General features: G+C 32.0%; 5 protein-coding genes across 7 annotated transcripts; 2 read left to right on the top strand and 3 right to left on the bottom strand.

Moving 5' to 3' along the window:
- The first annotated feature begins 21,033 nt into the window (after positions 1-21,033).
- Positions 21,034-23,946, top strand: LOC102666911 (uncharacterized). The gene is made up of 5 exons (XM_006578286.4): positions 21,034-21,226; positions 21,312-21,456; positions 21,543-21,615; positions 22,514-22,579; positions 23,163-23,946. Exons 2-5 carry the CDS (start codon positions 21,410-21,412, stop codon positions 23,451-23,453), a joined length of 477 nt encoding a protein of 158 aa, XP_006578349.1. The 5' UTR covers positions 21,034-21,226; positions 21,312-21,409; the 3' UTR covers positions 23,454-23,946.
- Positions 23,947-25,387: 1,441 nt separating this feature from the next.
- On the bottom strand, positions 25,388-26,449 carry LOC100305786 (putative photosystem I subunit G). The gene has a single exon (NM_001249721.3). It carries the CDS (start codon positions 26,260-26,262, stop codon positions 25,771-25,773), a length of 492 nt encoding a protein of 163 aa, NP_001236650.2. The 5' UTR covers positions 26,263-26,449; the 3' UTR covers positions 25,388-25,770.
- A 2,676-nt stretch (positions 26,450-29,125) lies between these two features.
- LOC100792497 (uncharacterized WD repeat-containing protein C2A9.03) lies at positions 29,126-33,892 on the bottom strand. 3 transcript variants are annotated; one of them, XM_003522782.4, is made up of 10 exons: positions 33,805-33,892; positions 32,898-33,060; positions 32,527-32,694; positions 32,338-32,424; positions 31,791-31,925; positions 31,553-31,663; positions 30,841-30,932; positions 30,647-30,752; positions 30,139-30,225; positions 29,126-29,856 (listed from the first exon to the last, which is right to left on the bottom strand). In XM_003522782.4, the coding sequence occupies exons 2-10, from the start codon at positions 33,036-33,038 to the stop codon at positions 29,443-29,445; spliced, it is 1,341 nt and encodes a 446-aa protein (XP_003522830.1). In that variant the 5' UTR covers positions 33,039-33,060; positions 33,805-33,892; the 3' UTR covers positions 29,126-29,442. The 3 variants fall into 3 exon arrangements, with proteins under 3 accessions (XP_003522830.1, XP_040871076.1, XP_040871077.1); XM_041015142.1 differs by lacking the exon at positions 33,805-33,892 and adding an exon at positions 33,209-33,773; XM_041015143.1 differs by lacking the exon at positions 33,805-33,892 and adding an exon at positions 33,584-33,773.
- A 21,941-nt stretch (positions 33,893-55,833) lies between these two features.
- On the top strand, positions 55,834-65,542 carry LOC100791973 (actin-related protein 8). The gene is made up of 12 exons (XM_003522781.4): positions 55,834-56,268; positions 57,332-57,417; positions 57,510-57,580; positions 57,830-57,897; positions 58,396-58,457; positions 59,301-59,398; positions 59,760-59,841; positions 60,081-60,223; positions 62,153-62,301; positions 64,403-64,536; positions 64,665-64,783; positions 65,126-65,542. The coding sequence occupies exons 1-12, from the start codon at positions 55,925-55,927 to the stop codon at positions 65,201-65,203; spliced, it is 1,434 nt and encodes a 477-aa protein (XP_003522829.1). The 5' UTR covers positions 55,834-55,924; the 3' UTR covers positions 65,204-65,542.
- Positions 65,543-66,538: 996 nt separating this feature from the next.
- Positions 66,539-68,712, bottom strand: LOC100527178 (uncharacterized). Its single transcript, NM_001249105.2, is given in 3 exon segments — positions 66,539-66,994; positions 68,263-68,322; positions 68,414-68,712. Coding segments are annotated over 3 exon segments (513 nt in total). The 5' UTR covers positions 68,511-68,712; the 3' UTR covers positions 66,539-66,638.
- Positions 68,713-72,089: the final 3,377 nt, after the last annotated feature.

Below are 72,089 nucleotides of genomic sequence, written 5' to 3'. Positions count from 1 at the left end.
TCACTCAATTTGGAGTGCTTCTTAGTCCAATAGCTCTTAAGGTGGTTGGCCCCTTGCTTCTGGACTCAAATTCTTCAAGATATGGCACCAATCCTCCTTTCCAATTCCCTATATGGCAACTCACAAGCAAGGAAACAAAGAGACAAGCAATAACCAAAGACAAAAAAAAATGAAATGAAAGCTAAACCAATAGAGTTTTAACAAGACAAATTTCCAAGGATTATTCAACAATTAAAGCAATGAAAAGCACAAAAAAGCAAGCTAGGACTCAAAGAGAAACCTAGAATGGCTCTAGAGTAGAGTAGAAAAACTAAAAAAAAAGACTCAAGAAACCTCTAGTTTTGGCACTTGTTTTCACAATAATTTTCAATTGAAATTTCAGAACTAGGATTGGTATAAAATAGGCACCAATTATAGAACAAATTTTGAGCCAAAACAACAAACACACTTTCCTTTCACTTTTTTTTTTTTCCTGGACACTGATTTTTCTGCCAACTTGTAATATTTTTCTTATTTTTTCCTTTAATCCAAATCGCTTGGTTCTTTTTTTATAATTTTTTTCCAGATGTCTAGAAAATTCAGTAAAAGTTTCAGCTCAAAAAACGTAGTGACCAATTCCCAGTAATTTATACAAGTTCGTATGTTCAAGCTGCCAGCACCAGCGATTTCAACCTAGAAATCAAGAGTAGTGTTTATGTTGCTTAAGGCTTGGATAGTTACAATTTGTGTTTGCTTATGCTCAATTATCTTGAGTAATACAATTAAAGAGAGCTTAAGACTTATTTTGATTCACAAATCCAGCCACAACTCAACTTCATCATAGGCATCATGTAGGAAACTTAGAAAGCAAAAAAAAAAGTTCAAGAACAAGACTACCTCTAGGAATTGATTTAGAACATGTTATGAACTAAATAACATGCATGAATTAGACTCAAAATTCAAAAGATAGGTTAAGAATGACAAGAATACATGAACAAATGTATCTAGAATTCAATCAACAAAATAAAATTCAACACAAACTTAGAACATAATGTGACAATTACTATGACTAAACATGACTCTAAGACAACATGGATTAAGTGATTTACACTTAGATTTTTGTGTTTTTTTTTTCTAATCAATATTTTTGAACAAAATTTAGATCTAAAGGTTCAGCACAAGAATATTATGAATGAAAATTGATAGAACCTAAAATCAATCACAAAAACAAGATTCAAGAGTAGATCTACAAAATTTGAACCATAGAAATGCAAGAACAATTGTAGATCTAAGATTTAATCGGTTTATTTTTTTTGAATCTACTCTGAACAGCACCAAACCACAAGACAATGGAGGATATACATGGAGAATAAGATGAAGAACAAGGAATTAAAGAGAATTCACCGAACAAAAAGATAGAGGAAGCAAAAGAACATCACCTAGATGAAGATGCTCTTGATACCACATGATGCAAGCTCCATTGGAGCTTGTAGGCCTAGGATCTTCTTCATCAATGGATTCCTTTGCTTCTTGGAAGATGAATGGCAGCGGAATGGAGAAAGGGAAAGAGAGAGGAGACGCCACTTCAAGGAGAAGATGAGTCTAGAAGAAGCTCACCACCATAGGAGGCCATGGATAAGAGCTTGGAGGAAGAAGGAGATGAATGAAAGGAGAGGGAGAGAAGAGCACGAAATTTTGTGCTCAAAAGGAGCTCTGAAATCTGAAGTTAATATTCAAATGATCAAAGTTTCAAAAAAATACACACACATGACCTCTATTTATAGCCTAAGTGTCACACAAAATTGGAGGGAAATTCAAATTTCACTTGAATTTGAAATTGAATTTGTGGAGCCAAACTTTGGAGCCAAAATTTCACTAATTATGATTAGTGAATTTTAGTTATGGTTCAGCCCACTAATCCAAGATCAATTCCAAGATTCTCCACTAAGTGTGCTTAGGTGTCATGAGGCATGAAAAGCATGAAGGACATGCACAAAGTGTGACTATATGATGTGGCAATGGGGTGTAGTAAGCAAATGCTCACCTCCCCCTCTAAAATTTAATTGGATTGGGCTTCTACCAATTCAATTAAATTTATTTCCAGCCACACACATCAAATATCCACTTAGTGCATGTGAAATTACAAAACTACCCCTAATACAAAAACTAGTCTAGGTGCCCAAAAATACAAGGGCTGAAAAATCCTATATTTCTAGGGTACCCTACCTACAATATGGAGCCCTAAATACAAGGCCCAAAAATAATGAAACCTTAATATAATATTTACAAAGATAAGTGGGCTCGTACTTAGCCCATGGGCCCGAAATCTACCCTAAGGCTCATAAGAACCCTAGGGCCTTCTCTTGCATATCTGGCCCAATCTACTTGGAGTTTTCTATCCAATGCCCTTGCGGGGTAGGATTGCATCAGCTGGAGAGAGGAGAACTTACTCCAAATTCTTAAGTTGAGCTAAAATATCTCACATTTGCATTATGTACTCACGCATGCCTTTCACACTAGTGAGTCGAAGAGAGGAGAATTTCATGATCAGGGTTGCTAAAGCCTTATCTGAAGTGATGAACTAGTCATCAATAGCCTTATGAAAGTCTCTGACCTTTTCATGTTGGTCGATAGAACCACGTATCCCAGCCAAGATTTTGGCCTTAATGAATATCACATTGAACCGGTTAGATCACTCCCACCGCTCATATAACGCAACATCAGCTGGCTACTTTCACCAATGATTGTAGGTGGTTCGTCTTTCCTTATAGTTTATGTCCATTAATAACTGCTAATTGTGAGTATATTTTGGGGCTAAATTATATAGGAATTTGTTTTTTTCTCTCTCTTAATTCTTCTTTTTTGATCAAATAATTGTTAAATTAACATCATTTAAGTTTTTGTGCAATAAATATTAAAAGTGATGAATTTATGATGCTTAGTGAGTAAAATAAAGCCCAAAAAAGCAGGATGATTCAGGAAAGCATGGATAATTAAGGAAAGCAGGCTAATTCAGAAAAGTTAAGGTGGGCTTAGCGCGAGAAGCCCGCTTAGCTAAGCTAATTTGCACCAATAAAAGAAAAAGAGAGGAGAAGGAAAAAACACATAGAAATTCCAAGAGAATACAATTTCTTATATAGAAGGCAAAGGCTAGAAGAAGGAGAAGTAATCATTAGAAGTCATTCCTTCCTTCTGTCCTCTTTTCTTATCTTATTCCCCTTCATTAAATATTCCCCTCTTGCAATTGTAAAGCCTCCTAGGACTATGAGAGGCTAAACCTTCTTTGATGGAAACGTGGCAGCCAACTACTCTTGATGTAATTTCTCTTCCTATCTATTTATGAATATTACATTTGCAATATTTTTTCTTGTGCTTAATATTATTGCTTGTGGCTTAATCACTCATTTCCATGGTAAGTTTTAGGGATAACATTGAGAGACATTATTTTCTAATATAACTAGGAAAGGGTATCTAAATAAAGTCATCACTAGGGATAGACTAATATTTGTTTAGCCTGTTATACATCTCTATTCTTAATACAATTTACTATTTTAGCTATACAAAGGGATTAAGGAGAGAAAATAGATAAATTAGGCTCTTTCATTCGGGGGACCAAAGTTAGAGTATACGACTAGATCCAGGTGTAAATTGGAATAATTATAAATAGAGAAAAATCATTAACTTTACATCAAAGAGCAACTTTGGTAGGCTAAGTTTCCAACATTCTCATCTTCTGAATTTACTTCTACAATATTATTGGGTTCTCTAACTTTTTTTGTCTTTAATTAATCAATTTAAATTCTTGTTTAATTTCTTCTCTTGTTTGATTTAATTTTCTACCAATTTAAATTATTGTTTTTCTCATAACTTTTTCAAGTCAATTTTCTTTCACTTCTTTTATTAATAAAATATTCATCTACCTAAGTACAAACAAAGTCATGTGGATTCAACACTCAGACTTCCATTTTAACTTTACTACTTGGGACGAATTGGTGCACTTGTCAACCCATCAACATCCATCCACCCTAATTGCAAAAGGAATTTTCTCCTTCCATATCTTATAGTTATTTCCTTTGAGTTCGGGAACATCACATTGAATATCAGAAAAACTAACAGTTTGAGAAGCTACAAAAATTTAAAGGCTTATGTCAAAATTTGAGGCATATTAATCTTAATTGTATGTTTTACCAATGTAAACATACTAGAAAATTGAATCTTGTGACAGAAAAATTGTCTGTGGGCTAAATTTTTAATTCAATAAGATACAATTAGACTTTATGATAGAATAATCAAATCACGTACTCAAATTCATGTTTTACGGGTATAACATGAAAATAATTTGATTTTATTTCGCAAATATTTACTTTATGATAAAACTATCAAATTATACATCACTTCATAATCCCTATGGGTAAACCATGAAAAATAATGACATTTTATACTAATTAATTAAACAAATATAATCAAAATTCCTGTGGGATAAAATTCATTATATAAAATACAATTAATCACAACATTATGATTAATTCCTTATATGATATTTAAACAACTTAATATATAACTTTAATCAAATTATAGATGTTGTGGCTAATTCATAATTAATCAAAATTATAAAGGTCACTTAAACATAAAACTTAATCATACGAGAATAAATCATATTATGCACTTCAAGATCAAGATATAATACAATGATGAATAAAATTCACATATATAATTGCATAATTGAAACATAATATTATGCATTTGATTTCATATATATATATATATATATATATGCATAGAACAAAAATTTTCAGACTATATTCATGCATAAAATAAATTAAAACTGCACAAATTGCAAAAATAAACAAAAATGCATAAGCATATAAAATACGGAAAAACAAATAAATATCAAAGAACCTTAAATAGCTTAGTGACTCATGTGACATCTAGTAAATTGTAGGTCATTGGTTCAACACCCAGCCAATGTAGAAATGGTTTATTTTCTTTTTTTTAAGCAAACAAAAATTCACTATTCATCATCTTCAACCTCAAGCGGGTCAATTTGACCCAAAATATAGACCTGATCGGTTCTCACTCATTCGGGCACTATTTTACACGATTCAAAAGCCAGAAAATAAAGAAATAAGCCAAAATAAAGATTTCTAATCTTATTTTTAAAAAATGAGACTCTAAATACCAAAAACGAAATTAGATCGGAACAATACCGAAAATCGAAAATGAACAAGACAAAGGCAACTACGGCTCTGATACCAAATGTAAGACTAAAATATCAAACCTATGTTGTTACAAACAACAAAATAAAACACAAGTCATTAACAAATGCAAAATCTGCTATCAAACGAATAAATTTATTTTTCAAATGATTTATATCGTCAAGTATACTCATTCCAAATTTCATTCCAATCAAATGATCCGCAGTTGTCAATATATCTCGTGGTAACAAAAAAGTATTGTTCTGAGGTATATCAAGACTAAGCTTTTGGTTCATATTTCGTCGACCAATAGTTGTTTGATAGAAAAACGTTCAAACAACTACTAAGGAGTTAATCAAAGCTTTTAATAAAAAATTATTACACCTCCTTATCTTTTCAGTATATAACGCTTCTGAGGAGAATAGGTGATGTTGATGAACTACCAAGAGCCTAGGAAAATACGAGTGAACTCTTTCCTTTGAGCCTTGCAATGTGGCGCCAATGGATCAATGATGAGCTTTCTCTCAATTGGTCCTTCACTCCATTCATCTTTATCTTGATTTTCTTTTCTTTTTCCACTCCTATTAGGCATGATTTCTTTCTTGACCTACTTTCGCTTTCTTTACCATGCAGACTGATGCTTCCTCTAGAATTCTCAAGCTTTACCAACGAGGGGTGTTTGATTATTTGGTTGGTTATATATGTTACTTATTATATTTCAATTCTTTTTTTTGTCTTTTCCTAGTTAAGAAGATAAGATAGAATACTTAAAAGGGGTGTTTGATAAGGGAATTTTTTTTAATTTCATGTGAATCTTAGAATGAGAAACTTAGTTTTTCATGTTTGACATCTACTTTCAAATATAACATTGATGGGAAAGGAGGTTTTATGGGGGAAAAAAATTAGGTAGTTTTCCAAAAAGCTTTTCTGTTAGAAAGGTGGCAATCTAACTTTTTTGAGTTAATTTTTTAACTATCCTAAAAATATCACATTACTTTTATTAGATTATTACTTATTACATTTCAATTCATTTTGTTTGTCTTTTCCTAGTTAAGAAGATAGCATAGGATATTCAAGAAGATATTTGGTACTGGAGAAATTTTTAAGTTCCAAAGAATCTTAGAGTAGGAAACTTTGTTTCTCATGTTTGGTACCTACTTTAAAAAAATATCATTTTTGATAACGTTTTTTAGTTAGTTTCGCACAAAAGCTTTCCTTTGGAGGAAGTAAGAATATGATTTTCCCGAGTTAAAAATTTTTTAACTGTAGTAAAGATATTGCATTACTCTTATAAAATTATTTAATGTGTTAGGAGAACCAAAATTCATAACCAAATTATTTCTTTTAAGGTTTTGCACAATTGTCGTCGCATTATCTTTGATTTCAGTTTGTCTTTCTTTGGTGTGACTACATTAATTTTGTACAAGACTCTGATCCAATGGCACCCTAATGTTCACCTACTGGTATTTCCAAGGCAAGGGATTTGTTTGAGAGTGCCCTTAATGCAGTTAGTTTGCATGTTGCTGAAGGTATACTAAAATATGGGAAGCATACAGGCAATATGAGCATGCTATACTTTTAGCCATTGATGATACTGATGCACAACTCTGAACATTTGTAAATTTATCATACATTTATCTTGACACGACTGTACTAAACAAAATACCAGTATTAGTTTTTACTTTTTACATGTTAATACAATGTTTTACTTTATGCCCCAAGCATTGCATGTAGTTAAGTATTTTTTTTATGAAATTATCTGTCAAAACAAAGCGAGGATGTTGATTACTTAGGTATATATCCTTTACATTACTATTGTAGACAAAGCTTTTTTTTTTTTTTGCATTTATTAGAAACTCGATGTATTACTTGCCTGATAATATTGAGGATAGAGCAACATAGTTGCAGCAAAAATAAGTTTTATTCCTGAGGTAGTACCTTGAATGCACAAAAATGGCCAGAGCTGAATGTGAAAATTTAGTTGAGACTTGAGAGCATAGTTTAATTTTGGTTTGTTGAACGGATTTAAAGAACAAAGAAAATCCAGCAACCAAAGAGAAACTTGATTTGGAGATTAACTTTTGGCATTTACCAAATTGTTCTGGTTTAGCTTGTTAACTTGATGTGAACCCAACAAGGCTTAGAACCTTTGAACCCACGAGCACTTGAGTTTACACCCTTCCCAATAAAGCTAACAATTAGGTTTAGTGATCCACTCGAATCTTTGAGTACAAGAAACAAGGATCCTAAGTGTTAGATATGCCACAAGGATGATCAAGCCTTCATAAGTTAGAAAAATTCTAAAAAAAACCAAAGAGAAAAACTCTCACAAATCTAAATTATTTAGAATATTTGTTTCATTCAACTTGGTGCTCGATACACTGAGTTTTGCATTTATATAGTCTAAGTGTTGACCTAAGTAATTACTATACATTAAATCCCTATGTAACAACGCATTAACTAGCCAAATGAAAAAACTCAATAACTCACACTAATAAGCTTGTTTAATATGTAACAACTGATTAGAATTATTATCCCAAAGTTGAAAAGACTCTTTTTAAACTCAGAAATTCGTCCAAACACATTTGTTGACCATAAAAACACCCTTTCAACCCAAATTAACATAATTAAGCTTAAACTCAACCAACCCATGTATAGTTGATAGCCCAAGCTCCGTAATCTAAATGTCTTTGGCCCAAATCTCTTTTTATAGCTCCATCTTTAGCCTAAGTTAGTTGAAAAACATGATTAATTAGGCTCAAATTCAGGTTGGACATAATAATGCTTAGCCCAAATGTCTTGAACAAGTCCATTTAATGTTTTCTTGAATTATTAGAATTGGATGATCCATTCGTGTGCTTTTGTTTTGATAAATAACAATAATATAAATTTATGATTACTAATGATTTACATGTAAGAGTACAGGACACATCACATGGAAGCATTATGGTAATAACTTTCTCTATACCTCAAGTTTTGCTTATGATTGTCGCTCTCTATATAATTAAGTACTATTGTTTTATCGAATGTCCAACACACTACTAATAGAACAAACTTTGAAAACTAGTGGATCACCCCTTATGCTTTTATCACGTGTCCAGAAGGACTTTTAAACACTTGCATACATTTTTTTCCTTCATAAGTGTAGTCCAATAAAAGAATGGATTTGATCTTTCTATTTGTCTACTTTAGATTGTTCCTTATTATTACCTTATTTAAACTAACATGAAGAGACAAACTTAGTTAGGATTTTTTCTAGATCAATTTACTACTAGAAACATGAAGAGTTATCCTTATTTAAAAATATTTGCACCTCCAGCTATTAAACTACCATAATACTAACAACGGTCAAATATTGAATGCGTTGATCCCAGGGAATATCTACTCTTCCAACAGCTATAAAAGGCAACTCTTTTCAACGATCAGGAATATGAAAAAAGAAGCAAAAGGTGATTAAGTCAAGAACTCAAATAGAAAAGGATATCAATTCAAGAAAAACACTGGACTTAGAGAGTTTTATTCTTTGCCTAGCAAAGTTCAATTCTAAGATTATGATTTTCATTATAAACACACTTTTTGAGTGTTGAAATCTTTGATTCTATTTTAAACAATAGTTTGAGAAAACCAAAAGTGGCTTAGTAATAAAATAATATTTGGGTGTCTTAGATTCAAGGAGATGTTGAACAAGTGACCTCAATAACTTAAGAGGGGAGTGAATTAAGTTTTAAAAATTTTCTGACTAACAAAATTTAAACCCCTTTTAAATGATATATGATAGGTTCAGAATGCAGAAGAAGAAGCAATAAATAAATTAATCAATATTCTTTAAACGTGCAAGACAAAATCAGTTGCAATAAAATAAATGACATAAGGGAAGAGAAAATTACAAACTCGATTTATACTGGTTTGGTCACTTCCCGTACCTATGTTCAGTCCTCAAGTAACCCACTGGAGATTTTCCACTATCCTTATAAATCCTTTACAATCTTTGAACACACCTTGGGACAAACAATCTCTAGATTACAACTGAGTTTTTGAGATGCACAGAACAAAATCTCTCTTTTAGAGTAAATGATACAAATTGAAGTTCCTAGAAGAATTCTCAATAATTTGTAAGAGTTTGGCCAAAGTTGTTTAGAGAGATTTTGACAATTAAGTTCCCTGAGAAATCTCTCATGTTTTTCGAAGTAAGGACATACACACATATATATAGGCCCATTGTGCCTGTTCAAAAATAGTTTGAAGAGATATATCTTTTCAAAAGCTTTTTATGAAATTTCTTCACTAATAATCGATTACATCATTTTGGTAATCGATTACATAGTTATATTTTGAAGAGTTATGACTTCTCAATAGTTTTTCTAAAATATATTCACTAGTAATCACTTACATGGCTATTTTAATCGATTACATATATCAAAATTCAAATAATTTTGTGTCGTTAGTTCATCAATTCAAATTTTCAAAAAGCCATTTTCACAAACTCTTTGGTAATCGATTACCAATTCAAAAGGAAATTTTCTGAACTGATTTTAAATTTAATAAAAAGAAATTTTGATAAAAGATTTTGAGGCCAAACTATAGCAATCAAAATTTGAGATTCTTTTAACAAATTGACTAAGTTCTTAGATTTTCTTGATCTTGTTTGCTAACTTGATTCAATTTGTGCTCATCAAGTAAACACTTTGGCATCATCAAAAACCTGCATGATATACATTCACAAGAGAGATTAAGAATTGTGTCAGTAGTAGCCTAAAGAATACTTGTAAGTCAAAAGTGACAAGATAGAATACTTGTTGTAATTAGTTTGATTAGTGAAACCTTTTACTAGTCAATAAAGGGAAATTGGACGTAGCTCAAGATCGAGTAAACCAATATAAAATTAAGTGATTCTACTTTTCTTCTTTAGTGTATCATAAGTATTTTTTAGGAATATTACTATCACATCTTTGCAACAAGTTTTTCATTAAAAACTACCATCTATAAATCTCTAGATGACAATCTTTTACTGTGTAAAAAAAAAAACAACTCACTAGACAATAGCCCTTGTGTAATAGTTTGTTATTTAAAAATCACTTCCAATTAAAAAGATACTAAAAGTTTATCAATGACACTATTCAACCCTTTTAGTGTTATTTATTGTATTTTTTATTGTTATTTATTGTATTTCATGAATCTCTTGGTCATTGCTCTTGTAATAGGCCCACTTGGAATTTGCAAAGGATCCCTTAAGGTGTTTGAGTGTACTGAATCCAACCCTGGCAGATACAATTGAATATAGTTGTAGGGAAAAATGTTATTGCTGAGGTAGTCCAATGAATGCACAAAATGGCCTAAGCTAAATGTGAAAATTCAATTGAGAGTGTAGTTTAATTTTGATCAATTGAAGTCTTGAAGAGAATTATTATATAACAACGAAAATCCAGCAGCCAAAGAGAAACTTGATTTAGAGATTAACTTTCAACATTTATAAAAAGAACTTGGCTTATTCAAGCTTTTGGTGGCATTATGCAGGTTGTTATTTCAGTAGTACATTAAGTTTTCTTCTATCTTTGCAGGCCAAAGAAAAGTAAGTTCAATGCATTTGTAGTTTATTCCATCGCCAGTTGTTTGTTCCCCTTGCTGGTATGCGTTCAACAAATATGGCCTATCAAACTTGGGAGGTGGAACAAGGAAGTCTTCAAGATCTTGAATCCATTGACTTGGTTGATATCTATCCTGATGATGTTGTGTCTTCATACCAAAAGGCCTTGGAGATGTATAATGTATGTTGTCATCTTGAAGAATGAATTTTTAGCCTGAATATTTATGGTTCAGAAAGACTACAATAGAACATGGTATGTCTCCAAGTCAAAATATGACTATTTACTTGTAAGAGATAGATTCCTAGAATTTTATTTATCTATTGTTCTTTAGTATATGTAACTCTTTTTAGTAAAGAGATTAATTTGAGCAGTCTTCTAGAATGCCAAATAGAATTCAAGTTCTATATGAACGAGTTGTTCTTTGGCTGGATTATACTCGCAATTTGGGCACACTTCAAAGGTTTTAAATTTTGCCTTTATTATTGTCTTTATCACATCTTATGGTAATTAATATCCTTGAGAGTTGGTATGGCATCATGTGATCTATGTTAGCCAACCTCACTTTGTAGGATAAAGTTTTTGTTGTATTAGCATTGTCGCATCACAACATCCAAATCCTATGTCCAAATTTCTAATCTAGAGTTTTCTCCCTTTTGCTTCTTTCTCTAGGTTGGTAATATTGTCAGAAATGTTTACTCTAGGGCAACTAAGAACTGCCCTTGGGTTGGAGCTCTTTGGGTTCGATATATGCTTTCATTGGAGCATGTTGGTGCTTTTGAGAAAGACTTGTCTGAGATATTTTCTTGGAAACAACCCACTTTTATAGGAAAATTTCCCCTTTCTTGATGCAAATTAAATATTTGAAAATCCAACGTAATTACAGCAAAATTTCCTGAGGTTTCGAGTAATTATACAAACACTTTTTTCTTTTTTAACTGTTACATTCACCTTCCTTGTAAGAGGTACTAATGTAAGATTTGAGGGGGTGTTTGGTGTAACGTTTTCAACCATATAAGGGGGTGTTAGTGTAATGTTTTTAAACTTAAAGGGAGTTAGTGTAGGAAAATTAAAAAAAAAGTAAGAATATGGTAATTTGATGAAAGCTGAGATGTTGTTGGGTGTTGTTATTGTAATTTGGTGTTTTCTTTAATCCTCAATAGGTTGAATGGTTTATAAATGAGTAAATAATGTCATTTCTGGTTTAATAACCTTGGCAAGTTCTTGGTAAAAAGATGCATTTGTGTTTCTTATGCTTCCTCATTAATTTGAATGTTATTTTATCCCAAGAGGAAGAAATATTGACACACATGAATGACAAGATAATGTTTACCATACCCAGATTATGACCTTGGGACTTTGTTATAAATGGCACATATTGTCATATGTGATAATATTTGCAATTGAAAAAAGCAACGATAGCAATTCTTTTGCAGGTTTTCATAAATTCTGATGATAAAAAAGTATGGTAGAGTTTTTCACATTTGCTCGAGTCATTTAGGCAATTTTTCTAATGATATTAGATCTTTGAGAAGTCCCTGTGGTGTACGTTTTCAACTTTTGATGAGGTATGTTCAATATTCAATTTAGTTTGATTGCATCATTTTCTACAGTGTTTGTAATGTTATCTTTTTCTAATTTCATTCCCCCACTTCCCTTAACTTTCAATGAATCAATAATCAATATATTGCACTTATAAACCTTTCTATTTATATTTTTTGTTTCATTATCTTGTTTTGTTTCATATATGGGTAGATGACTTGAGGCAAAGAATGAAATCTAGTAGTGAAAAGGACTTGGCACTACTAAAAAATTTACTTTTAACATTGTTAGAATAACATTGGTTTTATAGAAAATCAATGTAAACGAAAATGCGGTGGCATAATCTAAATAACGTGATTTCATTAACATCGGTTTTCCGAAAAACCAATGTTAATGTGAGTTTGTTAACATTGATTTTCCAGAAATTGATACTAACATGAGTTGGTTAACATCAGTTTTTCAGTAACTGATGTTAACATGACTTCATTAACATTAGTTTTTCCAAAAACCGATGTTAACAAAGTCACGTTAACATCGGTTTTTAGAAAAAATTAACGTTTTATTATCTTATTTAAATTATTTTTTCACACTTCTGGCACTTCAACTCTACTCTCACTCTTACCCTTTGACCTCACTACGGTCCTTTCCTTCACAACTCTGACTCGCTATCATCCCCCACGTTTTGCTGCGACACCGTCACCACCTCACACGTGTTCTGCGACAATGCCATCATCATTTTATCTTCTTGATACCTCGCAACTTGAAGCCCTGTTTAGTTTCATGGCCTGTTCCCTCGCGACTTCCTCCTCAGGTTAGCCCTATCTGAGCAACGCCTTTGCTTTGTGTTTGAAAATGTGTTCTCTGAAATTGATAATGGTGCTAAATGCTACTAAACCCTCGTGAGGTGAATTTGTGATTCTCTAATGAAGCTTGTGTTCGTAAGTTATGGTAGTGTTGTTGTTTTTTATTTTTATTTTTGCTTGGTTTGCGGTTATGCACATCGAAGTTAAATTATACTTGTGTTTTTAAGCTATGATAGTGCATCCTTTTGTATATAGTTGTGGCCTTGTGGGTTATGTATATGGTAGTAACTTCATGTACACACTACTAGAAAATAAGCTTTGGTGGCACAATTCTGTTTCTGGTTCTGGTAAAATATCTGAGGAAATATGAGAGGAAATGTTGCATGGTTCTGGTTCCTCCATAACAAGAGCACCCAGAAATTTTCAGTGAAATCATTGTCTATTCTGTTTGTTTTGCAGATTTATTGGTGTTTTGGTTGTTTTCATGGTTCTGGTTTTGGTTGTTTTCGACAGTGTAGGCCTCATTATTGTTTGTTTGCATGGTTCTAGTTCCTTGATAAGCATGGTGTAGTCAGTTTATGCATGAATCAGTTAGTGGATTTAGATAATTTAACAAAATCTACTTAATGTCATGTTTATATTGTAAATGGAGTTTAAAAACGATGGATGAAGATCAACAGAACTGAAAGGAAATGGCTAACACAATGATGAAGATTAACAAAAAAAAAGTATAGGAAATGTTCAACATTGTTCATGTTAGAAATTTCAAGACTATTCTCAAATAAACATGACATAATATATCACATTTGCTTATATTGTTTTGCTTGTTAAATGTAGCCTTATGGTAAGTCAATAGGTCATTTGTTGTAAGATGGAAGGAAGAACTAGTGCATACTTGGTATCTGCTACACTCTAGTAGCAACATGCACTCAGTTACATACAACCAAGATCTGGTGAGCCCAGCTTTACTATGAGCTCACTGAAAATCATCAAGTGACCTTGACCCATTTTGGACAGAGTATTTTCCTCCTCACCATCTTCAAAAGCAGGTCTGAACCAAAAGTTGACCCTAAATAATACTCCTTGTATCACCAAGTTCCTAACTCAGTCACTTTTAAAGTCCTGGTGATTGAGTACAGAGTGACTTGTAGTAGTTTGATGAGTAATTAAGCACTCCTTTGTATGTCAGGTTTTAAAATCATATACATATCTAATATGAATTTCATGTTAATTTCAGGATGTGTTGAATATCATGTACTCATTTATAAAAGTTGTAAGAGTCACCCATTTGAACTTGGAAGGGACTACGGAGTGTAGGATAGTTTATAATCATTGGAGGAAGACTACAAAAATTGGAAATGGATAGAGGAATTTTGCACAATCACAGAATTTGCAAGCTAGAACTCAAATTATATTCGAGTTTCCAATGCAACTTCTAACTTTGTGTTTATTTTGGATTTTTTTGTAATTAAAGTACATTACTACTCTACTATTATCAATCTGTAAATTTTTGTTTATAAGTCTTGGTGATATATTTTGTGAGAAATATTGGAACATCTTGAACGCATTTGTGGTATATTTTGTTTATTAATGTTTATAATTATTCTTGGTGCATGATGTACTTTGTTTATAACTTTTGGTGCCTGGCTTATTTTATGAGTTTTTTTACAACTTTGAATAATAAGTTATGATATGAATAAGTACAGGTTGGTAATTGAAAAACAGATAGGATATTTAAAAAAATCCAAAAAAACAACATCAATTTCTAGAAAAATCAATATTGTCAGTAAATAACAATATCGGTTTTTGGAAGAAAAAAAACTGATGTTATTTTAGCAAAAAACAACATCGATTTCTGTTGTTTACTAACAACATCAATTTTTTTTAAAATCGATGTTGGTGAGAAGAGAACAACAACATTGATTTTTATAAAAACTAATATTATTTTTTGTTAAAACAACATCGATTTTTAAACAATCGATGTTAATGTTAATACTTTAATGCCAGTAATTTTAACATCAATTGATAACCGATGTTAAAAGTCGTTAATAACTAATATAAAAAGTTTATTTTCTAGTAGTGTGAAATATAAAATAATAATGGAGACCTTTCAGGTTGGTTATATTACTTGTTAGTGAAGTTATGTTCGATTTGAAAGTAAAACTTGTTTAGTCTTTTCTTCCGTATAAAACTAAGTGTGTAATATGTTGCAAGAAGAGGTTTGTAGCAACTAATCAACTCATCACGGCTGGGAATCAGCTAAATTTGTAAGATAATGTAAAATTTTATAATAAATTATGCATGAAGTCTTTGCTCTTATAAATTTTTTTGCTTCATTTTATTGGAAAATGTTCGTCCATGTAAGTATCTTACTAGTTTGATTGAATAAAAAGAAGGATGAACAAAACATCAAGGACGACAAAGTCAAGACCGATGTTAAGAAAACTTGTACCGAGGTTGCCCATTAAAATTTCACGCATACTAATGAGAACAAAGAGAGGGGACAACGTCCCACCAAAAAGAATTGCTATTAAAAATAGTAAAGTTAGCAACTAAATCTATACAATAATTTCTTTTATTGTAATAATGCAATAAAGATAAGAAAATATATTTATTAGCATATAATTAATTCTCAATTTAATCAATTATATTTATTCTACATTATTCTATTGCATGTACTAATACAATTATAATTCTGTCACATTAATTAAATATTAACAAAATTATATACTAATAGAATGATTACATTACATTATATACTAGAAGAATAATATATAAACAAAAAGTTACAATAATAGTAGTAATAACAATAATCAATAATTTTCTTTAAAAAATTATAAAATTGTGATGATAAATAAAAATTTGCCATAAGCATTTTTGTAATTTTTAAAAAATATATAACTGTGCTGACCATATTTGATTATATTTAAATTTTAATAGTATCATAAAAAAATTTCTTTTTAAGAAATTAAATTGTTGTAAACTAGTTTTCACAAATTTTGAGGTGATAATTAATTCCAAGACTTTAAATGTTTTTCATGTTGATTAATTAAGAAATTTTGTTTTAAATCCTTAATAAATTATTTTTGTGTTCTGTAATAAAAAAAAATTTATTGTCTTTTGTTATTTAATTTTAGTCCTTCTAATGTATTTACTTTTTCAATTTAGTTTTTTATAAATATCTTTCTTAATAGCAAATGATTTACATTTTAGGTATAGAAGCGAAAAAAAAAATAGATTGTATTCCTACTTAACCCTTGCTCGTTTTTCTCATTTCTTGAAAAAAAAAATAAGTGTCTTCTCTCGCTTTAGTGTTCTACTCTCTTAACCATCCTCCCCATCTAATCTACTGATTATTCTATATAAAAGTTGGAATTCAAAAAATGTCATATTGGACAGAGTACAATTGGAATTGCTTCCTTTTGTGTGCGTGTGTTTTGTTTTTTTGTCTCTTCTTAAGTTCTGGAAGCTTGACATAAACTCATTAGTGCGGGATAACACAAAAGTCTGTTAAAACTACATTACAATAGTTCCACGTTGTTTGTGTGACACCCTCTACCCCTCACATATATATTAATAAAGGAGTAAAAATTCAAATATTAATTAAAAGTATTTTTAAAACATTTTAAAATACAAGCCTTTCAAATGGGTAAAAGGCTCACATTCACTTTCTTCTATATCATATTCAAACTTGTTCAAATAAATAATAAAGTCATCTCGGCTCAAAGAAGGTCATCTAAGTTTCATACAATTAATATAGAACCTATATCATAATGTCACATCCTATCAGAGCGTGGTGTTCCCGTTTCCTCTAGCATGAGGTTCTTCATAGTCATCCACCTATTCATCTGTTCCCCCGAACACAAAGTTCAAGATCATCACAGGATTCAAACACAAACAGCAAACCGGGAGTGAGTTATCACATTTCTAACTACTAGAGAGAAACAACACAACATATAGTAGCCAAATACAATTTACTTAGCATATCTCACACTATTTCATCACCTTGTCATTCATCAATCACACTTTTCAATCATCAATCACAATACACAGGAACCACACACTCCGATCAAGACATAATAACACATCAATTTCATAATAAACAATTAGCAAGCGTATGCAACAGTTATGCTAAGACTCAAGCCTATATGCAATGTGGTACCATGTCAGTAAAAAACCTCGTCGGACGCCTAGGAGTACATGACAAGACAAACCACACACTAGCAAGTCAAGTCACTTTCACTAGGTAATATCATAGGGAGACCAGTCAGGGTCACACTGTTTTGCGAGAATGCTCCAACCATATGGGATCAAAATAGGCTTAAAGGAACACTCAAACCGTGTGACCCCCAAGGCCTACACTCCAAAGAGTCCGTCAGGGCCTCTCCCTCCTGATTCAGGTCCAACCCAGAAAACATTTTAACACACAGACTCTATCTATGAACTGTACAAAACACACGACTCCTCAATTGTTCTCAAAATAATTTTAACTCGTCGCCCTTTAAGGGTCTTATCATTAACTCGTCGCCCAAAAAGGGACTTAGCATCAACTCGTCGCCCTAAAAGGGACTTAACATCAACTCATCGCCCTTGAAGGGACTTATGATCGTGTGATTGTACAATTCATAGTTCACAACTCAATGCACATATATATCTCAAACATATATATACTCAATTTATCACATACACTTAATCTCAATCACAATGGTATAATCTCAATTTAACATGTTATCACACCTCATGAATCATATACACTTTACCTATGAACTATGCAATACACACATTTACTCGCTTGTTTTCAAAATCATTTTAACTCGTTGGGTTCTCATAGTGGATCCCATCACAATACTCGTCGCCCTTAAATGGTCTTATAATTGTGTGATTGCACAGTTCATAGTTCATAACTCAATACACACATCTAATCTCAATACACATGTATTTCATCATCCATCACATGTTCAATTTATCACATACTCACAGTTTGAATCATCATTTCATAACCTCAACATAACAATTTATACAAAAGATTTTATCACAACATAGGATGTAAAACCTCTAAAATAGTTTCTCACACTTGTATCAAAATCAATTAATCAAAATCATGGGTTAAACACAAAGACATCAAGAGCACTCAAGTTTATCAATCAATTCTCCAGGATATCAATTGGTACATAGAACACAATAATATTGCATTCATAATCATAAAGAAAAATTATAATTCAATAAGCATCCCAAAATAAACCCAAATTTAGTTCTCTAAGGATCCCTACGCATGTTCTCACTAACCCCCAATTATGAATAACTCATCCCTTACCTCTAAGCGGATTCACGTGTCTTCCCATAGCGATAGCGTCATCTCTAGCGGTTCCCTAAAATTTCTCCAGTTTTTCCTCCGACTGCTCCAGTAGAACTGCGAGAAAAAGAAAGGGTTTTGAGAGGAGAAGGAGAAAAACGAAAATGAGGAAAAGAAGAGGCACCGTCAGTGTGAAAACTGACCTAACGCTATTTATAGCTAGGTTTACTCTATTTATTTATTTATTATTTTATAAAAGCAAACTTTATTTTATTCTCTATCAAACAAATAAATAAAATACTCTTTTTATTTTCTCTCAAATCATTATTTTAATTAACAATTATATCTCCTTATTTATTTATTTACAAAATCTCATCATTTTTTTTAAAACTCTATTTATTTATAAATAACAATCCTTTTTAATCTAGTTTACTAAAATTGGGATGTTACAGCTTGTGCACAAGATCTGATGTTTAATTTATGACAAAAACTAGAAATTCATAAAAAGTGAAGGTATTATGCAAAGGTAGCTAGAGATAAAGAAAGCAAAATGAGACTTGATGGTTCAAGACGGTGGGATCAACTCGTTCTGTTGCACAGTAGTTTCCACTTGGTCAGGCAATTTTTTACTCCAGCAGTTATTCATAGATAACTCAACTAGTTTCCCTACCCATGGAATGTAGGAGAGGGGGATCAGGAACCTAAAGCCACAAGAAAAGGGAAAATGGAAGATAGAGCAAATGTTGGACAAAAGGGAAGCAAACAGTTAAAAGTTTCTGATCAAACAAGTGCTTAAATTAATATCAACTTAATAGTGGATTGATTATTAAATGCTTCAACAAGTGCTTAAGCATGGTACTTTTTTATTGTATATGACAAAATGAAACAGTTCATATTCAATGGTTGTTCTCAAAGCATCCCTCAGCTTCAAATACATGTAACCAACACAAACCTAAAGTAAAAAAGGGGTAAAAAAGATAACATCTTTTTTATATCAGCTCAAAATGTTTCTTCCATATCATACCTGCAGGAGGGAAAATGTGGTTAGGAATTTTATCAACGTGGTCAAATAAAAGTAACCATGAACAAGATAGACAGGGACCTCCAAATTTAATTCACCAAAAGATTGAATAGGAATATATTCAGATGTATTTTATATCAACTCATTTCACAAGAAATCTTTTTTGTCAAAAGTTTCTAATGACAATTCTCTCTTCATTATATTCTAAATTTCTAATACAAGAAGAGTGCTGCAAATAATTTACTTCACTTGTGAACATACATGTCAATATATCACACATACAAAATCTAATCATAAGATTCAAGACCGCATTTTACTTGTAACTGTGGAGTTAAAGTCTAATGCATACATATATGATTCACTTGGTGTTAAAATTAGAAGGTGACTGATTCTAAATTGCATTGCATACCACAGCATGCATTGGTAGATTGAACACTAAAGTAAAAGCCAAGTACGATTACTTATTCTTCTATAAGAGCATCATCCATATTTTTTTGTGCTCAGCCTTTGAAAGGGATTCGTACTGCCTTCCACCTTTGGAGTTGGATCCTGATGATATGGATGATGCTCTTATATATAGAAGAATATGGTAATCCTACTTGGCTTTTACTTCTGTGTTCAATCTATGAATGTATGTTGTGGTATGCAATGTTAAAAAGATTTTAATTGAATACATGCTGTGGTTTGCAATGCTCAAATCTATGAATGTTAAAAGAATATGGCAATCCTACTTGGTCCCCAATTGAATATACTCCATAAATTGATATCATTCATATCATCTGAATATCTTTCTTGGGTATTAAAAGATTTTTAAGGACATATACTCCATTATCTTTTTTATTTTCTTATCTTTGTTTAACTCCTATTTTTTATAAAGTTTTATAGAATATATTCAATTAGGATTTTAAAAGATTTTTTTTATATAAATAAAAGATCTTGTAATATTCCGTTAAGATATTTAAATCTTAATTTTATCTTATCTTATATATAATAGTCAAAATTTTATCTCAAAGTAAGAGTAATATTGATTAACTCAAGTAAACATATAAAAATGGATTTAAATATCATTTTAATCCTTATAATTTAGTATTTTTTTCTTGTAAAATTATTTTTTATTTTTAGTTCTTAAATCATTTTATATAGTGTTTTGGATAATGAAAAAACTTCATCTAAAGTGTTATACGGATAAAACTAATTAATATATATATATATATATATATATATATATATATATATATATATATATATATATATATATATATAAAAGAACGAAAGGCAAAATAATACTAATTGCAAGAATTCAAAAGGTATGTAGTCCTTAAACAAGGTAATTTTGCAACTAATTTAACTTTTTATGCATAAAAATTAATTTTGGAAAGAAATAATCAAATTGTATAATATTTAAAATGAAATAATAATGTATTGTATTTTTTTATTATCAAAAGTTTAAGTGAGTTAAGTTTCGGGAATTAAGAGAGAAACCTTAAGGCTCATAAATATTTACATATTGTATTATTATTAACAGTTTAATATTATTCAAATGATTTATTTCAATTATCTTTCTATAATATTGCACTATCTTATCATATAAGAAGAATATCGTTAAAGGAGTCTACCTGATTTTTAAATTTTCTTAATGAACGAAGAAGGTCCAATAGAGCCCAATTTTAAGTGTGGGATAGAGTATATATATGAGTTACAGAAGAGGAAGAGTTTCTTCAACAAATACTCACGGAGAGACGCTCCAACGCATCATAAGCGATAACTGCACTCACTAGAATTCAACAAATACAAATTTACTTGAAATTGAGGTAATTTTATGATCTATGGGGGAATGAACAGTGTTTATTAAGACAAGTTTTTGCTCAAATTCAATTTTGGCCTTTGTTGTTGCAGATTTCAAGGTTGGTAAATTTGCTTCTTTAGAAGATCACTGAAGGTGTGTGACTGTGTGGTTCTGCATTCCCAGGTGCCCCTTTTCAGATTGGATCGACATGGAATTTCGTAATTTTGACACAAGATGCACTGGGGAGTTATTGAAGTACATTTCTTCAACCCAATGCTTCGATTCTTCTTCTGCTTATTGTACTTGAACTGCTCTTCATATTCTATGTTTCTGCTGAACAGGCACATGGACAGGCAGAATGAGGTCCTTATGCAAGCATATAGATCCATGTTCCATGAATTGCGGAAACTTCAGGTTTTTACACCAGTCCACTGTTTTGGATTTCCCAATTTGCCATTTGGTTTTTTAGGGTTTGCAGTTTTGCATCGCTTGATTGTGGAAAAATTATTTTGGGGCTTTATTTGTCTTTCGAGACTTTATCTCCATTTGCTTGGAGTTGATAATGGAAGGCGCTGTTATTCATTTTGCTTGTCTGATTAATAGAAATTGCATTCTTTATTTTGGAGGGTTTAGGTAGTAGAAAAGCAATTTGATATGTGATGAAATGTACTTTCAATTGGGAATTTGCTACTAGTTTCTGGCTGTAGTTGTATATTTTATTTTGTAGTTGTATATATTAACGTGATTCTAGCTCATTTGATTTCAATCTATTGCTCCAAATATATCAACAATTCATCTTCTACATGTCATGCTTATATAGCCCTGTTGATGGCTACTTTGTCTTTGCATTTTGATATTGATTTCTCATTGTAAAATTATCTTACAGATCTAGTTCATTTGATATCTTATTTAAATCTCTTGCAAGTTGCAACAACACATTCTCTTTCCCATTGATCATTGAAATGATGTTATCGGCTCTTTATATGATTTATCTTCCTAATGTATGTTTATGACACACTTTTTGATGCCTCGGTGGAAAGCCGCATTCCAATATGACACTATTTGTGGTATTTCTGTTTCATTTCTTACTGAAATGCTTATTTGGTCAAACAAACTTAAAAAAAAAAAAAAGTGTTAGTCACTCTGCCTACTTTCAAGTTAGATCCCCCCTCTTATTTGATGGTGTGATGACTGGAGTGTTAATATTTGAAGACATGATTAACTTCATATGAACTTTCTTTGATGACCTTCAAATTGAACCCAAATTCATCTATATCCACAATTCTGTAAATTTTGAAGTTTTGATTTTTAGGTTGAAGAAGAAATGCTTATGCGCAAGATGCATGAAGTTATGTCAGCTCATGATCCCACTAAAAGTGTATGTTGATTTACACATCTCATTATTAGTCCATTAAAATTAGTATTCCTTAGTCTGTCCAAAATATTTAATTGATAATTTTTATTTATCTTTTTTTTGTTTCTGTTTAATAATGATCTTATAGTTGATGGTTTATAGTTCTAGTCCTAAAGGGTTTTAATTAAGGGTGATTGTCTAATGGAAACCCATTTCCTATGGTTCTTGGATAGCCTACTAGTGAGAAACATCTTAAGGTCTACACTAGGACTGTAGGAGACCCAAGTGCCTAAAGTATCACAACATTACGGAATCACTATCGGGGGGAAGAGAGGAGTTGGTTATAGAAAGAGAAAGGGAGATAGAATCTGATATATAGGTGGGGAGAGAATAATTTCATTTTGGGAGGGGGGGATTATGTTTTGAGATTATTGTTGATTGGAGCCTAGAGGCGTGTCTCTGGCTTGGGGCTTGGCCCTTATTTTTTTCATTTCTTGTAATTCCTTTGTCTTCTATACACAGTAATACAATTGCTTTTTAGATAGGAACAATTGCTCTCATTTGGTGCTATTGTTGAGAGTTGAACTCAAGGGCCCCTGACATGCAGGCAGATGAAGAAGAACCAGTTGCTCCTGAAGCAGTACTAGCAACTAGAGAAGGGGAGCGAAATGGCAAGACAATTGCTGAAGCTCAACTGGTAGGGGAGGCTACTTGGGAGGCATCAGAGACAGAAACGATCAAAGAGAAGCTCCCTTCTCTCTGCGTTGAGGAAAATGCAGAAATTAGAGAGGGTGATATTGATGGGAACCCAGTTCCTATGGTTCTTGGACAGTCTACAATTGAGAAACCTCTTAAGGTCTACACTAGGAGGCCAAAGGCCCAAGTGCCTAAAGGTTAGCACAATCTCACAGGAATCACTATTGGGGGGGAGGGAGGAATTAGTTATAGAAAGAGAAAAGGAGGTAGAATCTGATATATAGGGGGAGAGAGAATAAGTGAGGGGTATGTTCTGAGATTATTGTTGATAGGAACCTAAAGGTGTGTCTCTGGCTTGGGGGCTTGGCCCTTATTTTCTTGTAATTCCTTCATCATATGCACAGTAATACAATTCCATTTCAGATAGGAATAGTTCACATCATTATCATTAGCCTTAGAGGGAAGGAAGTGGGGGAACTGTTTTTGTACAAAGGAAGTTAGGAAAACTGGTGGATACATTTGCTTTGAAATTTGTGAGTTGTGACCGAGGCAGTTCTCTCAATGTGAGGGACACTGAATCCTGTGTCATTTAGTTTCCTTTCGTGTTCTTTCTAAATTCCTAAGCGGAGACTTGTATTTGTTCTGTTATACTTTGGGATTTCAATCAATATAAACCATTAGCAATTTCCCTTTAATGTGATTCTACAAATTATTTAGCTGCAACTGGCGTGTGCAGTTTATATATGTAGGTTGCTTTGATATCTTTTATGATGTTTCAATTTTGTACAGAATAATGACTATCCTAATGCTTATAATAATGAAGCTGAACACCCTAAGAAGGAAATCACTGAAGCAAATGAGGAACAGTGTAGACATAATTTTGGTTCATATACAGCTGTTAGTTTGGGGAACACGAAATAGGGCATGTTTCTATCGTTCCTCTCCTTTCTGAGCAACAACTGCTCGGAGTTTATTCTCTCTGTAAATGAAAACAAGTTTTTTTTGGAATAAGTGTTATAAAATTTTCAAGTACAGCCTAGAGAAAGAGGAGGTACAAGCGTAATAAGATCAACGTTCTCTTTTTCTAGTCAACAAAATTATCCTTGTTTAGATTTTAGCTTGAATCCTCTTTTGGTCTTTCAATAGCAATTTTAATTAATAACCCAATAAATATAAAAGCTATCGTGCATTCACAGTGCGAAATACTCAATTTCAAGTTAAATCATTTTGAAAATTGAAATTTCTGAATATTATTGGAAAATGAGGAGTAAAACATGAATTTATTTGAAGAAATTTTTCTATTAGCATTAGAGAAGTTAAAATCAATTACTTAAATTTTTAGAAAATGTATTCAAAAAGTCCACGAGGGTGAAAAGGACTTTTCATTTTTGCTAGTTTACACACATTTATCTCCATGTATGGTGCACCTGATCTTTTTGAAAAAGCTGAGTAGCATTCACCCCATTTGGGAAAGTTCAGTTATGTGAGCCAAACCCATTTGCTAAATCCTTAAATTCATCATCTCAAGATAGTTTTCAGGTAGATAGTGTATCTTGTAAGATACAAGAGAATACTATGATTCCATGACCGTCCAATTCTGGAGGCCTTTTTGATAATTTTGATATCAAATCAATTTTAATAAATTTCATACAAATCATTGTTATCAAGTTCACATAATCAATGATGCACCTGAGAATCTCTGAACTTATTTGTTCGGCCAAAAACACGCATATAATCCTATATTGTTCGCCCTTACATGTACCAATTAAGGTTTTATAAAACGATTTACAACTGTGATTTCAACGGTAATTATGATTGTATTTGTTCACAATTTCTCACAATATCAAGATACAAGACAAAATTTCCACCACAACCATAATTTAAAACGTTAATTAGCATAAACTAAACAAGGACATTTAGCTAGGTTGTTAATTAGTAAATTATGAAGTCAAGGCTCCAAAGAAGATGAATAATTTTGATATCAACAAAGAAACACATGCCAACAAGATCACGTAATCTCACCAGCCAATTTCTGAAACGCATAATTGTACACAAGATCACAAAATTCATTCCATAACAAAAGAAAAAAACAGAAACAGCAGAACAAAATCAAGAGAATTCAAATTCAATATATATACAGAGAGAGAGAAGTCCCATTTTCCATTAATCACAATAGCAAACCAAATAGCAGCCCAAAAGAGTGACCAAATTAGCATATGCTGGACTTGCTTGAACAAGAGAGAACCTATACATCGCATTACAAACTAGCAAGAAAAAAAATATAAAGCAACAAACACAGCGGAACATGATAAAGAGAATCCAAATTCAATACGTAGAGAAGTCCCATTTTCCATTAATCATAATAGCAAACCAAATTGCAGCCGAAAATAGTGATCAAATTAGCATATGCTGAACTTGTTGGATCTTTAGAGAGAACCTATACATCATGACATTGATTACATTACATACTAAAAAGTAAGCAAGAAACACAGTTGGAACAACATGATGATGAAATTAAATCAGCCAAAGAATGCAGGGTCATAGCCATTGCTAGTGGTGGCCAAGATGTAGTAAGCAACAACATGGCCAATGGAGCCCCAAGCCAAGACATCAACAATGTTGAATCCAACAGGGTCATTGGATTTGAGGAGGCTGACATACTCCTTGGCACGTGTATCACCAGCCTCAAAGTGTGTGAGGCCGTTCTGCTCAGGCACTTGCTTTGCCACGTTCTCCCTTTGGAAGTTGAAGAACACAAACCTTCCCAAGAAGAGGGAGAGGCCAGTGCTGAGGCTTATCACAAGGGCTGAGTTGAGTTCAGCTCTAACACCACCCTTTGGAATAACCCTTTTGGTGGTGGTGCTCACTTTGGTTGATGAGGCTTTGGTGAACCTTGCGAGGGGTCTAAGACCTTGGAAGCACACGTTGGATGGCTTCAAATGATGGTGCTTTTGGATGGTTGGAGATAAGGCTGGTGTTGATATCATGGATGAGGCTGAGGCTGCTGCCATTTTGGTTTGGTTTGGTTTGGTGGAACTAGAAAATTTGGACTTTGGAAAGAGGTAATAACAAAGATGATAAGAGAGAATTGTGCAGAATGGAGCTAGAAGCGTAGCATATATGAGATTGGATCATATACTATGAAAAGCGGTGGTGGGAGAGAAAGATAAGATGCATTGTGATTGTAAGCCATGGAATAAAGATTTGCCTGATGACTTGGCTTGCTTTTATTGGTTTGTTTCGGATCACAGATATTTTATTGCTTTCTATTTGTTGTTTTAATTGGGTGAGCTTGTATTTTTCGACTTCAATGTAATGTTGCTTGCTATGGTCACATGGTGTATTATTAATATTTACGTATAGTTAGACGGTAATTGTTGTTTAAGGTTATTAGTGTCATATGCAATTTTAAGGTGGAGAGAATTATTTATATATTATTCATGAGTTGCTTAATGGTGTATTGAATATGAAAGAGAAATATAATATTTATAAGTTAAACAACTTATTAATAGAAATATCTATTAGAGAAAAAAATAATTAAGTTATTTCAGTTTAAAGTGACAAAAATTGGATTACTTTTGTATTAACATCATTGGAGATGTTTTTAGTTAGTTACACAAGACTAATAGCAGGCGGAAATATTTGTAGTAAATTTTTAGTAAGTCCCTACGTACCCAACAATATTGGAATGTTCCTTGTTTTACCACCTATTTTTTCAGCAAAAGAAGAAAAAAACGTAAGACTAAATCAGGACTGTTTTTGTTTTTGAAAGTTAAACTACTCTTTTTTTTTTTTTACTTGAAGAAAGCAATTTCATTTGTCTTTCGACAGGCTTAAAAACTTCATAAGGACAAACTGATTACAAAAGGACAACAGTTATTAACAGTATTCCAATGTTGTTGTTTTTTTTTTTTTGGAAGGCAACAAGTATTCCTGTTAAAATTAAAGATTTTACCCAGCCCTATAGTCCGAGTCGGTTCTGAGATTTCATAGGTTCATAACAAAAATAGTAATAATTTGAATCCTTTTATATTTAAATATGCAAAAATATAAATATATTATATAAAAAATAGGCACATAGTTTTATTAAAAATTACATATTTTCTTACATTAAATGAATAATATAACTTTAATAAATCTTAAAATATTAATATACATTTTTATTCAATTTACTCTTATGTTATCATCTATTATTCAATTTATTCTTAAAACAATTACATAACAAAAATATTTATATATAAGATAAGCATGATAATGGTATGAGTGAAAAATTTGACTTTCTCTATCTTTATCTTTACAAAAGACATGATAGATATACATTTAAAAAGAGATTTATATTTTTTTTTAAATCCATCTTCACTCCGGTTGGATAATATCGGATAAAGCTGTGAGAAACTCATCACATTTTTTATAACTTTAATTTACTTATATATTTATTATTTTATTTTATTTTATATTTTCTCTCAGAAAAAATATTTCAATTATCGTCAACAAAAAATCATTTCATATTTCTATTCTTTATTAATATACTAATACTTAGTTTTTTTCATTTATAATTTGAATTTTTATTTGTTTCTTAGTTTGTTAAAAAAAGAAATATTTTAAATCTATTATCATAAATCAACTACATGTTAATGGAGCTAAAGTAATATGTAAAATAAGAAACTAACAACCAAAATAATAATTCTTTCTAGTCACATGTGCCATCTTAATTTAAACAAAAGGAGACATAAAATATAATTTAGTTATAAAAAATAACTTAAATAATATAAAAAAATTACTAGTCGACTATATTTTTTTAAAGAAAATTTTTGGACTACTTTTAACCGTGGGTCCTATCATCGTACCTCCTAACATGGTGAGGGCCGGCCGTGCATATAGCTTAGTTTTCAAGAGACCATGCAAATGAAAAACTGAATTATACTGATAAGTGATAATAAAGAAATTATTGTTGTCATAAAAAAATCTAACAAAGGAGTAGAGAGAGTGCGAATTATACTGGTGTTTCTTTGGCCATTTACCGAATTCATGTTCTAAAGTTTCAATGTCAGAACAGGTTAGGAAGCAAAATTTTAATTGATATGTTAGTGTTACTATTTAACTCATTGCCATTTAACAATTGTACCTGCGCCAATATTTCGACAATTTTCGGCCGTATCTGTATTTGTAGCCTTAAAATAAAAATTCGCTTTTTATGGCTAAAAGATGACAGATTACATTCTGCATTTTAAAAGTTTAAGGAAGTGATATTGCACAAAGGCACAAATTTAATATGCTAGAGGAGTGAGCTATCAGTGTGTAATTTTTCTTTTGTTTGTGTTGCCTTTTTCTTTTATCTCCATTCACCAAAAACAGAATTTAAGCTACTTTTACTGCACAAAATTAAACATTTTCTTTACAAATCTAATTATAGTATTTTTTTTGTCAGAAATCTATATTTAATCCAAATACTTAAAAGTAAGCTGTTTTACTGGCGTTAATTCCTTATGGATTTATTTGTTCCAGGTTTTTTATCGTAAAATAAATAACTTTTTTAAAGAATAATTACTTCTAAATTTTTCATATTTCACCTTTTCAAAATAATTAGAAACTATAAAAAAATTTAAAATCTGATTATAATACAAACTATTTTAAATAACTTTTCATAAAACCAACATAAATTAACTTCTATTTTTTCTTTAAATCTCTAAAAAATAATCGCTAAATTATTTTACATTGAAATAACTTTTTTAAATGTCCCTATTTATCACAGCTTAGTCATCATTAGTTATTCATGTATAATTTGATAATACAACCCATCCAAATTTTAAGTGTCCATTATTATTTTTGCAAGAAAACAAAAGGAAACTAAATATCCTCAATGAGCAAAACTCATTTTCCCTATCAAAGAACATCATAATTTATATGTTCTCTCCATAATCTGTTTGCACAGATAGACACTGTAAATAACATACTGATACTCAGCATTTTTTACTTTCCACCCCATCTGCACTATCATTGCCTTCTAGCCTCCTGTACACTCCCTCTCGCTTTCCACAGACTGATATAAACACACCCTACCAGTATAAAACAAATTGAGAACAGTAGCAGGATACTCAATTTATACATAAGCCAACCTACCTCAATCAGATATTAAAGCAGGCTATTAAAGTGCACCTCAGCTACCATGTCATTTTTTGTTCCTTGAATATTCAAGTAAGTGAATCAAGGTATGCATAATACCGTCGCCGGCCATACTCAAGAAGGCTACCATAAGTGCGATCCCAGACCCCAATGAACAGGGACTCAGTGTCCGGACTGAAAGATATGCCTGATATCTCACCGAAGAAATCAATTTCCTGTTCATTCTCATACCCACTTTTTACATCATACACATGTACAAAATCTGCAGGCTCTGCAACAGCCATATACCGGCCATCTGAAGTATACTTGATTGAACGGATGGCTCCAATGTTGCTCTGCAGCACAGCCACTGACTTGGATAAATTCCGCAAGTCCCAAATCTGGCAGGTTTTGTCCTGGTTTCCAGTGGCAAAGGTCACACCATCAGGATGCCATGATGATGCAAATGAATAATCAAAGTGCCCAGATAAGGGAACAATTGTCTGCAAGACAGACAAAAAATCGTATAACTATAAGCTCTCTTGGGATACAACGGGCACAAATCCTTTCCAGTTAAAAAAAACTGGAGTGTGTGCAGTTTAAATAAATCTCACTGTTCATTTTTTTTTTGTTATCTTGTAAATATTAAAATAAATTAAATATAAAAAATAAACGATGGTTGAGATTTCCTCCCGTTCTAAAAAAACTGGAGAGGATCTTTTTCCAGGATACAACTGAATTAAAGAATTGATTGGTTGTTGGACAAAAAGGGAGTACAGTGTTACCTTTCCATTTTGGGAGTCCACTAACATACATTCAGGATTGTCTCCAACAATTAGTAGTAGCTTACCGTTCGGGCTGAGAGAAGTATGCTGCAGTAAATGGAGACAGGGAAAAAAATTAGAAAGCAAAGGAATGACACAAAAACAATTAACAAGCATGATCCAACAGAAAGATTATCAAGATTACTACTGGCTTGTTACATGACCATATTCCAAAGTCAAGAGTTATCAACACTCCCATTCTTCTGTTATTTCTCAAAATTGTTTAAACATTAACAATAGTAGTTAGAGAGGAGAGGGAATAGACAACAAAGATTGCCAATTGCCACACATCGATATTGCTAATGTGTAGGCAACATTTCTTATTGCAAAAACTGCTCCTTAATGCAAGACAATGTAGTCTGACGAGAACACCTGGTAACACAATTTCTGAAGGAATAAAACTAAAATATCCATTTATCAGTCTTGGGAAAGAAGATGGAAATAAAGAAAAAAAGTCTTAGGGACTCACATTCACTGGCCAGGGAAAACAAAAATGCTTAGAAAGCTGAAATTTCTCCATATCAAAGTCTCTCACTCCACTATCATTATTAGCGGCTGTGAAATGAACTGCACCACTAAAAATCAGAAAACAATCACATTAAACTTGGTGCCGATATCCATAAATCAAATGACAAAACCACCAGGAGAAGGAAAACTATATACCTAGGACAATCATAAATCTCAATGGCATTGGTGATAGCATTATCATCATAAGTTGTTCTCGTGCAAAAGCTAACACCAGGTCGATCTAGGTGCTGCATTCCAGTAACAAAGAAGGTGATAAAATCTTGATATCTGTTGATAGTTCTAATACCAAGAACAATTCCTATGAGGGACAAGTTAGCAGCATCTGGCAGAGTAACTATAAAACAAAAGCATGTACAGTTATGAATTGCAAATGCCAAACAAGAAATAACATGAGTGAAAAGATAATCCAACCAATGCTCGTGAAGAGAAGCTGAAAAATGAAAGACTAGGAGGAATAATGAAGGAGAAAGGAGTTTCAACACTTAAGTACTCTATCGATATTAAATATAAATAACACGTTTGAATTTGATTACATCAAAGCCTGAAAGAGGAGGCTCAACTCATAGGATACTACAATTTAACTTATCATCCTAACAACAATGACTTTGATACCATGTTAAAAACAAACCAGAGCCTAACCCAAACCCAAACCCAAAAGCTAACTCAAGGGAATATGATTGATCAAGTCTTGTAAGGAGTATTTGGTCATATACCTAAAATGTGGAACATCTTAACATGTTTCATGAAATGCCCAGAGGTCCAGGAGCAAAATTTACACTTGCAACTGTATCTACTAAAAATTACAAGAGTAAACATCCCTAAAAACCAAAGCAAATCGTCAAATTACCTTAAAAATAAGTTCACCCTGAAATCCTCCAACAACTAGAAGCTTCTCCTTCACTGCAAGTGTACTGACTTGAGTGTGAGTAAAACCTTCTAATAAACTTTCAGGATGTCTCTGACAATAAAAAGTGATAACTTGGAAGTTAAGATCGTGAATAATCAATTTAATCATAAATTTATGCAATGAAAATAAAAAATCTATGGTATTCATTTATACCAACATTATCACAAGGGTTATTCACCTCTGATGGTGCAACATGTCCCGAAACATTAAGTACTTCTGAACTTTTGCAAGTCAAAGAGGACCAATGCATTATTGAAAACTGTGAAATAAGGTATACATCATGCTTTGATGTAGCCCATACCAAATTCCTCAACTGCACAATCATTTAAAAAATAAATTATGTCAGTCAACTGGCCACAATAGCAAGATCCTATCTCTTAGAAAGCCTATACAATGATTGATACTGCTTAAGATTTGCATACTAAGAAAAACTGTGCAGCAGCTACAAAACATTGGTAGTAATAGTACTAGTAAGCTCATGTTTTGTTCCCATTTCAAAATCAGCAGGCTTTCATTGAAGGGGGAGAGTTTTATGCATAAGAACCCTTCTTCAAACTTTGCTTATATATTTGAACGTATGGTTTTGTATTTTTCTGACAGTAATAAGCTGTTCACAAGTTCACAACTTCATAGAAATAGAATAATCAGAGCCAACATGTAACAAAATGTCATGGTATACCCTTAGAATTTAAAGCACGATAGAAACCAGAGTAGACAGAGGTTACCTGAAAATGAAGAATTGAAGACTTTACTGATCTTGAATTTTTTCTGAAGTCATAAAAGGAGTATCCTTTTTTGGTATTCTTACAATCCTGTATGTTTTAGAGAATACTTTTATGCTTCAGAAAAATGATGTGACTGAAAAAAAAATCCATAAATATCAAACTGTGTTTTGACAGGTACAAATTTGTTACCTTCCCCGACTTGTCCCCTGAACCAGGGATATTTTCATAATTCTTGTATTGCTCAAGCCTAGTTTGCCGATATCTTTCTCTAGTGATGTTAAGGCTATCCCAAGGAATTCCCTGGATATCCTGTCCTCTTCTGGCCTGAGCAGCTGTAGTGTCTACTCCCTTACCACTCTGTACCAAAACTACAATATTAGCCCTAGAAATCTAAAGATAATTGTATACATAGTTAACATTTGCTTGATGAATCCTTCAAGGAGGAGGGTAATTTGAAACCATCTCTAATAGAAAATGACTAATCATAAAACAACATACTCATCAACATTGTATTCATAAAACAGCACAAACTGCAAAATATAAAGAAGCACTTTACAAACCGAGTGATCATAATCATCTATGTCAGACTCTACACCACCCCTTTCTCTATCAATAGATTCATCATCCATGTCGTCTTCTACATCTTCCATTTCAAATTCATCTGCCATATCTTCAGCATTACCTCCTTGGTGACGGGACATGTTCTGCCCTACTAATTAGAACCTATAATAACAAGAATTGGAAAAATTAGAAAATCAGATGCAAACAATAGTCCCGGGTGAGCAACAACAATTGTGTCCAAAATGTAAAAGTTAAAAAATAAATAAACAACCACAAGTAAACAAAACAAAAAATCAGTAACCAGTCTAACCTGCCAATAGTTTCCAGAGAGTTAAAATATTATTCAATTTTATACCTAGTTATGTCTCGATAATTGGAAAACCATATAACAACGATTGGCATGGGCAATAACTAGCTATTTCTATGAACCCATTGAAAAGAATGCAGATACTAAAACAGAAAATAATAATTTTACACAACCCTGAAATTAGGGTTCCAATAAAAATACGCTCCAAAATCATACAAATGAAATCAAGGGCATTTAAAAAAAAGGAAAACTTGAACAGTTTTTTCCCCCAAAATTCATCTTAACCAATAGACAACCCAGAAATTAGGGTTTCGATAGAATAAGGCCCAAAATTTTTTATACAAAAAAATAATAAAAATCAAGGGCACCTTTTTTTACCATAATTTCTCAAATTCATCTAGAATTTGGCGATAATTGCATAACAGTATTAAAACAAAACAACCAAAAATCGTTGTTATGGAAGTTAATATGTCAAACGTAAAAATGAAATAAAATAAAAATTAAATGAAAGAATAATAGAGCTGAAAACGAAACCAAGACATTCAAAGAAAAATAAAAAAACAAGAGGGTGAAAAATTGAGATTTCAGAGTATGCGAACCTTTGTTGGAAGGAGCCGTATCGATCTCGGTACTACTCAGAAATGCAAATTAACGAATGAATATAAATAAAAAATAGTTTTTTTTTCTTAAATATGTTTTTCATAAAATAAAAAGCAGGTCGTGTTATTATTTAACATTCATTATTTATAAAATAATTATCTTTTAAAAAAAATTATGTTTCAATTTAGTATCTATTTATTATCTGAAAAAGAATCAATTAATTATTTGATAAAAAATAAATATTAAATAATAATCTAAAAAGATCTATTTTTTAAATATGAAAAATTTATTTAAGTTTTTTTTAGTGATAGATATTTTCGGAAGAGAACATGAAGGAAAGAAAATAAAAAATAATAATAATAATAAAAGTGATAAGCATGGTTGGTTTGTGAGACCACCGGAGAAAATGTTGTTATAAATTATATAACAATATTTTAATGATAATTAAAAATATATTTTTAATCTAACATTTTCTTAATAAAAATTAATTATTATTATTATTATAAAAATATGTTATAAATTTTTTTAAAAATTAAACAAATTTTTTTCTCATTTCATTTCAATTTAAAAGAAAAAACGTTTTCTGATGAACTTTATAAAAATAACTTTCTTTTATCTTATTTATTCTCTTAAACAAATAATATAAATGTAGTATTTCTATTTCATTTTTTCTTTTTATTTTCTTCTACTTTCTTTCTTCCAAAACAAATAAGGGATAAAGAAAATGATTAAAAATGGTGCTAGCTTTTCTTATTTATTTTAGGTTACACTAAAATTAATTTCTGGTTATAATAAAGAAAGTGAAGAGGAATTAAATTACTTTAAATTTCTTATTAGGCAAAATTATTGTTTTTGACAACTCTTTGTACATTTTAAAGTTTTATTTATGAAGTAAAAAAATATTTAAAAATTTATTTAGATAAAGTTCTCCATAAACAATTATAGAAAAAGAAAACAAGAAAGTAAAATAAATAGATTTTTCTCATAAATTAAAATCATCTTATGCACTAAAATTTTATAAAAGTTCTCTCATTTAACTTTTTCAAAATTTAAGATACACAAGTTGAGTTTATTTTCTCATAAATTAAAATCATCTTATGCACTAAAATTTTATAAAAGTTCTCTCATTTAACTTTTTTCAAAATTTAAGATACACAAGTTGAGTTTATTTTAGCTTATGAGAATACATTTTATCTTCTTATTTTTTTTCTTCTAGTAAGTGCTTATAAAAAAAGTTTATTCAAATAAAATCCAATTTTTTTAGTTCGAATTCAAAGTTCTTATCAAGTAGATTATGTCTACAAATCTTTATAAAGTTCTAAAACTATTTAACACTTCATTAAATAAATTTGATTTAATGTATAATATACATTTTAAAAATATCAGAAAATGTTACCTATAAGATGGACAAGTAAGTTTTTTTAGCTGGATATTGAAGAGGATATTAATGTCAGTTCATCTTGGAAAGAACATTCATTACAATTAGTTATATTTGATTGTTGTAACTATGGAGCTAAACATTGTAAGGATGAATAATGAGGAAGTCAATTTCAACATTAGAGATGTAATGAAACATCTTTTTAACCTTGATTATTGTTTAAAGATTGGTGTGGTTTATCAATTAGTGGAAGAAGACGTGAGTAGACACACTTCTTTTACACCTTTTAAACATGTGGTTGTGAATGTCATTGAAAATCTTGATGAGGCTAAGCAAGATGAGAAAAAGGATTGTTTAACCTGGTTAGAATCTCAGAGTTTGGAAGCATGTTTAGATGAGGGAAAACATGATGTCATTAAAGAGAAAGAGAAAACAAGCAAAGAATGTAATGCAAAGATTGACACTAGCAGCTTGGGACAATGGATCTACAATGGAGAGGATTCTTCTTACCAACAACTTCTACGTCAATAACTTCTCCCACAATCAATAATGTCAATAAGTGGAAAATTCTTATGACTTATATAATCAAGAGTTGAACAAAATTCAAAGCTACCAATTGTCAAATATTTTCAAGTTTTCTCAAGAAGGTTGGAAGGGAAAGATTTTGATGTTGATCCTAAACAAGAAATTCACTACATAACAACATGCATAACATTACATAGGAAAGAAATTATGGAACATAATCATGGCAAGGACATTTGATTCAATAACAACTATAAATATTAAAAATAAGTTAAACAACCTATTTATTCACTTGTATAAGAAATGGAATATATCATGGCAAAAACTAAGCATGGCATATATGAACAAGTGGAGGTTGAGAAAAATAGTAGTACTCTATCTAGATGAGTAAATATTGTATTTAACTTGGGACTAGGATTTGTGTTCCTTCTTTGTTGGAAAAAAATGAGCTATTTTATCCTAACTCCTAAGCAAGCAGTGGAGTGTAGCCTAACTTAATACACCAAGTAATAAGTGTGGTTTTCTAAAACAAGGTGGCATTCCTTTTTGCATAGGTGATTAAGCCTAAACTCTTTTTGGGAGGTAAAAGGGGGGGGGGGGGGGAATGTTTGCCTACTAAAATTGATATCAAAGTTGAGTGAAGTTAAAAGCTCATTGTAGTTAGGATTAGATTAACTTTGTGGAACTCCTTTATATTTGAACCTTTTGATTTTCTACAAGTTCTAGTTATCAAAGTAATATACTTTATTCTTAATGCTTTCTATCAACTAACCTTTGACTAGAACTGATTCTAAGATATGTGTGTGATGAGAATTCATATGTATGTATGCTAGACCTGAGTAGGTTATCATGTGTTGAGATTAGTCTAGGAATAATATAATGTCTTATTAACATGTGTGTTCTTATAGATTTCGTACTTAATGCTTGGATTGATTATAATGGAGTTGTGAAAGTAGAACATTAAAGTAAATCTAGAGTGGTTTTATGCCAAGTAACCAATCTTCATAAAATAAAACTTCTAATTCGTAAGAATACTGATATTAAATCTTGGTAAAAATGCAGAGGATGAACAAAAGGAAATTTGAATCCTCAACTACTCTTAACCATAAATAATACTTAATCTTTTGATAATACCCATAAACACAACATTAAATTCAAATTTAGCATTGAAATCCCTAAATTGTGACAAATATAAATTGCTTCTCCTTGAAAGTAAAGTAATAACTTGATTGAGTTGATCTATGGTATCGTAATACTTGTGGGACTAACATCTATACTTACCAAATTACTACTATTGCAATTGAACCAATTAATTTACCAATTTTATAAGCATTATTAAGGTTCATGATTAGGTCACTAGGAGTTTTTATAAAACTAAAACCTATTTTAGTAATCACTTTGACACCAAATTTGGCTATATGAATTGGAAAACCCCTTTCTTTTGGCTAATGATGGTTCAATCAACCCATGGTAAATAGGGCTCCCAATGTGGCTTGATTTGTACTATAAGTGATTGTTAGAACAAAGCCTGAAGCCCCTAGTTTGGTTTTGGTTTGATAATTTTGCAATGTCCAGCATGTTTTGATAGATGAGGCATTTGTATTGAATGTTTTAGACTAGGCATATGTGTGATATAGTTTTTAATCTTTTTCATGCTTATTGTTTGATCAGTTATGAAGTAGATGAAAATTTCTTTGTCTCTAAGTTTCTTAAGAACTCACTTCTACTTGAAATTTGGCTAGCAACGTCGAATTAATAAATTACCTCATTTGGTAATCGACTGCCCAAGCCAATTCCAAAAGAAGGAAAGTTTTGGAGCTTAGGATAATCGATTACCCAATTCCTGGAAACAAAAAGAAGCTCTCTGTGTGAATCTATAATTGATTACCACACATGACAATCGATTTTCCAGTCAACATAGAAGAAACTAAAATTCTCAAATTGAAGCGAATTAATCGATTACCCTTTCTGATAATCGATTAACAAGTTTCTGGAATTGCATAACAAAGGGAATTTTGACGAAATAGTTGATTACCTATTTTATAATAGATTAGATCTGTTTTAATTATTAAAATTTATAAATAGCCCTATGTATTTTCTTTTTAAGAGACTCTTGATTTGTTCAATTTAAGAGGAAAAAAAATTTCAAAAGAGTCCTAAAAAAGGAATAGCACTGCAATAAGTCTGAAGATTGAAGTTGATCAAAGAACCACTTATTTTACAATCATGAATTGATCAACTTGTGAAGACATATTGAAGATCAAAGGTTTACACATTTTAAGTGTATTTGATCCTTTTGTTTTAATCTTTTAAGAGTGTTGTTCTTGGTTACAGTTACCAAGGATGCTGGAGAATTGATGAGGTTTTAATTCTGAATCTTTTTTTGTAGGATTTAAGAGAAAGACTTGTTTTCTATTAGAGAATTGGGTGTGCATAGTGTTTGTACTAGTGTTCTCTATATAGTGGATGTTCTACGAGAACTTCGAACAAACTGAATGTAGGTCTGGATTGGACTAAACCAGTATAAACTCTTGTGTGATTCTCTTATTCTCTATAACTAAGTTTTGTAATCATCTTGGGAGTGGAATCGATTTCAAAGGGTCATTATAAAAGTAATTGTTTTCTAAAGATCTTTTGAAGAAACTTTAATTGATTTAGAGAGGTGTTTTTAATTGGTATTGAGAACGATTTGGTAAAGATTTTGAAAGAATTTATACAATCTCCCTTCTAGATTCTCGGCCTGATCCAATAGTGATAAGGTAATGATACTTAGGGTTTTAGGTTTTATGAAAAAAAACTATGAAAGGACTATTATTTAGGGATTACTCAATCCATGACTATATAGGGATGGTGCCATGTAACATGAGTTTGATATGGCGTGGAGGTTTATGGGCCATAGTTTTGCGTGTGGCGATGGTGGGTTTAGTATGGTGTGGAGGTGGTGTTGGGTAGTTGTGGTGGTGGTGTTTGAGTGCAACAATGTGGTGGGGTGCAATAGTCATGGAGGTTTGGGGGAGATGCAACTAGGTTTGCTTGGAAGAGGAAGGGTAAGAAAGGAATATTGGGAATTTTAGGGGTTTATCAAACAAAAAAATGGTGTGTTAAGTAATTGCCTAAGGAAGGTTGTAGATTCAAAGGGTGGAAAGCCATATTAAGGGTTGAGCATAATAAGTGTCATCTTAAACAATTGACAATCGTGGGGCATTAAAATATAGGACCTCGGGAAAATACAATTGCACCTAAAAAATCACGGATCACAAGGGCTCTACATTTGTTTTGAACTCTTTTTCTTTCCCCAAATTAACTAACCATATGAAGATCCATGGTACAAGTTGGATAAGAAAAGGGACCTAAAGGCCAACCATCTACTAGTAATGATAGTTGATACAAAGTTGTTGTATTTGGTTTCCACTCAAATGAAACTAGTGTAAGCAAAGTATTTGTACATCCAAAACAATAGAAAAGCATTATGTTCTCCCTTAGTGATTTTATCTAACTTCTTGGCGTTCAACATAATAATTTCTTGTAGTTTGAATCATGTTTGGTGAAGTTGATCTCCAAGTTTGTCTCCTCCCAACGACAATCCTAAAATAACTGCCACTTCCAAAAAGGTAGGGTTGACAACAATATTTAGGAAAATAGATTTGTTTATGGTTGTGGTCTAAAAACCTAAGATGACAATTATAATTTAGAAGGATGCATTGTCAAGGAATATCTACTCAAGATAACATTTATCAAATCATAAATATCCTAATTTTTCTAGTTGTCACCTTCGTGGTTGATACAAGATTCAACCACACAACATATTTTGAAATGGTCATAGGCCATATGCATAAGTCTTTTGGAAACTTGGGAAACTTGTGCTATTCGCAAATGATTGACAAAGGAAACAAATAGAAATTTAGTGGGTGCATCTTCGTCATTGTTGGTTCTTAAGAGAGGTTTGAGCTTGTAGGGGTGGGTTTGAAATTATTTTACAAAAATGAAACTTTACTTTGTGGTGGTGAAAAATTGCTAGTAAGTGTTAACTTTGATTAAGTCATGAATCCAATTTTTGGGGTTCAAATGGTCACGAATCACTACTGTTGATTCATTAGACAACTTAGGACCCTCAATGATTTTGATTAGATACAAATAATTACAAATTTCAAAAACCAAGTCTTATGTGCAAATCAAACAAACACATTGTATATGTGTTTGATAGATCAAATGGAGGCAGACAAATAATAAGTTTTGATAAAACATATATATATATATATATATATATATATATATATATATATATATATATATATATATATATATATGAGACCTCATTTAATACTCTATGTCTTAGATTCATTTTGTAGGATATATCTTAGAAACCTTCTTCCTAGGATCTATCGAAGACCAAGGAAGTAAGGAGAATAATCAAAATCTTTAAAAGGACAACATTTTTCTTCTCTGAAAAGACGCACCTGATACACCTGTTGTGATAGACTGCTCTAAAAAGACTACTTTGAGCCGAAGCGTGCTTCAAGAAAGCTAAAGAGAGTGGTGTTTCAACATGGAGAGGACATACATTTAATTCAAGCATTAAGTGTTCCAAAAAACACTTCTTCAAATGCAAGCCTTCAACTAAGAAAATAAAGTCATTCAGAGACAATGAATACCTACTAAAGATTGCCTTTCAATACAAGAAGTTTTGAAGAGTTGAAGCCACGAACCAATGCGATAATATTTGAAATTTTTTGTCCCATCTTCTTCAAGCTCTTTCTCCTATAAATCTTGAGAGAAAAAGATTGAGTGCTAAACTTGTATATTTGTCTATAAGACGCTTAACTTGTTTATATGCAATTAAACCCCCAACAAATCTATTGATTTGTGTAAGAGCCAAAAGTGGCTTGGTAGCGAAAGAATACTTGTGTTATAAAGCTTAGGTTTAGGTGTGTTGTAAGAGTCAAAAGTGGCAAGGAAGAATACTTGTAACTTTTGTGAAAGTTTTTGGACTTGATTGGTTACCAAGAAATGGACATAGTCTCAGTGGTAGAGACAAATCAATATAAAACCTTTGTGTTTGTTATATTTATTGCTTTCGCTTTAAACTGACTAAGGGTTTGAATTTGATTTTATTTTTAGAAAAAGTATGTTCAAAACTCTTATATGTTTTTATAAAGTTATATAAGACGATAATTGTATCTTATGAAAAGGCTTATGAAAATTTTAAAAATCATAATTCAACTCTCCTTCCTGTGACATTTTCCTTTACAACTATATTGTTAACTATGTCGGCAATGTTTTTAATGTCATAAAATTTGATGACTAAAAGTGAGGGATTTCCAAATTAAGTCAATGAAAATTATTAAAATTAAATTTGAAACCTAAAGGGAAGTTTTATCTAAATTTGAAAGAGAGGTGTGAAAAGGGGGAGATGGGGAGGTATTTAACAACCCATAATAACCATGTTTCCTTTTTTATATTTTTATATATTAAAAGTATTTTATAGTCATTTTAAGCCACTCAAAAATAATATTATTATCAAATTATGGTACTTAAAAATAATGAAACCTTATTATTTTGTTGTCAAAAAATAACGAGGACTTTTTTTACAAAAAAAAATAATGAGACCTTATTATTTTGTTGTCAAAAAATAACGAGGACTTTTTTTACAAAAAAAAATAATGAGACCTTAGAACAACGATTTTCATGATTTTATGTCCATTGCTTTGTTTTTTAAAAAAGTTACTTGATTGATAGTAAGCTCTATGCATACTCTACTAGGGTTTCTTCTAACCCCTAAAAGAGCCATCAAAGTTTTCTCAAAGTTTTTCTTTGTTCTGCTCACGATCTATAAGTGACCACTAAGAAGTATCATGGTGTTGTGAAGATTGAAGGAATTGTTTGGTGGAAAGGTGGTTGGTTGGCAACAAGGAAGGTTGGCATCAATCCATTAGGAGTTTAAAGGAGGGAAGGAAGAGGAGGTGATCCAATTACTAGAGTTAGAGGAAGATCATAACAATGGGGAGGAGAATGAAGAGGATTTTTGGTTGATCAGGAAGGTTCTCTCAAACAGCAATGTGAACCCAAAAGGTGTTCTAGACCTCAATGATCAAGCGTGGAAGGCAAGAGGGAGTAGAGATTAGAGACATGGCCACAAACCCTTTTTCGTGCAAGTTTTTTCAAAAGAAGAATATGAAGATGGTGCTAAAAATGTTCCAATCGAACTTCGACAAAAACCTGGTGGTCATTAATAAGATGGATAAAGAAGCAAAACCCACAATGGCCGTATTGAATAAATATCATTTTCGGATCAAAATATATGATCTATAAATTAAACAAAGGACAAGGGCGTTGACAACATGCATTGTCAATGTGATTGGGGTGTTTGTAGAGTGAGATGAATCAAAGAAGAGTAGGTTAGGAAGATCCATCAAATTTTGGGTACAAATGGATGTCTCAAAACCTTTGAGAACAAGTCTAAAGATCGAGCAAGGACTAAAGGAACCCTTGGGGTTCATTTCAAATATGAGAGGTTGTGCAACTTATGTTATGGTTGCAGTAACCTAGATCACCAGCTGAGAACCTGTGAGTTGAGAAATGAGGATAAGACGGAGGAGGCATGAGAAAGCCTACCTTTTAGCCCTTGGCTGAGAGCGTCCCCAAGGAAAAATACCATCACTGGAGGAATCATTAATGAGGTAATCTTAAGGGGTGTCAAGAGGAACTTGCGTATGGAGAAGGAAAGGGGAAAAAAGAAATAAGAAGCTCTTGTAGTGGGAACAAGGGTGGAGGATGTTGTGGAGACCCTTTTGAAGGTTTAACTCAATAATGAGGAGTACACAAAGGGAGGAGTGAAACAATACATGGGCTTCAGAAAAGATAGATGGAGGAAGTGTCAGGAATTTATTTTGAGGTGAAAGAAAAGCAACATAGGACAATTTCTGGCACGAAAATTGGGGTCCAAAGTGAAAGCCACACTTCGCAAACAAAAGCAAGTCCCAATGTTGCGTGGGGATGACAAGAAAAGGTGGAAATAACAAGAAAAATTGGGGGGATCTAACATAACCTTGTAGTGGACCATGGGAAGAGGAAAATAAAGATCGAAGAGATTGATATTGATGAGTCAATGAAACCAGGTGGCTTGAAAAAACAATGAAATATAATAAACTACACTAGAAATGGGGGTTGAATAATGTGTTAGATAAACATAGAAATCTTTTCGCCATGGAATTGATTTTACATGCAAAATGAGTTCTCAAAAAATTGTTGTCTAGTGACAGAATTCATGTTTTCAAAAAGGTGTTATGGACTATCATCCAATGTTTAATAAAATAGTGATTCAAAATACAGTTTAATATAAAACTTGTGTGCAAAGTTTTATCAATAATAAACCTTAAGAAATACTCAGAAAAGTTAAATGAGGGTAGTAGAAACACTTAATTTATACTGGTTCACTCAACATGAACTACGTTCAGTTCTCCAGGGTTCCACTAATCAATGTTTGATTATAATAAGTATTATGACCTGCCACTCCAGGCTTTGCAAGTATTTTTTCTAAGTCACTACTAGCACAACCCTTAGACTCCCTTAGAATCTAAGAACACCAAGTATTTTTTTGTCATTAAGCCACTCTTGGCTTTCACAAACAAACAGTTTGTAGAATCATAGATTCTATCACTCAAAGAGTACGTTTACAATAAAGAAATCCTTAGTACAATGACTTTGCTAAGCAAATAATGGACTTAATAAGCATTGTGTTTCACTCAATAATATTTCTCTTGAAATCATTTTTGCTCTTTCAACGTATATACTTTTCATCAGTACTGAGCAAAGTTTTTATGAGCTTTATAAAGGAGAAGATGATTGAATCTCTATGGGATCTTGTGCATTCAAATTATAACCGTTGTTGCTCTTGATCATTTGGTTTCAGCTGGAGAAAGATAAGACTAGTTGTGCAACACATTTTCCTTATCGAAAATGATTTTGAATCTATTCTTTCCAAATTTGTTCTTTATTTCAAATGTTAGTCATTTATAAAATGAAAGATAAATAGTTCCACATAATATTTTATTTATACTTAATTCTCTTATTCGAAATAGAATAAGTGAATCACTTTTAATAATAAAACAACAGATTCAACTTTGAGAATCTGAGGACCATTGGATGCTATATATGATTTAGGATGGAAGCAGGTTCCAGTAAATCAAAGTGGACGATCATGGAGCTGGTTAAGATTAAAGAGATTTTGCCATGTTTTCTTTCAATAGATATGTCATGTTCAATTATATTTAAACCATTAGTCATCATAAATTTATATTTTTGTTTTCATAAAAAATAAGAGATGAGTGGATCGTCCAGTCCTAACAAACAAAACATATCACTTATACTGGTGGAGCCTATTTATCAGGCTCATCGGCAACAATGAAGTGTTTAAGTTGGAATTGCCATGGGCTTGGGAACCCATATGCAACTTGAAACTTGTGGAGGCTCATTTGTGATGAAAGGCCCAATTTGGTGTTCCTAATGGAAATCAAAAAGAAATTATGTGAACTAATTTTTTTGAAGAGTATGAGAGGTCAAAGTCATATGTTTGGGCGGATTGTAAGGGTGTAGGTTGTATGAGGACAGGTGGTTTTGTGTTGTTATGGAATGACGAATTAGAGGTTGATATAATGACTTGTTCAGTGAACCATATTGACGCCTTGGTTTCTATCCCAAACATTGATGATGTGTTCCACATGTCTTCTATGTATGGACACCTCGAGGAGACTAATAAGCTTCTTAGTATGGAGTTGTTGAAGGCGTTGAGAAGGAAAAATGATAAGTTGTCATGGCTATGTTTGGCGATTTCAACGTTATCCTAAACAAAGATGAAAAAGATGGGGTAAACTCGTTACCATGTAAAAATTTTTTCATTTTGTAGACACTTTTGAAGTTTGTGGCATGGAGGACCTTGGCTTTAAAGTGCACAAGTTTACATGGAGCAAAGAAAGGAGAAGTGGAGACAACATTAAAGAGAGGTTCGATAGATTTTTATCAAATGGTAAGTGGTATTAGTTTTGGAAACAACATGAAGTCATTCACCTAGCAAGGCATGGTTCAGATCATAACCTAATTGCTTTGTGTTTGACCATAAACCTTGAAATAAGAGGAAAAACGTGAAGCTATACAAATTTGGTTGGATGGAGAAGAATGTGATTAGATGGTGACATCATCGTGGTTGCAAGTAGGAAATATAATGTCAAATTTACCTCGGATGGTAATTTGGAAGAATGGGGTCAAGGGAAGTTTGGGGATTTAAAGAAAAAAAAATAAAAGAAAGGAAGAAATTGCTTTTGGACTTTCAGTAGAAGACCCAGAATGCCAAGATCGTAGGAGAGGCTTTTAAGGCTGAGAAAAGGCTAGATGATTTGATATGGTAGAAGGAGCTTTTTTGGGAGCAACATTCAAGAATAGGCTGGCTCTCTAGTGGTGATAAAAAACACTATTTTTTCCCTGGAAAAGCTTTATAGAGGAGGAGAACATATACCATTGAGAGGCTCCAGGAAGTTGATGGAACTGTAGTGGATAACAAGGAGGATGTTGCAGATTTACTAACATCTCATTTTGAGACCTTTTTCACCTCCGCCAATCCTATTTGTGTTAATGATGTTACGAGCTGAATAGGGAGTAGAGTTAACCTAGAAATGATGGAAGTTTTAGAAGAACATTTCACTCTTGAAGAGGTGAAGGAAACTTTGGCACAAATGCATTTGTTGAAGGCATCGAGGACCAATGGTACACTAGCCTTGTTTTACAAATCTTTTTGGGAGCTAATTCGTAATGATGTGACACACAAGGTCTTGGAGATCCCCAATGATGGTGAAGACCCTGCATGATTGTTCTTATACCAAAGATTAAGAACCCTTTGCATGCAAATGATTCCAAGCCTATTATTAGCTTTTGTAATGTGGTATCTAAGTTGGTAAATAAAACCATTGCAAATAGGCTGAAAAACATCCTTCCTAGTCCGGTGGGGGAAAATCAAAGTGTTTTTGTTCCTAATAGGCTCATTATTGATAATGCACTCATAGCTTTTGAATGCTTCCATTACATGAAAAATAAGGATAAAGGAAGGAAAGGGTTCATAGGTCTAAAATTGGACATGTCAAAACCTTATGACAGGGTGGAATGGTGTTTTTTTGGAAAGTGTGCTTGGGGCTATGGGATTTCCAAGAGGTTGGATTTCCTTCATAATGATATGTGTTAGCAATGTGTCATTTTTGTGGTAGTAAATGATAGCCCCACACAGTTCTTAGGCAGGGAGACCTCCTCTCCCCATACCTATTCATTTTATGTGATAAAGCTTTCTATGTAATATTGTCCTCATCTATTAATAGAGGTCTCATCCATGGTATCAAAATTACACCAAGAACTCCTTAAATCTCACAATCATTTTTTGCAAATGATAGTAACATTTTTGGACAAAGAATTAATCTCAACAAGTCAAAACTTTTTTGTAGCCAAAATATGCCTAGTACCAAAATTAAGGAACTGATCAGTCAGTTGGAGGTAAAGGTAGTGGAGAGTCATGAATGATATTTGGGTCATCCTATGATCGTGGGAAGATCTAAAAATCAAAATTTCAACTTTATTAGAGAAAATTTGAAAGAAACTCAAAGGGTGGAAGGAGAAGGCTTTATCAAAGGTTGGGAGGAAGGTTCTAATCAAATCCGTAGTCCAATCTATCCCTACTTATGTCATGGGATGATTTATGTTGCCGAAAGTGATTTTTGAGGAAATTGAAAGGATCATGGCTCGTTTCTTTTAGGGAGGGGATGCTGGAGGAAGAAAGATCCACTTGTTGAGCTGGAAAAAATTGAAAAAAATAAGAAGCATAAGACCTCAATTTTTGCTTCATGAAGGTTTTCAATGAAGTTCTGCTAGCAAAAAAATGGTGGAGGTTTTTAATTAATGAAGACTTGTTGGTGGCGAGACTGATGAAAGCAAAGTATTTCCCTAATTTCTCTCTAAGGGGAGCACCAAAAGGCCATAGATCGAGTTTTACATGTTTGAATGTATGAATACATGATTTTGATGATGTCAAAGAATAATCAAACAAGGTTGCTTTCAAGATCACTTCAACAAACATTCAAAGGTTAAGCATTGCTTCAAGATTAAGACAAGGTTGCTTCAACAAACAAGCATTGCTTCAAGATTCATTCAAGATCAACTTTTTCCTCAAAACACATTGTTTCCAACATGTCAAGGCTCTGGTAATCGATTACCAAATAGTGTAATTGATTACCAGAAGACAAGTTTGCAAATCAGCTTCTTAAAAGGGTTTGAAATTTGAACTTTGAATGTATAATCGATCACTAGCAACGGAACTCTTGAAATTCAATTTGAAAGGACATGACCCTTCAAAATATAACTGTGTAATCGATTACCAGAAACCTGTAATCAATTACCAGTGAATAATTTTAGAAAAAGCTTTTTGAAAAGACACATCTCTTCAAACCATTTTGAAAAGGCACAAATGACCTATATATATGTGTGTCTGACTTCAAAAAGTAAGAGAGAGATATTCTAAGAGAACTTCATTGTCAAATGCTCTTTCAACAACTCTTGGGCAAAAACTTGCAAATCTATTGAAAGTTCATCCAGGAACATCAAATTGTATTATCCACTTTAAAGGAGAGAAATCTTTATGTTCATCTTAGAAAGTAAGTTGTAATCAAGAGACTAATTGTCTCTTGAATTGTGAGTTTCCTAAACACAAAGGAAAGAGATTCTTTGGTTGTTCATAAGATGTAAAAAAGTTTTTTTACAATGTTAGTGAAAATCTCAAGTGGGTTGCTTGAGGACTGGACGTAGGCACGGGAAATAGCTGAACCAATATAAATCAAGTTTGTATTTCTCTCTTCCCTTATCTCAGCTATTTTACTGGAGTTTACTTTGTCCTGCACATTTAAAAGAACATTGTTAAATTGATTGCTTCTTCTTCTTCTTCTTCTACATTCTAAGCCTATCATTTAAAATGGGGTTTAAGTTTATTAGTGGGAAAATTTTGAAACGTAATTCACCCACCCTTCTTAAGTTATTGAGGCCACTTGTCCAACAAGTGGTATCAGAGTAGGATTATTGTCTAAAGTTTAAAAACTACAAGAATAGATATGACCTCATCTAACTTTCCATTTCCTAAGGGAAATTCTATTAATAGGTCTGTTGTTTTCAATGGCAAGGGTTATCACTATTGGAAAACCCAAATGTAAATCTTTATTGAAATCATAGATTTAAATATATGGGAAGCCATTGAATTTGGTCCCTTCATTCCTACAATGGTAGTGGGAAATGCAACTATAGAAAAACCTAGAGAAGAATGGAATGATGACGAAAGAAGAAAGGTTCAATATAATTTAAAGACCTAAAATATAATCACTTTTGCATTAGGCATGAATGAATGTTTTAGAGTCTCAAATTGTAAAAATGCAAAAAGAAATGTGGGATACATTACAAGTGACCCATGAAGGCACAACTGGTGTCAAGAGATCTAGAATAAACACTCTTACACATGAATATGAACTGTTTAGAATGTATCAATATGAGACCATACAAGATATGCATAAGAGATTTACTTATATAGTTAATCATCTTGCATTATTGAGAAAAATATTTCCTAATGAAGATCTCATTAACAAAGTGCTGAGATGTTTAAGCAGGCAATGAAAACCAAAAGTAACAGCAATTGCAGAATCAAGAGATCTCACTAATATGTCTCTTGCCACTCTTTTTGGAAAGCTTCAAGAACATGAAATGGAACTTATGAGACTCCATCAACATGAAAAGAATAATAAAAAGAGGAAAGGAATAGCACTCAGAGCCTCATAATCTTCTATTCAAGAAGAAAGTGACAAAGAAGACTTGAATGAAATAGAAGAAGATGATGATTTCAGATTCTTTGTAAAGAGATTCAACAAATTTTTGAGAAATAAAGGAAATCAAAGGAGATCAAATATCAATCCAAAGAAGAAAGGAGAAGATTCCTACTTAACCCCAAAATGCGATGAATGCGATCAACCTAGGCACTTACGATTAAATTGTCATGTCCTTAAAAGAAGAATGGAAAAATCTGACAAGAGCAATTTCAAAGAAAAGAAAGCAAGCATCACTTGGGAAGATAATGACATGGATTCTTCAAGTGATTCAGAAAATAAAATCATAAATCTGGGTCTCATGGCACATTGATAGTGGTTTCTCCAAACACATGGCGGGAGATGCATCAAAGATTATTCATATTTCTCCTAAAGATAGTGAATATATGATCTATGGAGACAACAAACAAAGGTAAAATTGTAGGAGTTGGAAAAATAGGTACAAATCCCTCTACCTCCATAAAAAAAATGTTTTACTTATTGATGATCTTATGCATGATTTATTAAGGCCACTTGATCAACAAGCCTAACAAGTGGTATCAAATGATACCAAAAGGCCACTTGTCTTTGATTGATTACTTTTGATGATTGTTTTTTATTGAGTTTTGATTGTCCTTGATGCTTATCTTTGAGAGTTATGTTGATTGTCTTTGATGATTGTTTTTGATTGAGTTTTGATTGTCCTTGATGATTGTCTTTGAGAGTTATGCTGATTATTGATTACTTTTGATGATTGTTTTTTATTATTATATATTTTGATTATTTATACTGCATATGTATTTTTGTGGATGCACAATAGTTAGTTTTAAGGCCTTTTGATATCATTTGATTTTCATATATTCAAACAAGCGGTAACATTCTCTTTTGGGCCAAGAAATGGTACTTTGAACGGTATGGCCTGCTCTATTCTTTTAATTCATTATAAATTGCTTAATGTTATTCTCATCTCTGCTCATGATTTGTTTTTGATATTGACAAAGGGGGAGAGATAGATAAAAGATAAGATAGTAAGGGGACTTATCTATTTTATTTATGAGACAGTTTTTTTTTACATATATGAAATCTTCAATTGTTTCATATAAGTAATCATTGCAAAATCAAGGGAGAGTAAACTATACAAATAGATATTCTTTTATTTTTACTCCTAACCTACAGATGATTCTCATCATCAAAAAGGAGGAGAATGTGAATCATGTAGGTTTCAGGTTTTGATGACGCCGAAAAGAATTTGCTTGATAATTATTCTCATCATCAAAAAGGGGGAGAATGTGAATAATGCAGGTTTTGATGATGCTGAGAAGAATTCACTTGATAAATACTGTCATCATAAAAAAGGGGAAGATTGTAAATGTATGAATACATGATTTTGATGATGTCAAAGAATAATCGATTATCAGAAGGCAAGTTTGCAAATCAGCTTCTTAAAATGGTTTGAAATTTGAATTTTGAATGTATAATCGATTACCATTGATGTGTAATCGATTACCAGCAACGGAACTCTTGAAATTCCATTTGAAAAGACATGACCCTTCAAAATATAACTGTGTAATCGATTACCAGAAATTTGTAATCGATTACTAGTGAAGAATTTTAGAAAAAACTTTTTGAAAAGACACATTTCTTCAAACCATTTTGAAAAGGCACGAAGGGCCTATATATATGTGTGTCTGACTTCAAAAAGTAAGAGAGAGAGAGATTATAAGAGAACTTCATTGTCAAATGCTCTCTCAACAACTCTTGGGAAAACACTTGCAAATCTATTGAGAGTTCATCTAGGAACATCAAATTGTATTATTCACTCTAAAGGAGAGAAATCTTTTTGTTCATCTCAGCAAGTAAGTTGTAATCAAGAGACTGGTTGTTTCTTAAATTGTGAGTTTCCTGAACATAAGAGAAAGGGATTCCTTGAGTGTTCAGAAGTTGTAAAAAAGTTTTTTACAAAGTTAGTGAAAATCTCAAGTGGGTTGTTTGAGGATTGGACGTAGACACGAGAAGTGGTCGAACCAGTATAAATCAAGTTTGTATTTCTCTCTTCCCTTATCTCAGTTATTTTACTGGAATTTACTTTGTCTTGCGCATTTAAAAGAACATTATTAAATTGATTGCTTCTTCTTCTTCTTCTGCATTCTAAGCCTGTCATTTAAAAAGGGGTTTAAGTTTGTTAGTGGAAAAATTTTGAAACTTAATTCACCCCCCCCTTCTTAAATTATTGAGGCCACTTGTCCAACAACATGATGTAGTATATGGGAGGCAAGATGGATTATGGAGGAAGGAAATGCTTGGAGAATAGAAGATGGTAGAACCGTGGATGTTAAAATTGACAAATGGATCAATCGGTTGTTAGGTAATAGAATCCCACCAAATGATGCCCTTAATGTTCCAGATGGGATGAAAGTATGTGCAATTAATAGATCAAGAGAAAAATTCCTGGAACATGGAGCTTTTTTCCCAACCTTTTGACCAACCAACAATGGAAGCGATTAAAGTAATGCCACTTAGGTGGACAATGACAACGTGTAGTATTTTCTGGAAGCACACCTCCAATGGTTATTATACTGTGAAGTCAAGGTATTTTGTGGCAAATAACAAATACTCCCGTCTTGAGTCACCATCTTTTCAAGTATTAGACCCTTTGTGGAGCTTAATCTGAAACAACTCAACATTGGAAAAATGTAAAAACTTGGCTTGGAGGGCATGCTAAAAAATCTTACTAGTTTGTAAAAATCTTTGTAAGAATCGGGTTGATTTGAACCTGATGTGTCTAATTTGTGGGACAAAGGAAGAGTCAACCATGCATGCTCTAGTCTACTGTGGTGAAGCCGCTGTGTTTGTTTGCATCACCATTGAGCTTGCAAACTGGGGAGGAGAGGTATGACAATTTCAAAGATTGGTTGGTGAATCTTTTGAGCTATATAGATGTAGAGGCTAGAGTAGCAGTCTTGGCAACCATTGGGCAATTTGGATTGCACGTAACCAATGCATTTTCCATAATTCCTGAATAGGCTTTTCACATATCTTGGACAAGATAAGGAGAGCCTTGCCAGCTTCAAGCCACCCCCGTTCTCCTCCAGAGAGTGTAAGTAATAACAGGATAAGGTGGAATGCTCCACTCGATGGTATCTTCAAGATCAATTTTGACATTACAATTCCAAAGGAAGTGTCTCAAGCTCATTGTAGAGAATCTAAAGGTCATGTATTGGTGGCGACAATGAAGCTCCTCGAATCAATCTTGGAGCCAAGGGAGGTAGAAGCCTATGCATTCTGATGGACAATCTTACAAGATGCCGATTTACTGCTTTCTAATGCATGTTACGAAACTGACTGCTTGCAATTGTTTCAACAATGGAAGAAGAGAGATGAGTGGGGGTGGGGGGAATCATTGTTCCATGGAATCATTGTTGATCGCAGGGGGGGAATCATTGTTCCATGGAATCATTGTTGATCGCAAAATGATGCTTGCAAACTCTCTACATGGAAAGATCTTCTATTTACCAAAAGAGATGGAAACCAAGTTGCTCACTCTTTGACTTCTTTATCGCTTTCTTATGATGAGTTTTGCTGGATTGAGGAGATCTCTCAAGTTGGACCAAATCATTTAAAATGATGTATCTTTTTTTATCAATAAATATCCAACTTTAATATAAAAAATACTTATTTTAAATTTTTAGCTAAAAATACCTTACATAATTTTTTTTACTAAAAACGCCTTGCATGAAAAAAAAAAAACTACTAAAAACTTCTGGAAGAAAAGGAACCTCCAAAATCTAGATAGATCATAGATCTAATAATAATTAGGCGGTTATATAAAATAGATAACATCTATTTTCACTATTTTGGAAAGTTGTGATTAATTAATTATTAGCATACGCCCACGCTTTGAATAATGTCGCAACATGTTCCAAATTCTCAATTCCAACTAATGGAGGAATTTGGACTTTAATATTCTTACTTTTCTTGGTGGACTATAATAATATAACTATTTTTTTATATTCTTATCTTATTCTCTCTCGTTTCCCTTTATAAAAATTATATTATTTATAATAATGTAACTAAAAAATAAGTTATAATAAACTATAAAACTAATAAAAAATAATTTCTTAATATATTTTTTATATATTCAAACGCTATTTTTTTAAGTGTTCAAACACTATTGTTAATTAATATTTAAATAAACCAAATATTAGATCTAGTTTTGAACTAAAAACACCTTCTTTGAAAGAAAAAGACCCTTAAAAACCTGGATACGTCCAATAATAATTAAGCAGTTGAATGAAATGGCTAACGTGTATCGTAGAAAATTATGATTAAATAATAAATATGAATAATTGAATAGAATATGCCCACGCGTTGAATATCTTCCAGTTTTTCAATCCAACTCCCTTCTTCGTGCAAGAATTTGGATTTTACTTTTCTTCCCTTATCCTCTCAAGTTTCCCTTTATGAAAAAAATTCTATTAAGTATAAATAACCATAACTATCTTGAATAAGAATGCTTTTATATCTTAAAAAATACTTTTAGAAGTTATTGTTTAATGAAAATATTTTAAGAATTTTTTTAACAATTTTTAAACCTCTTATCTATTTTAATTTATAATTTTTTATTTATAAATTAAATTTCATTATTTTAAAATAAATTACCATTAATTAAAAAAATCATATAACACAATGTAAATTATTTACCATATATTCAAAATATAATTTATATATTCAAAAATATTATAAATTTTAATTATATAAAATAAATATTTATATTGAATATTATGTATATTTAGATACTAGTTATAATAATAGAAAACAGGAAGTTTGTAATATGTTTTTTCAAAGCATGTTTGATAAAATTAGTTGAAAAAGTTAGCTATTAGTTGAAAAATTATTTTATTGACTTACAAGATAAAATCATGTGTTGAAATAACAAAAAAAATATAAACTTACATAAAGGAAAATAAAAATTTTCCTTAAATAGAAAAAAATCTGATAAATGATCAAGGACAAAAAATGAAAAAAATATAAAAAAATTAGAAACGACGTTTTAAAAAATATTACTTTAAATAGCATCGCAAAACGCTATAAATTATTAAGAAAATTCACTTACTAAATAGTTAAACAAATTTTTAACTAGTAAAAAGAGTTAGAAACTATTTGAAATACCTTGACAAACATAAATACATAAATCTAACATTCAATTTAAAGCAAAATTTGCTATGTATCTTAAAGTTTAACATGAGAATGTTTAGAGAAAACACTTTTACACATCCAATTCCAAATTATCATATATGATAAGTTTGTTAAATTTTATAATAATTAACTTTTCTTTTATAGAAATAAAAATTATTTTAAAAAATATACCAATAATAATTTATAATTAATTGACAGTGTAAAACTACTTTATTGTTTATACCATCAATGTAGAACAATTCAATAATACTATCTCTACCTCTAATTCATGAAAATCTATAAAAGTGATTAGATTAGTTAGTTTGTTATAAACTTTAATTTTATTCAAAAACTACTCATGACATTAAATGGTTTAACATATGATTATTTTTCAAAATATAAGTTTTCAACCAATGAATATATTTTGTTTTGTTGATAGTTCAATAAATACATTCATTTTTATGAAAAAAGAAGATAATCATTAATAAACCTCATACATAATTAAGGATAAAAAGAAAATTTAACAACAAAGTAGTTATATGTTTCTTATAATTAAATATTAAGAAAATATTACTTTTGTTTCTTATATATAAAACTTATATATAAAACTGAAGGTAGTGATATTTATCACTTTTTTTTTATTATTAAAAGTTGCATTTATCTCTCTCTTAGTGCATAGTCTAAACAAGTTTCATGCACTTTTTATCCTAAATTCTCACTTTTTTATAATTTAAATATTATTTTTAAAAATTATTCAAAATATTATTATTTTTTCAATTATACATTTTATTTTAAAAAATAATATTTTAAGTTGTGCATTACACACGATAAATATATAATTAAAATCCATAGTACACATAAATATAATTGAATATATAATTATATTATAATCAATTTTTATAAAAAGTATATAAGTTAAATTATTATCAAATTTATTATAAATAAGTATTTTTAATATATAATATATTTTAAAATTATCATGAACAATTTAATTTGTGATATAAAGTTATTTTTAATTATTGATTTTTTTAAAAAAAAATATTGAAATTCAATTTAGAAGTAAAAATAAAAAAAAGATTAATAGTAAACAGAATCAAACATACAAATAAAAAAATTATAGTTTGAGATGATTAAGACATAATTATATTTAAATAATTATTGGAATAGTATGTAATTCTACTTTCAAAGAAGAGAGAAAATAAAATATTAAAAATATCTAATTAAGAGAGCATGAAAAGTGAAAATATCACTATCTAAATCTTATATTTTAATCTATAACATAAGAATACACATGAACATATTCTTAATTATTGAGAAATACTAACATCACAATATTTAATGCTCTATTATTAATTTAATTTTGTTAAAAATTAGTCACATTTTATATTTAATATGCCACTCATTTAGAGTGATTACATTTTGATAATAAAAACTTCAAATATTTAATTAATAACTCTGTTTTCTTTTTATCGTACTACATCATTAATTAAACTAATCATTTATGATTTTTTCTCTCAATTTGTAGAAAATTCAAGGTTATCCCATAAATATTTTTTTCAAAATTTTAAGGGGAGTGTTTCCTTAATACATTTATGTTAGATGTCCATAAATTTTATGTTTTTGAACACGTGTTTTAATTCGTCAAAAAGAGAGAAAATAGTTAGAGTTCCTTATTAAACTTGGTCAATTCTAATATGGAGTAGTTTCTTTGGAACTACACGGGTGAAGCAGTTGTTAAGACCGTAGGATATAATATTAAGAAAATCGACGGAATAGATTTATTACCTGGAACCGATTAGTAAGTTTAGTTCCGTATACGAATTTAATTTATTTATAATCTACAACAGTTACAATTATAATTTTTAATTAGGGAAACAACCTACTACACGGTGACAAAACAAGATTTTTTTTCTCCTATTTTTTAATTTACTTTTTCATTTCATTTTTAAATATTGTTTATTTATTTTTGTTCCGGTAACAAACCTGTTATTGCAGGTAATTTTGCTCCCCCATCGGTGAGGGAGTAAGTTTTGGACCTCACCTTAGAATTCACCATTAAACTTGTGTTTTGTTCGGTGATTTTGCTTGTTACGATCGTATGGACAGGATTCAAACAGAACAGAGAACATTGGGTGGTGTTGTGGCGTTTGGTGAGTTGAGTTCATTCTCAACATGTCGATGCTGCTCAGGAAGGTGTGGGAAAGGGTGTTATGGAGATCTGATTCTTCAACGTCAGCATCAGCATCAGCATCATCTTCATCATCATCATCACCACCAGAAGTGGCATGTTCTGACATGGGCGAGTTGGAGCTGCTACCCAGTGACATCTTGATGCACATTCTGAGACTTTTGGGTCCAAAAGAGGCTGCAAAGTTGAGTGTGGTTTGCAAGGCTTTGAGATCCCTTGTGTCTGATAACAGACTTTGGATTCACTTTCTTCAGACCCATCAGGCTGAGCCCTCTGGGGATTCTGTCTTCTTTGCTGAGACCACCTTGAGCTATGGCTACCCTCTTCCGTGAGTATTAGTGTTCTTCCTTCGTCACTCTTTCATGGATTCTAATTTTGTGCCTTGATCGGTGTTAAATTTGGTGGTGGGTTGTGCTTGAAAATTTGTATCTTGATGGATGTTGCTAGTGAATTTGGTGGATTGTGATTGACAAATTGTGTTTTGATGGGTGTTGCTAGTGAATTTGGTGGATTGCGGTTGAAAATTTGTGTTTTGATGGGTGGTGCTAGTTTTTGCTGTGATGGGGCATGCTCATGGATTGATTGTTGCTTGTGAGTTTGATGGATTGTGTGTTGATAGAGATTGGAATTCTGTGTTTTGGTGGTTGGTGAAAGTGGTTATTGGTGTGGTAGTGACTCAAATTTTTTACCTACACTTGTGAATTTGATGGATTATACTGCCAGTGATTGGAATTTTGTGTTTTGGTGGTTGGTGTGCTAGTGATTCAAATTTTGTGCTTTGGTCAGTCTTGCATGTGAATATGATGGATTATGTAGCTAGTGATTGAAATTTTGTGTTTTGATGGGTGGTGCAAGTGATGTGTGTTTCTTTTTGCTATGATGGGTCTGATGTGCTAGTGATGATTGGTGGTTTTAGTTATGGTTGGTGTTGCCCTTTTTTGGTGTTGTGTGCCTTGTTGTTTTTTATGGGCCGTGTGAGTGATTGTTATTTTGTGCTTTGAATGGTGGTGCAAGTGAATTTGATGGATTGTATTGACTAGTGATTGAAATATGAAATTTTGTGCTTTGATGGGTGGTTCTAGTGTTTGGTGTTGTGTGCTCGATTTGATGGGTTTTGCGAGTGATTGTTATTTTGTGCTTTGAAATTTGAACGGTGGTGCAAGTGAATTTGATGGTTTGTATTGCCTAGTGATTGAAATTTTGTGCTTTGGTGGGTGGATCTAGTGATTGATGTTGTGTGCTCAATATGATGGGTTATTTATGTGATTGGTGTCGTGTGCTCAATTTGATGTGTTGTGCATGTGATTGATGTTCTATGCTTTGGTGGATCTTAGAAGTGAACGTGATTAGTATTCTGTGATTATGAGTGTTTTTAATTCCCTAAATTACAGGCCCTTTGCTGGCCATTGGCCCCAACTATCATTCAAGCATATTTATGGCCAGAGAGCACTGGTTCCTGGTTCTATTATCATCGATGGTTAGTCTTGCAATTTTGTTCTGTGAACTTATGGTTCTCTTGTGATGATTAGATTTTTTTAAACTTTTCTTTTTGTCCATTCTTCTCTCAAGGTGGTTCTGGCTATTGCAAATTTGGTTGGAGCAAATACGCATATCCATCAGGGCGTTCAGCAACATTTTTGGTAATGATTTTGATTGGGACTAGCACTAGGGCTGTGTTTAATTAGAATGAAAATAGTTGATGACATGGTTGAAAATTGCTATTTGTCTACTGTCTAGTTTTTGCTGTGCTTGCACATTGTCATTTTGACTTTGACCAAGTAGAGCCTCAAAATAGAAGAAAGCACTTATGCAGATACTAGGCATTGCTTTTTCTGTTTTTCAGTTTCCACTCACTTGGCTGCATCTTTTCCCTCCTTTTTGATGGGCAGGAATTTGGTAATATTGAGTCACCAATGTATACTAGGCTTCGACATTTTTTTGCAACTATTTATAACAGGTATTGTGCCATTCTGATTCTCCCTTCTTGTTGGGTGAATGGTTACAACTAACTCTTGATAATCATTTAAGTGAATTCAATCCTTATTGGTGTCTTGTGTTGCACTTTAGCATATCTATGTACATGTTTAGATGAATTGTACCAGGGCAATCACTTTGTTGAGAGGGCAGTATTTTCAATGATTACTTAATTATTATGACGAGAAATGTTCATACTTATCATGAATAAAGGAGGCATAATTGTTTTGTTGGAAATATAACAGCATTTTCAATGTTGTTCCTCTTCCCAGGTAGCCTAGATACTTTGTATAGCTAGGTTCAATGCATCTTAGGAAGTAGTGATAACTTAATTGCTCTCTTTTAAAATGTAGTTGGCAATGATTATCTTTGTAATACTTGTAATTATAAATAGATCATTCAGCTGAGTGGTAATTCTCACTCAGGTACATACAAAAATGCTTTGTTTCTCATTTTCTCACTTGTTTTATGTTGTTGGCAGGATGCAGGTGAAACCGAATAAACAACCAGTTATTGTTTCTGTGCCAATATGCCATTATGATGGTCAGTTACATTTTTTGATATACTTAAGTGGTGCTACTAAGAAAAGAAAAAGGAGTACATTAAGATTTAAGAACTTTATCACAATTGTTAAAATAATTTTCAGTTTTGACTTCAGCTGTCATATTTATTTCATTTCTTTGTTGTACATAGTTGTTCTTTGTTTTTTTCTGTATCAGAGAAAAACCACCTTTGTGACTCTGGTATCCCTAAAATTTGGAACTAATTTGTTTGGAATGTTCCGTTACAGTCCTATCATTCCATCTGTCGTTGTCAGGGATGGATAATTGGTCTCCAATCCATGCCCTAAGGCCTAAACCATTAAGGTGATGGCACAAGCTGTCTCAGAAATGTTTGATCAGCTGCCCTCTCTCTGAGCTTTGTCTCTGGGGCCTTGGCATGTGTCCTAACAGGCATCCTATCCTGTGAACATGTGTAGCTTACCCTGTCATGTTCCCTTGTTTGCCACCTTCCCATGATTGTCAGGATCCCTTGGGCTGCACTTGTCTATTCTGAGATGCTCTCTCACTATTTGTCAAGTTTGATGTGTTTGGGCTGTTTCTTGGTGTTCTTTGTGGTGGTAATCTCTGGTAATTCATTGTTTTGGATCCTGTATGACTTTTTTCCAATGAGTACAGCATTGAGGGGAAGAGAAGTTGTATTTTGGCTGGCCTTGGTTTTTGTCTCAGAAGCAGTGTCTGTTCTAGATGTGTTCTGGCCACAATCTTTGTCCTGGATACAGTCTGGACTTGCCATTTCCACTCCTATAATTTCAACGAATAATACATAGTTCTCCTTCCTATATGATTTTCAGCTGTACAATGTTGATCTATTTCCTCATTTCAGATACCGAATCAGCCAAAGCATCTAGGCAACAGCTTAAAGAGGCAATTTACGCTTCCTTGTTTGACATGAATGTTCCTGCTGTTTGCGCCATCAACCAGGTAATACATATTTATGCTTCCTTGTTTATTTGACATGAATGTTCCTTTGCATTGAATATATACAGAACTTGTTTCGGCTATGAGTATAATGAGTCACTGGTAAAGTAGGATTGTCGTATTTAGTTCTCCTGCTGAAGTTGTAAGAAAGTGAGAGCGCCAAAGCACTTGATTAAGCGCAGTTGAATTGTTACTCTCTGTTAACTTATGAGTCTAGACATTAGAGCAAAGAACCTTGTTTACAACCTTTCAAATCATTATCTATTGAATGTAATTGTGCATGGCTTTTTGCCTTATGAATTATGTATGCTTCTGTTATTTCTTGTTATTTCCATGTGTTTATTATCTGTATTGTAAAATGTAGGCCACTCTAGCTCTGTATGCTGCAAAACGAACTTCTGGAATAGTTGTTAATATAGGTTTTCAAGTCACGTCTATAGTTCCAAGTATGCTCTCTGTTTCTCTTTCTCTTGCCTTTTTGTCTTTGTATAATTCTTAAATTTGTTGCATAAAGTTTCTGTAATTGTTCTTGAAATGTAAACAGGGTTCACTTGAAGTCAATAATGTTTAAATGTCACCACTTTGTTTTGATACATAAAGTGTTTTTTGAATGTCAGAAGCAAATGACTATTTGTCTACTTCTTTTTCTTCTGATGTGATTGTGACCTGCATTATCTTTTCTCAGTTTTAAACGGTAAAGTAATGCGCAAGGTGGGTGTGGAAGTTGTGGGGCTGGGAGCACTGAAACTTACAGGATTTCTTAGGGAGAAGATGCAACTGAATAATTTAAGTTTTCAATCTTTGTACACTGTTCGCACATTGAAAGAGGTATTGATATTCATCTTTGTGGTCTGAAATATTCATCTTTGTCAATCAGTTATGGTTTGGTAGCACGGTGCATCTAAGAGGACAGCATTGGACCCTACATTACTTATGAAATATAGTCTACAAATAAATATTTACTTCAATTTCTTATAGCTTTCTTTGGTTGGATTAGATCTTGGAATTTAAAATATTTGACATTTTTTAACACCTAGCTCATTGGATTGATAAAGATATGATATTCTAGTCTTTTCCCTTTCTTTCTCTCTTACTCCATGTCTGTTCTCCAAAAGCTGCCTTATATGTCCTGATTCCTGGTATTAGCATGCTAATATTTAATTATTTACCAGTTTTTAAAAAATAGTTATTAAGGAGTTATATCATTAGATGGTAGGCTTTAAGAACTTGGTCATTGAAGAGCAGACAGGGCATCCAATCTCCTTCAGCTAGAGGAAGATATTTCTATCTGATGATAATGTGCAAAGGTTTAGGTTTAACTTTGCCTTGTTGGACAGAATTTTCTTCATTTGGTTGTTGTAGGCATTTGAAAATTGAAATTAATGATCATCCTCATAAAAAGCTTTTCACACAATGAAAAGGAGAGGATCTTTCTTGTCTCTAATGGCTTTAATTCTAGAGGCAAATTTGTATCGACCAAACAATTTTTTGGCAATTCAAGACCTTGTGTTGTGTGAGAAGGACATCAAATAGCCTAGGGGAGACATTTTAAATAAGCCCTATTTTTCTTTGCTTATCCAAGAATTTAGCCTACTAAGATTTAAAATCATTCCGGGGCCTCTACCTAAGCTTAAACATTTAGGAGAATTGGTTCTAGAGATGGAACGAGTGTGTCTATGACCCAATGATTAGGAGTTCAATCCTTGTTGCCTTCATTTTTCATAATTAAATTAGATTTCAGCACCAAGTAAAGTGGATCTGTATCTTGTCCTTGCTTCTAGCCTAAGGGGCTCTTGTGTGAGACTGTGAGGTGTGTATGTAACCAAGTAATGGCCTCAAAACTCCAGGGGGTGGGGTTTAACAATTTTAGCAAATTTTCACAGACAACTTTTGCAAAGATATATTTTTATGAAAGAGATAAAACTTTTATAAAAGTGAATGAATGGATGAATGATTCAGTGCACAAAGAGGTTTAGAATCAACCTAGAGAGCACATCAAATAATAAAGTTATACATAAGTAAAGGAGTTAAGGTCGGTGGGTCTGTGCATTATCCATGCTTCAAGCCTAAAAGGACTTGTGTGGAGGGGCAAGTCAAAAATATAATATAAAAAAATTCATGTGTCTTCACATAATAGCTTAAATATTTGGAATAGTTGATTCTTGAGTCATTATAGAGCCTTGTAAACTATATGGTGGAGTCAGCTACTTGAACCAAGAGCGGGAGCTGGAAAGGTTTAGGGTACTCGGTTGTTGTGGTTCAATAATTGGAACAGCATCTTGTGCATTACCAGGTAAGTAATACATGTAAATCGGTACTTGCTGTCGAAAAACCTATGGTAGATAAGATTCATCTTAGATCAACCTAGCACGGTATGGTTGGCAAATAGCTATATCCCTTAAGCATGTGATCTTAGGTTAGATCTCCAAGTTCTTGTGTATATAATAACATTTGTTGGGAGAAATTAACTCATTAAATGCATCTTAATACCTTGAGGGATTAGTCCTTGACTCTTGACTAGGAGATACCTTGGGTTCACAAATAATTAAAAAAGATTCATCTGAGAGTAACATGGGATTTTACTATTTGAACAAATCCCTCATTATATCTTTCCAGTTGTTTTTGTCTTTTTTTACCCTTTTCCCTTTTTCCACTGAAGTGTGGTGGGAATGATTAGTATCCATCTTGCAGATTTCTTTTACTTAAATGTCTTCTCACAGAAGTTGTTTGGTATTTTTTTCGTTTGCATGGCAACAGAATCTATGCTATGTTGCACTTGATTATGAAGCTGAGCTATTGAAAGATACAAAAGCATCATTTGAAGCTGCTGGAGAAGGATGGTTTACCCTTTCAAAAGGGAGGTTTCAGACAGCAGAGATCCTATTCCAGCCACATCTTGCCGGAGTGTGAGTTCTTTTCTTATTTTTTTATTTACAGTTCTGACAGATTGATCATGCATATTTGCTTCAATAATAGAAATACTCTACCTTGATTTTGGCCATTCATAAATTAGCACGTGATACCATTGCCTAATTTGATGGATGGCTGGTAAAAGTGCATTTAACTTGAAAATAAATAAAATTCATTTTTCTTTTATTCCTACCTCCCAGTGAACTTGGGTGTTCCCCATTTGCATTCTATAGGTTAGTTTGTCAATCATAATAATTAAACAATCCCTTTTTTAGGTAGTCTCAAAAAGACAAAAGTGAGGAGGTGTTAGGAACCAAGAATTGAAATGAGGAAGAAAATAAAAGATTTTATTGACTAGTAAGAAAAAAACAGAAAATAGGAGAGAAAACTCTCCTCCAAGGGTTTCCCCTTTACAAAGGATTTCTCCTTTCACAAAGAGCTAATGCTCAATCTACAAATGATAAGATCCCCCTCTCTCCTATCCGTCTTCCTCTATTTAAATCCAATAAACCCCTCTAACTAACTAACTCATTAGTAGTCTAACTATATTAACTAACTCTTTCTTCTCCTTATATCCTAACAGGAGGTTTTGTTAAAATGCGAATAATGGGAATGACTTAAACTATGATAAGTCATGCCCATTATTGTCTAACAATAACAACAAAAATAAATAAATATGAGATATTCAATATAGAAGTGAGAGGAAAACTATAATATATTTAGCCTCTGTCTTGCTAATAAATGTGTAACTCTCAGAAATCTGTCTAAAGTTGACTGGACCAAGATTATTAAATCGAGATTCGAATCATGAATTTTAAGACCTATTTTTTAAATTGTGAACCGAATCTTATCATAAATCATAAGATACATGATCAATAATTAAAAATAACAAAATATACTTTCACATAAAGATATTAGTCAAGTGAATAACCCAATGCATAAACTGAAACAGAAGCTGATATATCATGAACGAACTTCAAAATAATCAAAGATTCAAGTCATAAATCAAAATGACAAAAAAAACAGTGACTAGCTGCAGAAAATTCAAGTGTTGAACCCCTAAAAAAAATCAAATGAGATGGCAAAATGCAGATTCCTATTTCCCAATTCCTATGCTTAGATTCTAGTACATAATCTAACTATTTGTGTCTCATTTATCATTGTCAAGATCAATGTCATTTAGTTCATCCTCATCTTCTGATATAAAATGTTCTTCCTCTTCCTTTGCTGCCATTTGTTCTTTAGTTTTATTCATAGCTTAACAGATGTAGGATATGGCAGGTTCTGGGTCATCATTTACAAACATTAAAACCTTCACAAATGGAATCACACAGTTTGAGCAATATTGGATGGATTTCTGAAATCTAATGTAACATAAAACTATATTTGTCACCTGTACTAGCATCCAGAGGACCAACTTCTTCAAAACATTCTTGACTGTTTGCCTTTGGCTTTTTGATCTTCTAACAGCTTCAAAAACATCTCTCTAACTTCATCAGGAACAAGCAGCACTAACATTGTCCTTTGTTGTGGGAAGGGGATGCTTCATCCTTGGTCCTCACAACCCCACCTTGACAACTATGTTAACAATACTTGGACTTAACTAAAAGCCTGTGTGGAGGAGCACTCTCACTGTGGCTCCATGCGACATCGGTTTTCTTGGGTTTTTACCCATTACCCCACTAAAAAATTATGCAACAGCAACAGAAAGTGAAAAGGAACAACACAACCTATTAGAAAAATAGTGGAAAGGGATTGGAACGGTATAAAGGAAGCCACTATGGAGGAGACATGAAGCACCAAAAGCAATATTCTTACTTGGGTTGGGTTCATAAGAGCATCCCCAACTCATAAGAGCAGCCCCAACTCGTGTTTCTTCCGATACAGAAGTGATTCAGCAAATGGTTTGGTGTCAAAAACAAGAATTATTATGATCTATATCAAACTCTAAAGATTTTGTAATGATCAATATGCAACTCTAACTACACTGCAAGTCACTGGACATAATGTGGTTACTATATTGGTTTTTTTTCCCTTTTTGTTAGTTTGTTTTATATATTCCGTGAAAGCTTGTGTTGCACTCATTTTTTGGTTTAGGCAAGCTATGGGTCTGCACCAAGCCATAGCTCTTTGTGTGGAACATTGCCATTCTGCAGATTTAGCATGTGACAGTGATTGGTACAAGACTATAGTCTTATCAGGGGGGACTGCATGCTTACCTGGTTTGGCTGGTAAATATTCTTTTTTATTTGTGACATGACATTTTATATCTTTGCGAAATGATGAAATGAAATTAAACACCTGTAGTGGGGTAATGGCTACTTCTAATTCTACTACTTTTGGGACCATTCTGGTACAGAAAGGATAGAGAAGGAACTCCATGCCTTACTTCCTCCCTACGTGTCCAATGGAATTAGAGTCATACCTCCTCCATATGGTGCTGATACTCCATGGTTTGGAGCAAAGATTGTTGGCAATGTGAGTCATACTACCTGTGATACATACTCAAATTTAGTTTGCTGTATATGCATTCTATTTTGGGTAGTGATTATGGCACCGTTGAGAATTATCCACTCAGTGTCCACTCCTCTCACACGGTTTATACACGTGTAAATATAGTTAATTTTGCCTTAAAGGTGATTAATAGTGTTATTAAGATTTCCAATTATGGTTACTGTGCCTAAAAAGTGGTTAACAGTTCCGAGTGGATGCTGGGTGGACATTTTTAGCCGAACGTTGACCATTTTCCATATATTTTGTAGTAAACGTAATAAAAAAGAGTCTCTGCTTCAAGGCTAACTGTCTTTGAATTGTGTACAGTTGAGCACCTTTCCTGGTCATTGGTGCGTCACAAAAAAGCAGTTCCGTCAGAAGCCTAGACTCAACCTCATATGGTGATTGTTGTGATACAAAATTTATTTCCTCAATTATGCACCCTCATCCAAAGAGGCAACAACAGAAGATGTGAATTTTAGCAACTGCTTTTGTATGTATAAGTATATTATGATTTCCTTCTTGAAACGAAGCCTATAGTTAACATTCAGGTTGTTAAGAATAATGTAATAAGATTCAAGACTAAACCACAAGTGTGAAGAAACTGTTAATAATATAGTTGAAGAGCAAAACCACAACGTGAGAGGTTTTTTGTAATTAGAAAAATGCCTAGACATTGGAATAATGGAATCCATCTCTGGTTCTTCCATTCAATTTTATGAAATGAGATGGTCCTTTTAAGAATGCCATAAACTTCGAAGATGGCTTACTCTACGAAGTTTAATTTTTCACCTTGAGTTTGGTTATTAGGTCTTTTTTTTGTCTATAGTTGAGGATGACAATTTTTTAATGAACCGAAAACATTATGTCTGCAATGGTTTTACAACTGAACCAAGCAGCACTTCATGGTCACGCCCACCCGAGAAAAGGATCATCATCATTTTATATTTTATGCAATGGAAGGAACAGTAAAGTTGTATACAATGCAGAACAACAGTTTGATGAAGATGGAAAATTATCACTTTCATTTGAGAAATTGTGTCTCGTTCTCATAACTACAATACAAACATGCTATGAATAGTTTCATTATTGACTCACTGGTCTATTGCTGCAACCAACTTACTAGTGCAAAAAGTAAATTGAAATAAAACGACTTAGATTTGAGTTCGTTAACGAACAATATGATGAGTTCTACAAAGAATAACATATAAAAAACGTTATTTAGTACATGACTTCTCATAAAAAAGGAAATTTTTTAATCAATAATGTAGAGAAAAATAGTCGGCACATACATTTGCAACACTATTTGTTTCAGGAGTTTCACAACCATCTCAAGTTGCATGCAAAGAGACCACTCACTGATTCACGTTCCAAGTTGAGAATTAATATGCACACTCATTCATGTTCAGTGGTTGGTTTTTCGAGATTATAAGCAAGCACTTGTTTATAGAGATTCTGAGAAATGTTTTACACATTCATTCGTATGCAACATTAAGTAAGAATGGATGAATGACAGAAGCACCCCCGCAACGAATGGCAACAAAAAAATGCACGCAAGGCATGCTTTATGGATCTTTGTGCAATAGGGTATGAAGATTTCAGTCAAACCAAATTAAAGCATATGATGAAGCAGTAAGAAGTTAGCCATTTACTAAGGCTCACTTGGCAAACGTAATTTCATTACATAAATTGATCAATAGAACTCTCCTTAAACTACCAGGCACATAGCCAATTTTTTGTTTTTGCGCAAAAAGTAATTCACACACCACATATAAAAAAATGGTAACTGATTATACATCAATATTGAGAGAAAAAGAATGAAGTTGTGTATAGAAACATATCAGAATAACAAGATTAAGAAGCAGGCTATGAGCATCAACAATAGAGACGGACAGTGTACAGCTTGATTTGCAGTGTCATCTGCTGATACTGCTGATGGTGGCACTGCAGGACAAGCAAGACCAAACTTTCCTTCACGACACTCACTAGCAAAGAGGCCAGGAGGGTATTTTCCATAGAGATTAATGTAACTAAACATGGTTGATGCACACTCATTCGTTAAATCATTTAATACATCGGCATAAGGGCAAGCAAATTCTTTAAAAGCCCCACAACATTCTTTGGGAGGGTACCGGGGTCCTTTGCATTTGCTTGTGATTACTGTGTAGTTTAAAAACTCGAAATTCACAGAACAACCTGCAGGTGCAAGGTGAAAAAACAGTATCATCAGACTAATGTTTAGCTTTGGTCAAAATTGGCATGCGTGCTATGTACATCTATATTGGGGATCAATGGAGGAGGACCTCCTAAGGGGAGGGGAGCATTGCAGGTTTGAAACTGCACACATTCAATTCATGTCCCACACCTCTATCAACTGAAATGAAATGTCAACTTTAATTACAAAGGAAAATTTTGCCAGGAGTCATTCTATACTATTGCTAATTTTGGAGCCATAATTCTCCAATAGCTCATTACTAATGTATGCATGTGAACATAAGTAGAAAGCTTGTTTCTTTCTGGAAAAAAAACCAACATTTTGATCCTCCGGAGATACACTGAACAACAATTTGGACAACTGAAATATTGTGCTATCAAACCAACCTTTCAAAGATTTAAAGTGAAATCAATTTTAATTGATGTCACTTTAAACTTTTGAAGGACTAATTCGCTCTAACAAACTTCAGAAATTGAGATATCAAGTATATATTTGCAAAACCAAAATGGTAGTTAGTTTTAGTCTCTCTTTCTGAAAGAAATATTATTTCCTGGCAAACCCAGCTACTTCCTCTTACTATTGCTTTAATGAGCAATTGTAAACCTAATTAAAGGAGGCCATCACAAAATGTTTCCCTATCTTCTTTACTTACTGCTAGTAAACTCTGTTTTCTTCGATCTAAAAAAACGATACAAACAAACAAAAGTATAGCACAGAAAGATTTTACCTGTTAAACAATCAAAAGTCAAGTAGATATGATTTTTAAGGTAATTATTGTCAAAATTAACAAACTTAACATAGATAACAGGTTATAATTGGAAGACAATGTAAAGTACATATACTGTTACTCTGACATTTTTTTCCAGTAACTATCCTAATTAAGTTATTAAGGTCTTTAACTCCCTGATTTTCCACTCAGGTATCCCCACAAGCTTCAATCCTTAAACTAATTCTGCTCGTGGTGCGCAACAGTTGCTGGCCCAAGAGAATTTTGCACACAGGGCCTCACACCATTATGCCAACCCTTTGGGTTTGACTAATCCTTAGTCTGAGGCTTAATCACATTAGCCTCTCCCCAAGAATTTGTTACGTGAGCAAACTCACATGCTCAACAAATATTAACAACTAAACCACACCCATCGGGTCTTTTAATATTTAAGATATAGGTTAATTCAGTTACCAGGACAAGCAATAATAATAAAATCGGGTAGATCCAAAAGCATAGGCAGAAAAAAAGAAAAATACAAACCCTTTTTAGCCTGAAGAAGGTTCCGACCGGTATGCGCTGGTTGAGAATCGAAAACGGTGTCTGCAACCATAACCAAATGTTTAATTAACAAAGAAACTAGTCTGATTCGGAAAAGAGTGAAAAATGAGAGCGGAAAGAAAGAGTTAGTTACCAGAAAGGAAAGTGGGAGTGAGAGAAGAAACAGAGAGGACCGCGAGGAGGAGAAGCGAAGAAGAAACCCAGAAGCGTTGGTTGAAAGAAAACACCATGACTGAAGGTAGATAGATCCGTTGATCTTTGTTGTTTGTTAGCTTCAAATGAGAGTTTCTGATTTGAGTAACGGGGGGGTTGTAATGACAAGAGAAGATTATAATGCACAAAGAGCAAAAGAAAGATAAAAATTGAATAAGTGTTGGAAGTGACTAGAGAAGAAAGTAGAAATAGAGAGAGTTGAACTAACAAATTTAGTTTGAGACTTGAGAGAGAGAGAGAGAAAGAGGAAGACAGACAGAGAGGCAAACACGATCTGACGTTTGCAATGAGTGACAGCACGAATACGCGCAAACCTGCTCTTCTGCAAGCTGTCTTTTCTGTTTTCCTCCCACTCAATCCAATTTCGGTGAACAAAAAATAAGTTAGTTTTTTTTTTTTCCTAAGACGATTAATATATATCACAATTCAAATAAAATTATATTTGATTGAATAATTGAATTAAATATCATTAAATAATTTTAAAAAAACATAAATACGGAGGTTTCATGGGATATCACTCCATAAAATCAAAATTCCTTTATATATATATATATATATATATATATATATGTTATATTAATAATTATTTAGTTTAAATTTTAAAAAATATATATTAATAGATATGTCAATAAATATTTAAATATATTTTTAGTAATCAGCATAAAAATTAGTTTTAATGGTACATTTATATTTGATATTAATCTTTTATTCTGACTCCATACATTAAAATAATTGTAAAATTTATAAATTATTAATTCTTATATTGATATTATATAAATAGGCAATTTATATTTTATATTTATTGTTTCTTGAAGTAAAATTATAAAACATAATTAAAAAATAAACATTACAATGGAGGAAGAAAATAAAAAAGCGATATATATTATAAAAATAGTGGTTACATGAATGAATTTTATATCTACATTGTATTATATTAGCAATAAAATCTTTATTTTTAATAAGTAATAAATATATTTTAGAGAAAGAAAAAAAATGAAGATGAAGGCAATGTTCAATTTAAAATATAAAATTTAAGGTTTGGATGAGAGAATTTTAAATTTTGAAAAATTTTAAATTCTAAGAATTTCAAATACTTCAAATGAAATTCTTTTATTTTCAAAATTTTGTATTTAGAAAAAAAAAAGATTATCAGGGTGGAAGAAAATGAATGTGAAGAGAAGAAAAAATATGATTGGTGTGTTTCCAAAAAGAAGAATATTGATGCGCATGGGGAGTTGTAGAAGAATGAGGACACAGCAGCGTACACCACCACACACGACCATGAATTCAGTCAACGACACAAAGCATGACCCAGATCCTCCGCGTCGGCAAGCACCTCCGTCGCGTGATGGGCAATGACAGTTGCTCCTCTGACTGGCGGATGCAGTTCTACGTGTCCCCCTATGCCCGCACCCGGTCGATGCTCCTCGAGTTCAGACAGTGTTTCTTGAATAAGAGGATCATCGGCGTGAGGGAAGAGTCATGAGTTCAAGAACGTGATTCCGAGAATTTTCACATGGAAGAGAGGATGAAAGTGATAAAGGAAACACGTGAACATTTTGGAAGGTTCTTCTATCAAGAAGAGAATTTCAATTTTTCACCTTTTAGAAGGAAATTAAAATTCTGCACTTTTAGCTGTTTAAAATTCTGTTTTAAAATTTCAAATATTTAAATTCTTCATAAAAAAATTCAAACAATGAATTTTATATTAAAAAAATTTAAATTCTGTGATAAATTATTTTCCTCGGTTAAAATTATCTATCCAAACGCACTCTATAATTCCTTTTTTAAACGTCATGTACTAGTAAAAATTGCAAAAAAAATGTTAAAAAGTAAATCTATAATGTTATTTATTGGGAAAATAAAATTTTTTAAGTAATAATAATATTTATAAGCTTAGGTTAAAAGAAAAATAAAAATAAGTAAAATGAAAAGAGGTAAAATATATTTAAAAAATAAATACTTTAATAAAGAAAAAGAAAGTATATAATAATTTTTTAAAATTTGTAACATTTTACTCTTGTTGGCAGATTCAGTTATATTTTTTTTTATTGTATTTTCTTTCTTATAATACTTTAATAGAAGGTTTATATTTACCCTGAACTATATAATCGTTCATATTAGACAATATCTAACACTTGATAATTAATATTGTTTACTACATAACTTAACTCACAATTAAAAATATAGAATAAGAAACATAAAAATCAAACTAAAATCAATGAAAAAAAAGACTAAGTTAAGTATGAAAAAAATAGTATGACACACTTTTTGGAAAAAAATAGTATGACACACTTTTTGAAAAAAAAATAGAGAATTTAAAAAATCAATATTTCCTTCGTTTCATTATAATTGTTATGTAAGAATAAAAAAATTGTTCAAAAATAATTATTATTTTACTTTTTCAATATAATATTAATTATATTTTTCTACTTATATCTCGTATGATATTAATGATATGCATTAAAAAACAAAAAATAAATTAGTAATAATAAGATTAATTTTATAAAATTATTATTTTCTTTCATCTATTTATTGATTTTTCTTGATTTATATAAAATAACTTAAGACGATAATAATTATCATGAGACAAGATGGAGTAAATAATTTAGATTTACTCACAAATTCATCTCTTTTTGTCTTCGACTTTACACCCTAAGGCTAAAAAGTGAGGAAAAAAGATAAATAATTGGACTTGTAAGGTATGCCAAAGGAGGAAATAAAAAAAAAATATTAAGTTTGAGAATGAATAATGAGATGAAAAGAAAAGAGAGTTATGAACTTACCCATATATTAGTGTTTCTTGCTTGTATTAATTCCTCCATTATGAATAAAAAAAATAAGAAATAGGAGAAAATGAAGTGTATCGAAAGAAGAAGAGTTAGCACAAATGAAAAATAAAAATACTTTATGATATAAAGAGAGAGATATTATTCAAATTATCAATTATAAATTAATTTCAACCAAACTTTATATATATTTTGAAAGTTGAAAACATAAATGTCATATTAATTATAATTAATTCATGTAATTCATGTAATTATACATTTTTAGGAATTAACAATTATAACTATATTTATTATTTATATTATATAAATGTTATAATTATTATAAGATTACTGAATTAAAAAAATTATTATTTATATTATAGAAATGTTAAATTATTTATAAGCATGTGTAAGTCAACACTAACTGACTAACATAGTGTATAATCAACATTTAAAATAAGTCATAATCACTAAAATCATGATTTTTTTAAAGGTTTAATTAAGTTTTTCATACTTGTAATATAATCCATTTTCAAAAAACTTCCTAACATTCATTCTCCCTCCTGGACGCCTGGAAAAATTTTGCGTTTCATTTTAGTACTTGTTGTTAGGCTACATCCGTTAAGTGATGACATGGTCGAAAGAGTATCATGTCATCACGCATAGTCACTAACCACGTAAGCACCTTTTTCCATGTCATTAATTTTTTTATTTTAAATACTTAAAAATGAAATTTAAATCAAACTGAACCCCTCACCATCTTCAACGGTACCCCTTCGAAGGCCCAACCACTCCTTGACCTCGGAGGCCACTTCTCAGCCCCCACGT

Source organism: Glycine max, chromosome 4 (genome assembly GCF_000004515.6).
Source record: "Glycine max cultivar Williams 82 chromosome 4, Glycine_max_v4.0, whole genome shotgun sequence".
NCBI classification, from domain to species: domain Eukaryota; kingdom Viridiplantae; phylum Streptophyta; class Magnoliopsida; order Fabales; family Fabaceae; genus Glycine; species Glycine max.
Note: the sequence above shows the minus strand (reverse complement) of the source record. Positions and strands in the feature narration are given on the sequence as shown.

Bases quoted from the DNA above. Each gene is read 5' to 3' on its own strand.
- LOC100305786 (NM_001249721.3), bottom strand. From the start codon at position 26,262: ATGGCAGCAGCCTCAGCCTCATCCATGATATCAACACCAGCCTTATCT.
- LOC100791973 (XM_003522781.4), top strand. From the start codon at position 55,925: ATGTCGATGCTGCTCAGGAAGGTGTGGGAAAGGGTGTTATGGAGATCT. The intron at 56,269-57,331 runs GTGAGTATTAGT...CCTAAATTACAG, and splicing joins AGCTATGGCTACCCTCTTCC to GCCCTTTGCTGGCCATTGGC. The intron at 60,224-62,152 runs GTATTGATATTC...GCATGGCAACAG, and splicing joins CTGTTCGCACATTGAAAGAG to AATCTATGCTATGTTGCACT.
- LOC100792497 (XM_003522782.4), bottom strand. From the start codon at position 33,038: ATGTCCCGTCACCAAGGAGGTAATGCTGAAGATATGGCAGATGAATTT. The intron at 32,695-32,897 runs GTTTGTAAAGTG...GTTTTGGTACAG, and splicing joins TAGATGATTATGATCACTCG to AGTGGTAAGGGAGTAGACAC. The intron at 31,926-32,337 runs GTAACCTCTGTC...ATGATTGTGCAG, and splicing joins CTTCAATTCTTCATTTTCAG to TTGAGGAATTTGGTATGGGC.
- LOC102666911 (XM_006578286.4), top strand. From the start codon at position 21,410: ATGGAATTTCGTAATTTTGACACAAGATGCACTGGGGAGTTATTGAA. The intron at 21,616-22,513 runs GTTTTTACACCA...TTTGATTTTTAG, and splicing joins ATGAATTGCGGAAACTTCAG to GTTGAAGAAGAAATGCTTAT. The intron at 22,580-23,162 runs GTATGTTGATTT...CCTGACATGCAG, and splicing joins CTCATGATCCCACTAAAAGT to GCAGATGAAGAAGAACCAGT.